Below are 72,089 nucleotides of genomic sequence, written 5' to 3'. Positions count from 1 at the left end.
TGTCTCTCCAGAGGCAAAAGATCAGTTAACTGTGCACTGTAATGCACAGCTCCCTACCCATAAATATCTTATTAGTACAATAAAAAGAAGCAGGCCTCTTAAATCCATGATGGGGATCTTAGTATATAAACATAGGATCCACAGCCTACAGAGAAATATGCATTAACATACCCATGTTAATCTAATCTATCTCAACTAATCTAATTTATCTAATTTCTATCTCTAATTCCTATCTAATTTCTATTTCTATTACATCTAGGTAACTTCTGTGACCAGCTGAGAAGTCCTAAAGTTTCCAAAACTTAGAGGGCAGACTGGTAAAAAATCTAAGATACTATAGAAACAAGCCAGAGAAAGAGTGAGAAGCTAGCAGAATGTGAGCCAGAGAAAGCAAGTTGAATGAAAGTCATTGTTATATCCAATGCCACTGCTAAGTTAACAGTCAGCAAAAAGTAAAGGAGTAGCAAATCTAGATCTTAGACACTAAACCAAGAGGTAATATTGCAGATAATGCCTGCCTATCATACATCAATGTGTTAATGGATTTACAGGGTATAAAGGCAGATGACTCAGTGGTTCCCAGTACTTGTATGAGGAATTATTTATGACATATTATTGCTTCTGGAGTGTTCTAGCAATAACATACAGCAAAACCAGATAACATGTAGACCCAAAATTAATTCAAAATCTCTTTAAGCGCAACAGGAAGTCTTTGTGGCTTTTTGGGGGGTTGACAATTGGAAATTGTGATTGTAGAGGCCTTATCAATTGTAACAATTTAGATTATGTGATTCCATGACTCCTGGCCAAGGATCATAAAACTGAAATCAAGTAGTCTTTTCTTTCGTCCACCTCTTTTTACAAATTATTCATGGTACAACTTGTTTCTACCTATGCTAGTCAAGCTAGCCACATTAATAAATTTCATTTTCCTACACAGTCCAGTGCTCATCATATATACTGGTAACTGGAAGCCATTGCTTCGGTTCTGGTACTGATCACATTCTATTTAGGGTCCTGTGAATCACTATTCATTCAACAACATTTGTAAATTATGTTTGTAAAGAGCAACTTCCCCAGAAATCATATCATGATATAATATATTTTCCATTTTCTAAATCCTGGCTAGGACTGAAAATTTAATAAATGATTATTTAATCTGGTACTATGCACATGGTAAGACAGGTCAAGATATGTTAATGGTTGAAGCTCTGCAAGAGAAGCATCTCCTTAACAGGTAGACACTGTGAAAGAAGTCCTTCTCCCACAGATGAAGGCAGGACAGAAGCCTGGATCTAAGCCACGTGAGCTACAATTTCCCAGTCATTTTTTCATAGAGCAGTTGACATATGACAGGTTGTGATTCCTGTCTTTCTCCATCTGCTTTGTTCTCCAGTGATCCAATTTCCCCTAATGGCACCATGACTTCTACATACCAGGAGATTCACCACATCTTCAATAAAGCATCATAGCTGTATCAGAGGGACAGACATGGCTTAGCACCCATATGCAAATCTCAGCCCAAAATGTTTTCAGGTTACTTAATCTTTTGACAACTTATTTTTTTCCTTGCTCAACTGGAACATCTATTTATTTACTTATTTATACATAATAATAATAATTAAAACATTACTTTAAGTTGATACTTCTCTTTCCTTTAATTACCTGACAAAGAGTAGTAGAACTGCATAAATTTTGCCTGAGGTGAAAGTTGGAGTTGAGCCTAATAACTAGCTGGAGACATTGTTCTGGCTAACTTAGGCAGAACACATTTGTACTGTATGCCTGAACAATAGTTAGGAACTACAGTTAAGGATTCCTTTTAGCGGTTGTGGATTTTGATTAAACCTTTTCTAAAGTATGTAAAAACAAGTTTTTTGCTTTACAGTATTTAATGTGCATTAGAGTATAAAGGCAGAAGCAGTTAGTGGACTCTGAACTCAGCAGAGCATAAATATATACACACAGGTATGATTTGCCTTCAAACAAAGTATATGCAGCTTTCTGAAATGGAGACTAGCACTTCCATACACACTACACAATTCTTGTAGCAGCATTGGTTTTATTTACAGAATCTTCCTATTTGACTGTCTTGAAGGAAGGAATCAAAAGTGAAGCCATGGCAGTACAAGAGACTCTCAAAATTGACACAAAACAGATATAAAATAAATGTGCCTAAATTATATGTTAAAAAATAAAATACTGAAATTGGATGTCATTTGAGAAAAGTGACCAAATATTTTTGGTCAGCATTTACTGAAATGAAAATGGATTCTACAGCAAAATTAAATAATAGTTTTTCAAAGTTATATTGCTTTTAAAATCCCTGTTATTGCATTCTACTGGTTCATGGTTTTGGTGTCAGATCAATTTTCCCGTGTTATGCCACTACATAGGTAGGATGTACCTAGTTCCAATAGGTCATGAAAACTCTCAAAGCATTACTAGACTGGAAATATTTTACTGCCATGGCAACTCCCCAATATTCTGCAGCATCCTGCATGACCTGCCTTCGTCTGTTTCCACCAGTGTCTGTGTAAGCCTTTAAACTTAGAAAAACTTAATGTCCCATCTTGAACTACTGTTCAATCAACAGCATTACTAGACAGAATGTATTCTGGTAAATTCAGAGACGGTCTCATGAAATTTTCTGACAAATTACAGAGAAATTTTTCCTCAGGTACGAGAGTTCTCACTAATTTTCTCTAGAAAACGTACACATTAGAACTTGCCAAAGAAGAAACTTTTGTTCATTGACATTCACAGTGTTCATTGATCAACACTGAAATAGGTCTAAATGAAACCTACGATAAGGACCTCTGCAGTTCAGAGGTAGAACCCTGATTTGAATTTGAATTTTCCAGCTGTTACTTCACTTGTACAGTACAGATTTAACACATGATGATTCTGCAGACTGGGCCCATTATAGCAAAAATTAATGCATTCCAAACAATGCTTAGTTCTTTTGGCTTAAATGAACTCTTAATTCATGCTAGAAGTCTCTAGAACATCAAAAACTTAACTGCATTGCTCCTTAAATGAAATTTCTCTGCTCCTGATAGTCTTTATTTTCTATTAATACAATTAGAACTCAGTTTTTTGCCAGCACATGCAATTTGTTTTGCAGGGATCATCATGTCTCAAAACTTCCCATATTTCAGCTGGCAAGTTTGATTGTTTCCATACACTAAAATGCTGCATCACCTTTAATAAGGTGTTTGCATATCTGCTATAGGCCTTCCAAAACCCTGAAGAGACTCATCAAGAACACATAGAACATCAGAATCACTCAGCCTCAATTCATGAATCTCTCATCATGAATATGCGCAGAAGAGTCTGTGATAGGAATGAAGGCTCCTATTGGCATATATAAACATAAAAGACAGAGGTCTCTCCCCTGTACATCAAATAGCATTTCAAGAAGGAGAAAAAATGGAGGAAACATTAAAAAATCATGCTTACTAGTGAAGAACATGTCCACTGTTTCCAACACTAAAGTAAACATTAAACATTTTTCTTCTACCAAAAAAGTGTGTTTAACACTGCCAAATTCAGCTTAGGAATCTGTACTGAGGCACTTCACTTGGAACTCATAGTGAGAGACACATGTTTTTCACAAATGCAAATTTCTTACAATCAATCCAGTCTTCCCCCCTTTCTCCTCCTTCCCCCAAAATTAGAGTTTAAGCAGCATTTTTTAAAACCCATTTGTAAAAGGTAAAAGGCAAAGATTTTCTGTTAGTCTTAGAGGACAGGTATTTTCTTTCTCCCTCCGTTTTGCATTGCTACATCTGAAATAAATCATTAGCAACATATAAATGCAAATATAATACCATCATATTGGCAAACTTGTAGCAGCATACCCATAACCCATATATATGTAGTACTGGCCTTCTAAAATTACTTAACTTCAAATCCTTAAAAAAGCAATCCATTAAGAACTTTACAAGGAAAGTGCCTGAGGCTAGTTCAGAGGCTGACTGATGTCACTGAGACACGTTACAAAAACAGAGGTTAAAAATATGTAATAAAAATCTCATGCTTGATAAAAAATGCAATACTGTGACATAGACTTCTTGATAAAATATCGTATTCCACTGTGTTTTCACACTGATATCTGCTATTACACATTTATCAAACTAACAGGAATAATAACTCCATATACGCCATTTCAAGTAAAAGATACTATTCAGTAACAAACTTAATAAATAAAAATGTTTTGACGCACCTTAATAGTCATATTTCTGGTTTCAGTTTTACATGCTTTACTGAGCTTGCTTGGCAGAAAACTATAAAGCACAACCAAAAAAAAACCACAAAAGCACCCTGTTTTACAAGGTTGAGGGAAATAAATTTGGGAACATGCAGGTGCATGAGGAGAGAGAAGCTGGATGAAGATTTTAGGTCCTGGGTGGCCTGAAGTTGGAAGATACGCACGTCAAATGCTAAACTGGAGGGACCGGGCATGAGAGTAGGTGCAGGGCAAGCCTAGTTATGTGCACACACGGATACGAAAAAAAAGCAGAACAGAGAGCACTGTACAGCCCTGATGCACCCTTGCTTTTCTAGGAGTTTCTTCTGGAAATCTGGTGAATAAAAGAACAACAAGAATCAAACCCCTGTCTCCTTAGCTTTTACTGAGCACACTCCACACTGGCAAGCAACTGTATACAGTGCTTTCAAAGGCATATTGCTGTGTAGGAGTGATGACTGAGTGCCCTCCAGGCACCTCAAATGCAATGCTGTCACTTCTAGTCACTACTCAGCAGGGCTAATGCCATACCTGTTATGACAAGAATCAGCCACTTAAAGGCACCACACCTCTGCCCCCACAACGCATACTTGGAAGAAGGTATGAGCCGCACAATAACGTTTTAGGTGTTGCCAAGGAGAAGCACTCTTTCCTATAAACACTGATGAGGTGAGAAGCAAGAAAATTAATAAACTCAGAGAGAGTATTAACTGGAGAGGAGGACTTCTTACTTGGAGTCCAAATAATTGCTATGATTTTGTAGCTGTTCCTCCTGTGTATGGTGAAAGAAAGTAAAAGATTAAGCTGCCATTTGACCAGGCTAAACTGGGTTTTAGTTGTCAGCCTAAACCTGCCATCTGGTGTCAAGATACAGCAGATCACACCCCAGATGTGATCCTTCAAACAAATTGCATTTCTACCCCCTTCCTCTCTTTCTGCAGTGTGAGCAGAGAAAAGGATCTATCAAAAATGCAAATTAGTATAAGTTTATTTCTTAGTAAAGCAACTGTTAGTAAGACCAATAACATCAATAGGTAAAATTCCACATGCATGCAGAAAAAAAATTAACTATTGCTCCACAATCTCCATCTGTCAGTAATCGGTGCCACGGACATATGTCTGCGGTTGAGGAAGGAGGTATGAATTTCTTGCTAGCAAAATATGCAGGTTGGCCCACCTCAACCATTTGAAAGTCTTCAGAAAACCCAGTATTTGTTTCAGGGCACTGCAAGTTTTGAAATCTTTGTCTCGTTTCTTTGCTTCTTTCTGTCGCAATATCTCATTCCACAATTGGGGTGGAGAAGGGTTATGTAGCGCTATCATTTGCACCTCATTAGTCTTGGGCTGGGGCTTTGAGAAAGCTGATACTCCCTCTACATTTTTACAGATGCTTCTAGTTTACCAGTTCATGACTGCACTACTAGGAAAGACTTCCTGCCACTAAACTGTTTGCTGGCATGTAAGCTGAATTTCAAAATCCCTGAAAAAAAAGTAAAGTTCTGTGGTGCTCACTTGCCTTATTCTTGAGGGGAAAATGTATCCTGCAAAAACACAGTAGAACTCTTCACTCCTAACCTGTGAGACTAAAGCCCTTGGAAATATTTCCTTAAAACTGCAGCATATCTTGATTTTGAAACTTCCCACAAAAATGTTCACTAACAGGAAGGTATTTGTGGAGGTGTTTGTGGTGTAAATTAGTATTATGACACATTATATATGTAGAGAGAATAATTCATCAACACATGCCTTGTGTTTTGCCAAAATCTAGATATTTTCCTTTATTTCCTACATGTCATATGCACAATCTGTCACTCAGTATTAGAAGCTATAGAGGAAAGATTCTTCCTTCTCCACAGTGTCATGCCCCATATTCCTTTCTCTAAAGGGTGAGAACTCTCTTTGGTGGTTTGCAGGGTTTTCTATTATTTTTATTTTGCCTTCTTTGTAACAGCTTTGAAGAGTCTTCTGAAGTTCCAAGCAGGTGACACTGGTCTGTTCTTAATCTTTAGTGCTTTAGTAATGTTAAGGCTAATGACGAGGGACACAAATCCCCTGATGGAACTGAATGCATTCCAAGCTCCCCGACCTACTCAGAGCAGTAATCCCCTGCAGCTGGAACTTACTTACCACCATGCACAGCTAATACATTTTTTAAAAGCTAGTCACTAGTGACAAATGTAAACTGGGCTGAGCAGCTCTCATCTCCTATCCCCAATCTTCCCTCGTAACCCTGAGACTTGCTATTTCAGTGATGGATATGATCTGCCTTTTAAAGCTACCAAACCAGAGTTGTATAGCTCCACTCTAAGTGACTGGAAGGTTTTAAAAGCATTTTCAGCTGTCAGACTTGAACAAAAACAAAAAAGGTCATTCTTTACACAAACATTTCACAACTGGGAAAGCCATCTTAGTTGGCTTTATCACTACCATTCTGAACCCACTATTTATTTAGATGTTACATGCAAGCCATCTGTACAACACAATTGCAGTATCTGCTTGATGCTATTAAGCTGCTTGCTGTTTTCTGTTGCCTTAATAAAACTGCTGCTTGAACATGGGAGTGAAATCTAAGACTGAGGTTCAAATCTGCTGATGGTAATCTGTTGCCAGTAGAAAAGCACTCTGAAGTTCTACTCTCAGAATACAAACACTGTGTACATAAGGCAAACTTTCATGCCACTTCTCCTAGTTAACTGACTGCAGAGAACTACTCAAATTTACATGTGGGCAGATTACAACATAATTCATTTTTCCAGATATTTTCTAGATATTCCAAGGGGAGGGAGAACTTTTACAAAGCATCCTGTCCTCACTAGCTTCCACAGAAGTCCACAGCTGAACAACTCAACATTAAAAGTATTTTCCAAAGAAAGCAGTGAAATGCAGAGGAGAAACTGAAGTATGAAGAAAGATATTATATTGCTTGAAGGAAGGAAAAAAAACTTCCAGTGATGACATAATTACAACAAAATACCTCTGACAGGAATGAAAATAGAAAGGGCTTGGTGGTAGTAAAATTGTTTGATCTAGTTTTTTTTTAAATGGGGGTTAGTATAGCAGCTTATTTCTGTTTATTAAATTTCCCAGATAACTTACATTAATTATGATGATTTAAGTGATATTACCAATAGGACTTGGAAATAGCTACCAAAACACTGACTTCAATACTTAAATTTCATTAGACTTAATTACTGCAAAGTTACATCTGGTGAGGGAAACATAATTGTATAACTATTCTCAGCGTTCTAACTTGAGTTCAGCCTCTGCATATTACATACTTAAGTATCTCATTTAGGTCCTAAAATTCACTCCAGTTAATAACATGTAACAAGCAGAAACATAAAGAGACAGTGACGAACAGGTCTCTATGAATTAAAATCAGGTCTAATTATGTGACCTTTCTGCGTCCCTTAGAGCCCTCCTGAGGGCAGGTATTTCAAGCAGTCTTGGTGACCAGTCTCAGCAGTAACCATGCAAATGGAATGTGTAAGATGGGGGAAAACCACCTCCAGTACTAATGAAGAAAGCAGAATACAATATGCTTTATAATCGAGGCTCTGTTCTTTTTTATTCCATTTTCTCCTGCATGTCGCTGTCTGTCATATTTCCCTAGTTTAATAGCAGACAGCCTCCAAATAATTATACAAACACATTTATCTCTCTAATTTTCACTCTGAATGTAGCACCATGGGATTTCAACACAGGGCATACAATTAAAAATGCACGCACTATTTTTGCATGTAGTTACACTTCATAAATTAATCCAGCACCAATCCAAGACTTAGAAATAGACTGGACTACTAGCATGTTAATGATAGTAAGTGATGCTTGACGGCAAGAATCCCCCCACTCTTGTGGGCACTGTTTTTTGTTAATACTTCTACTGCTACAAAAGTTTAACGGTACCAAACCTTTTTAAGGACTGTTTTCTAAATTTAAGACAACATGTACATATTTATAACTCCCGTGATGATCTTAGATAACACTGTGATCCAGATTTTCTCTTCAGTGTTACAGTGCTTACTAAGCAAGTATAAAGTCTGGCACAAATTTCATCATAATGGAATTGAGCTATGGCAACAATATTCTGTAAATACACACACACAAAAAAATGCAGCTTGTTTAACGTTAGAAAAATGAGATCAAAGTAAACTTGGAATTTTTTATTAACAAAATATAATTTAAAAATAGTATCCAGTGCTCTGCTTTAATTCACAGCAAAACTGCAAATGTAAACAAAAGGGAAACTGTAACAAGTATAAAAACGTAGGAAACCTTCTGAGAAACTTGAAATGTAAGATTTTGTAGAACTCATAACTAACATAAGCAAAGGATGGCTTTAAAGAGTTCATGTACTACGCCAGTAATATTCGACAAGGAGCCCCTCAAAGCTATGACTTTGCTAATAAGCTCCTACACATTTCCGAGTCCATGCAAACACTAAGAAGCAGATTTTCAGACAGACACTGACCAGAAAGTGGAAATTCCTAGCCCTATACGAAACCCCATGCTGCCGCTGGCAGACCCTGTGTGAAATGAGCACTGTCTCTTTAAGCTCAAGGACCTGCTACACTGAAGCAGTCTGCAGCCAAGGAAAAGTTCTGAAGAACTCTCAGGAGCAAACATTTTCTACTTGTGAAGTAAACTCTGTTGAAAGACAGCAGACTACGGTCCCACCAGTAAAAACAGGAAAGTTTTCAGCCAGTGACAGCTCTGCCTACAGACGAGAGAGAAAAAAAAAAAAAAAAAAAAAAAGTGTCACAGACTCACTTTATTAAACCATATGCTCATTGCCCTGTGAAGAAATCAGGGTCACTAATTAGTTCATTCTGTGAAAGAAGCCCCTCCTGATCCCGTTGACTTTTGTCCCCCCGGTTAGCTCAAGCTATTTCTGTCATGCAACTTGAAAATCACTGGAGGGAAGAAGATCGCCATAACAACCGCTGAAATGATCTTGTGGAATGCGTCTAGTGGCACTGGAATAACCTGAATATGTGCTCCAGATGTGTCGGCTGTCACGGAAAAAGTAAACACATCTGATGGACAACGTATGACTGGATGGCCTCACGGTTGACTCCAGAGAGTTGGGATGGAGGGGAGAGAAAGAAAAGGAAGCAGGGAAATGGAGTCAAGGGCCAGGCAAGAGTCACCCTGAGGACCTGTGCAGCCTGGCAGGCTGAGGGGCGAGGACTGGGCTTGACTGTTCCATTTCTGTCCCTCCTCTGAGTGGCCTCTGTGGGACTGCTGCAGCCGCTGTGAGTTTCTGTCTGGCACAGACTTGTGAGCTTTTGGGAGCAAACTGAAATATGAACTTCTAGGGGGAGGGGGAGAGGAAGAGGGGTTTCATGATGCTTGCTTCCTAAAGCTTGTGTGTCAATAGACGGTTTTATTTTTTTTTTTTTTTAGGCATTCTGCTCCTACATTCCCAGTCCCTTCTCACAGAAATAACTTGGCCTGTCGCCTTCACTATGCTATAAAGCAATGCATTTATCATGTTGCTGAACACTGCAAGTCTGCAGATGTTATATTTTCAAAAGTCAGACTTAACCTGGCCCCCAGCATAGATAGACCTATCAGAAGCAGGTACCTGTATAAGAAGAAGGAATGCCTGAGCAAAAGAATTTACAGAAATAATCTGGGTTATGGTTTCTTTCTAACCCATTAATAAACAAAACAAAATAATAAAACAGATAAACAAACATGATGCAGCTCATCAACAGTTAAGATTATTTCTCTAAAGGGGAGTTTTACTCTTTGGGGTTTATGATGCTGATCTAAAAAGCTTTAATTAACATGCATATATTCAAAATATTCAAAGAGAAACATGCACCTGTACAAGGAATTTACAAAGATATCACAGACTGCAAAATAGCCTGCCTGAGTTGATGACACTGTGCCATCAGGATACCCGTACAATACTGCACTATGCAAGTGTTTTGCCATGATGTTACAAAGGCAGGAGCGAATCCATGGGCAAAATATCAAGAAAAACTGTCTTGAATTTATTCTGTACAGTCAAGATTGGCTCAGTTCAAGACTTTAGACAGCAACACACACAACCTCTCCTTGGAGAAGTACTCTATGTTCAAGCACTCTGGGGCTGGATAAAAAAAAACTTACAGCTGGGGCCAATTTCTGTTAAACTCAAGTGAAATTTGACATGTCACAGGAATTTCTCTGTAATAAAGAGAGAGAAATAAACTTTTTTTAAATATAATCTTATGTTAAAAGCTTCACAGGAGAACGCCAACGTATAGTCCTAAACCAATCCGTGTAGTCTTTTAAGAAAAAGTTTATCTATGTGTTTACTGAAAAGATTTTAAAATAAATATTTAAGTATTACAAGTATACCATTTTGTAATTATGCCTCAATTACAAATTTACAAAAATAGTGCATGTTGCCAGTTCCCTGACTGTTTCATTTATTTGGGTTCACAGTCTCACAGAAAATCTAAATCTGGGAGAGAAAAGCAAGTGTCGACCCCTCCAAAAAAAAGACATACCAGAAATGTTATTACAAACATATAGGTAACACAAGTCAGTTAATTAGAGATAATTACACTAAAAAGTGCCTAACTGTGAACAATTCATAGTGCTTGTTTTGTTAAAATGAAGCAGGCTTCATAACTCAACATTTTAATTAAATTAAAGCAGAAGATCACATAGTGGCACTTCCCAAGATGGCTGACACAAAGAGGTTTCAAAAATTTTGTAATTGCGTATTACTGAAAGAGGCATCAGCAAATCTGGGACAAAGAAACATTACCAGTTGACATAATGAAAGTCATGGTGGACTAGCTTTGGTAAGCAGCAAATTAGTAAATCTTCAGCAGGGTTCCCTTTTTCCATATTTAGACACAGTTTAACAGTATTACCCAGACAACCAGAGAACTAATCATCTGGAGAGTTGTATGGCAAGAAGACAAGGTTGCATCACTGCTGATCTCTCCACATAATCTTCCACACAAGGGGACCTCATTGGGAAAGGACTGCAGACAGCCAAAAAATTCTCCTTTAATACGAAACTCTTTGGCTTCCAAGCACATACAGCATAACATGACACTGTCAAACAGCAAGAAAAGAACACAGGCTTCTAGGAGTTAATTTGAGAAAAAATACCTGACTCAACAAGAACAACAACAACAATTCATCTTATGACTTTTTTAGCCTAGCATGTTGAATGTTAAATTGTAATAGCAGTAAGAAGATCTCAAGTCACCAGATACTGGGTCAGACTCCTACATTCTCTAAGATAGGAATGAACCACATAATTTTTCGCGTAATCAGGAGTACAGTATTCTAAGCATAGAACAATTCTTTACTTAGGACCCTCATTCAGTATAGCAGTTAAAATATGCTTTATTACACACCAAATAGTTCTGCTACCTATAATCAGAGAATTGTTATGCTTGGTAGGAGGGGGACTATGCTTACACTTGGAGTGTACTTCAGTGACTGAACCAAGCCCTAATTGACTTGTTGCAAGCCACAGCTCCACAAACACTGCTGCTCACACACATGCCCATCCTAATATCAAAATGGTTACAGAGCAAAAAAAAAAAAAAAACACTTTTTTTTTTGTGTGTGGGACAGATTAGATCCCTCCATGTTAATATCTGTGGGCAACCAACCTATACATCATGTAAATCAAGGGATGAATTAGGAAGAAAAGCCCTAAACAACTCATATACATCACCACCACAAAATAGTAACAATACATAATCTCAATCTTAAAATTAAGAATAATGCAAAAGTAAAAAAATTCACTTTTGTTTACTTTTTAAAATTAGATTTTACTCTTTTAGAATTAACTTTAAACAAAGTACTGTCATGTTGTTTCATTCAACTGTGCTGCTGTAGGTGTCAAGGTGCTGGCAACAGGCCAGCTGCAGGGGTGGCCTCTGTGGGAAGAAGCCAGGGGCCATCCCATGCTGGACACAGCTGGCTCCAATGGACCCACTTTGGGACCGAGCTGAATCCCTTAGCCAAGATAGTGATGCCTCAGGGAAAATACATTTAAGAAAGGGCAACCCACACTGAACAGAGAGAGAAGGAGAGAAAAAGTACTTTAAAGAGCTGTGAGAACACCAAAGTCAGAGAAGGAGGTAAAGGAGGTGCTCCAGACACCATCTCCCCTTGCAGCCCCCAGAGAGGACCATGATGCACAACAGATGTCCACACAGTAGCCTGTGTAGTATTCCACACCAGGGCAGGTAGATATTCCTTGAAGGAACTGTGGCTCACAGACACCTCAGACCAGAGCAGATTTTTTCCTAAGGGTCTGTAGCCCATGAAAGGCAGGGAGAAAGTGTGAGAAGGAAGGAGTAGCATAGAGCAGATGTTATGGACTGACCATAAACCTTCCATTGCACTTGGGGAGAGTAGAGGAGTCAGAAGTCAAGGAGTAAGAGAGAGCAGCTGGGTGGGAGTTTAGACCTTAGCCAAAGTTAACTCATCAAATCAACAAATGTAATAACTACCTCCTAGACTCAACATAGGACAAGGGAAGTGTGAGGCATCACTTTGCAAATGGACTACTCAGTCCTTCATAAACAAGGCACAGAACCCATCTATCTAGGCTGCACTATTCTAAGCATTTCTCAGTAACTGATATTCACTGATGACACCAAGATGAGCAGAAAGGTCGATACCCCAGAAGGAAGAGCCACCCTCTAGGATGACTTAGACAGACTGGAGAAGTGGGCTAACAGGAACTTCATGAAGTTCAGTGTAGAGAAGTGCAAGGTCTTGCACCTGGGAACACATGACCCAGGAGTGCATTTCAGACTGGGATCCACATGGCCACAGAGCAGCCTCGTGGAAAGGGACCTGGGTGTCTTGGTGGACAACAGGCTCAACATGAGCAAACAATGCTCTCCAGCAGCAAAGAACACCAACAGGATGCATCAACAAGGGCATCACCAGCAGAGACAAAAAAGTCCTCATCCTGCTCTACTTAGCATTTGTCAGATTGTACCTGGAGTACTGCATCCAGTTTTGGTCCCTGCTGTACAAAGAGGATGCAGACAGTTTTGACTAACTTTCAGACTTGGTCCCAGACTGCTAACTTACTTTATGCTACACCAGAGCATGTTTTGGTAACCTCAAGAACTTCCATCTTCCTCACAAACCCAGGGCTTAATATTAAAAAATTCTTTTCTATGCATTTTTAATTAATTGAAGGTGTTTTTCAGACAATCTATAGAACACTGGAAAGAATTTCAGTTGCTTTGTACAAACATTCTTTGATAATCTACTGGGTTTTTTTTCCTCTGTCCAATGTTTGTCACACATATATTTACTACCAACGTGATCAATCATAAAGCCTGATTTCTGTCTTATCATAAAGAAAGCTTAGGACTGGTTTAGTTAGAACAGTGGAATAAGAGAAATCATGCCTCAAATAAACCACCTACTTTAATTAAGAGTTCAGAAGAAGCATTTGAGCATTCACAGGTTCTCAGGAGAATACAAATGGTCCTAACAAAGATTTCATCTGGTGAAAGAAACATTTTCATGTAGAGAAACCACAGTCTTAGCTGGTAAAGTCTGCATTCCTACAATGAAGTCAATTAGACCAACTGGGAAGCTGGTTACATCTTTAAAATCTGTGCGCTAAAAGTCATACTTTTTCCTGATGGGATTCAATTCAGCCAGTATTATTTGTCTAATTATCACCTTCTGAGAAAATGTCAAAACATCCACTACTGAAAACAAAAAATCATAAAGCACAACGGCACATGCAAGTTTTAAGGTACCTCCATATGTGACATGGTTTGGCAAAGTTCTAAGGACAGATCCAAATTTCTATTGAGGTCAGGGACACAAATCTGTATTCATATTAATGTTGTGACACAAAATCTGTCACAATACTGTATTTTACAATATTTTGCATTGATTTAGGGGCAATATCAAGTACTCTTGGGCTATTTAGTCATTGGAATGCTTCATTTTAAATTCGCTCTGATTTGAACTCTGTTCATTTACTCAAACCAGTGAAGATTATTGCTGCTACCAGCACCCGTTGAATTTACTATGATTTATTTCCCAGTGATATAAATATCAAGGCTTCATGGAAGCATTTCTTCATTTAAAATAAATCCATTAGATGTTCTATGTCACTTATTTAGTTTGTTCCTGCTGTCTCTTGCTTACAGACACCTGAACCTTGCTCATCTCTCTCATACAGCTCATCACAGAGGGAATGCAGCTGGACTTCAAGCACTCCAAAATACTAAATATGAACATGACATATCTTAGGCCTCCACAGATCTTCCAAATATGTCTGATCACTCATGAAACCAGATGTTTTGTTACCTCCAAATTAGGCATGGACTTCATTTCGCACCGGGGAGGGGCTTCATCTTACAATCTATCATGTTTCTGGAATCCTTCCTTTCCAGCCCAGACAGCACCAATCATGTTTCTGACTCTTTTCACAACTGAATTTTTGTTGCTTTATCACAGATCTGGCAGGCATTTGTGGGAATGTAAAGGGGAACAAGTATTAATGGAGAGGATCAGACCTACACTCTCCCCTTGAGAGATTACTGATATGGTTCTGATGGCACTGATATGCATGAAATAACATACCGTACTTTTCTTTTACAAAAGTGTAAACTCCCTGTGTATGATTCCAGATAAAAAACCCTACCCTTTTAGCTTCAAAAAAGCTCTTGAAAAATGAGAGAAATACAAATGTGACACCAGAAAACAAAAGAAAAGCTACATTCAGTAACTATGTCAGGCAAGTGTTCCTCCAAGTTCTGGATAGTGGTTCTTTCAACTCTTGCAAACACACTAGGGACCTAAGTCATGGTGAATACCACTCTTCATCTACATGGGATTGTTTCCTCTTGATACAATCAGAGCAGATGAAAACCAGATGCTGGGGTCCAGTTTGATGGGATTTTGTTTTAGGGATTTTTGCACAACAAAAGTCATTCAACTTTGTGGAGGTTAAAAATGCTCTGTCGTCCCAAGAGACATAACTCAAAAATATGCTGCATACTAGCAAAAGACAAGAGCACTGCCATACACAAAAGTGTTTGAGATTTTCCATCCATTTTTTTCATGTACTTTAGATGCAGATATTATAAGCTCTTGTATTTATACATGGTATATACACAATGATAAGTAAGATGTCATTGGAAAGGATGTTTCGATGTTTTACTACCTGTTTATAAAACACTAAAAAATTATAATAAACTTGCCTTCGAACCTGAATCAATGAGGAGAGAAAAATGTAAAGCACTACAAATTATCTTCAAAAAGGATGCTTACACATAGGTTTTCTCTGTGTGCATCAAAAGGTGTTCAGAAGTTTAAAACTGAGACAACATATGACAGAGAGAAACAAAAAGTAGACTGAATACCTTATTGGTAAAACATATCTATATTTTTTCTGCTTGTACCATACTCACAAGACCTCCCTTGGTTTCTCTAAGCTGACAACTCTAGAACTAAGACAAGGAATATGACCATAACTCAAGTAAATACCAGTACTCATAGCTGACTCCATTCCTGCACTGTTTACACATTTAGCAAGCCAAATTAGTGCAAATTAAATTGATTTCTCTTTTCCACAGATGATCTTGCCTTAGTTTCCCTTAATAAAAGGTACTCTAGAAGAAATTACAGTTACCTCACAGTTTACCGATTATCACTGTAGTAGCCAAAAGAAGGAAAAACTCTGTGGTTTTTACTGCAGTAATGAGTATTACCAACTCTGTAGTTTTATAATATAAACATCTGTGTAACTTAAAGGTGGCAAGGTCACATGAACAATGAAAAAATAAATCTGCTATTGTGTTCAGCTACATATTACAGAGAACACCACCAGGTCAAACTTTCTTCTACTGCCACATGTTCTTTTGCTTCTTTACCTGTTTAAGATAGTCTAATAGTTTTATGTTCCTGTCAGCTAGCAATTAGTATACTGATACAGTGGTTTCTGTTACTATCCAATAACCTTTACTTTATCAATGCTGCTATTAACTGTCACATTCTCCTTTACTGGACTTATAGCTTACCTTCTCATTCTCTATCCAAAAACCTTCATAAACACTAATTGCAAGGACTTGAAAACCTCTCTCATATTTGTGGCCAAGTTGTACTCATTTTCAAGCAAGATTCATTAGCTTTTAAGAAATCTGGAGCTCGTTTTTCAAATTCAATGCAGAATCTATCTGCCCTTTGGACTAATAGCTCCATGGCTCTCTGTTACCACTTGCAGTTTCACTCTCATTGGCAACTAATATTTCCATGACCAGAAGTAAAAATTCTCATGTCAGCTTCTCTGTGCTACTGTTCTGGAAACCCTGAGAAAAGATGAACTTAAAAATCAGAAGCTTGGGGAGAAGCAGAAAGCCGTATCTCATCTGGCTGAAAGAAGGCTAAACCTTACAAAGTCAGGGAAGGATAGGGACAAAAATTGTCTTCCTTAACATCAAACAAAAGAAAAAAAATCAACAAGGAGGAGAATGAATGATAGATACAGGAGACACTTTCCCCAGACTATGGTATAGGAAAATACCCAGCCTCCTCTCCTCCCCAGTGGCTGAGTAAGACATGCTTGTTTCTCTTACAACTCTATCTCCAATTTTTACATCACTGGAATAGCTGGCTTAGTTTCCTGTTAAGTGTTTCAAATCCATGCATGAGTTGTAAAACCAGAAGAAAGAGAATAAAATGTCTTAAGTTCAACCAAGACAAATATTAAAAAAAAAAAAAAGTATATAAAGTGTGATCTTTTCTACTGGTAAACATTTATTTTTCTAAAGAAATTAGGATACTAGATATTTTTATATATTTGCAAAAGAAAATTAAAGTTAACAAAGCACAGTACACTCATCTTTCTTAGCAAGCAATATTAACTCAGCTCTGAAACCATATAAACCTGGAATGTGGGACAACATTATAGTCTCCCTGGTCAGACTGACCCAGTCTTCTCCTCCCCTGAACTTTCTAAGAAATAACTATTGTGGAGAGGAAAGTTGAAGATAAAATTGCATGACAAGACACTGAAGCTGCTTAAAAAACAAATTTTGTTATCAAAACCTTTCAAAGTATTTTGTTTAAAACACATTAGTGTTGAAGATGCCACAAAGTAACAAACTGATTTGACAACACTATACTTCTTTCTGAACACAACAACTAATAGCTAACACAGAAACTTACATACTCAGGAAATTATCTAAGAAACCTCTGATTGAAAAAGCAAAAAAACACCTGAATTTTCACACGATAAAGGCAAGCACCTAATTCCTTACCAAACAAACAAAAAATTGTTTCCCTGTAAGAATACAATCTTTATCACAGCCATGTCTATTTTTTTCTATTTTATCAAAAAAAATTATACGTGCCTCTGGGAGAAAGCAAGTACTACTGCTGTAGCTTCAGTAAAACAATGATACATACTCTGTGAATGTAACAGTTTTTAATGCATAACAGCAAGTAGCCATGCAACACCCATTAAAATGTGGTCTTGTAATTCAACAAAAAACAAAATCAGAACACATCCTGACAACACTGTAAGCTATCGTTAGTATTAAATGCTCAGTCCTAAGACTTTAATTGCGACAAGATGTGAAGCTCTGAGACTTAAGACTGGCAAAGTGTTCATTCAGCAGGCATGGACAAGGAGCACATATTTTGTACATGCTGGTGCATATAAGCCTTTGTTTGCTAGCCTAGCTGTGAGCACGCAAAGTAAAACTTCACACATAACCACAAGGCTCCTTCTCTCTTTCTGCATGTATATAACAAATTTGTAAAGACACAAAGAAGCATATGTTTATATTTTATATATATATATACACACACGTACATATATATATATATAATGTATACATATGTGTGTGTGTGTGTGTGTGTGCGCATAAATATATTTATATATACACATTCACAAAGCACAAGCAAAGACGATGCTCGGAAAACGATTCAATGAGTGCAGGTTTTCCCTACAACTCTTCTATGCCTTTTTCCTGATCAAAATGGCAACCTCTCCTATTGTTATTTGCTGTTGGGTTTTTTTTTTCTATTGTTCAAGTAAGGAGCTGAAAACAGCATTGTCACCATGAAGAATTCAGCCATGCACTGCGCACAGGCACATTTTTTGGGAAATTGAACCATCAGACAAAATCTCCAGGAAGACAGTATGGCAATATGAAACCTTTATTTCAAGCAGAAAAAACAGCACTTCAGAATGCTGTGGCTAAAGAGAAGTAGGTTATAATTAGTATGCATGCAGAGGTACAGTTCAGAAATACCCTCTCCCCAAGTTTAAAACACACACAGATGTCAAGAAACAATCATGAGATGATGCACTTAAAATAGTAATATCTGTTTACAAATTCAAGTTGCTGCTTGGTGGAAACTTGATTTCTGTAACATGTCCCCAAGATACAATCTAATACTAAAACTTATCCTGCGGTAGGTCTACTTTCCAATTACTAGAAGTAAGCATACAAGGTATATAATTAGTTATGACACTGGCACAGGCATACATGTTTCAACACAGACAGAGCTCTGAACAAACTTTTTGGCAGTATATGACAGAAGACTTAAATTGAAAGCTCAAAGGCAGGGTATGCTTTATTATAGAAAAAAAACGAAAAAAAAAAAAAAACAACCCTCAAACTTAAAAAAGTTCTCACACCAAATGATTTTTAAAGGTATAAGCATATTCAGCTGGAACACCCTTCATAAGCTGCAAAGAAAAATTATTGCCCTGCAGCACCAAAATGGACTATATTACAAATTAAGAAAAAGAAACTCAATCCTTTGAATGATTTCTTTTCTTTTAGTGAAACGGTGTAATTCTTCCCTAAAGACTACATTATGACAAAACATTTACATAAATCAAAGAAGATTTCTTTAATGACTCTCGGCATGGGATCTTAAATCTGGGATGAAACACCAAATTCTATCAATTCTAAAATAAATTAGGCAAGGATTATACAAGTAGTACTTATCTTGGCATTAGAAAAAAACGAACATTAGTGTCAAAGACATATCATCAACATGCCTTGAACCAACAGATCCTAGAAAAGCTCTTAGGACTAAATTCAGAGTAAGTGAACTCTAAGCAGTTCAATTAGGTATCTAGTTTCTAAACGTTTTCATTTAAGAAACCAACAAGACACCAAATGAGATATAATGGGAATGTCCATAAGCATTAATGTTATGGATGTCTTGTTTTTACAGAAAGAATTAGTCCTCAACTAGTTTAAATAAGTTTTCTTAGATGTTCTAAATGGTCTCCTTGCTCTGCCATCTTCCCTAGGAAGAAGTAATCTTAGTGCAATTTCTTCAACAGGAAGACCTGTGACTGCAGTCTTCTGTAACACGAATCACTGAACCTATCTTTTTAAATAAAATTCTGAGTGCACAGATTTGTGTGGCAGCTGTCTCGGAAAGTACACCTTAAGTTAAAATGATGAAAATTAATAGGCCATTCCAGGCTGAAATCCTGGAAGCTGATATTTGCATAATATATGATATTTTTTTAGGATATTCAAATGATTTTAGAAAACAGCTTACATATTCTTGATACACAACCAAACCAGATACTCCAGTTTTGATACATATAAGTTATATATAAGTAACAGCATAACTCCTTTGATATCACACTCTTGGAAAAAATTAAAACAAAAAATATACATTGCCTTTCTAAAATGAGTATAGTAATGCTATTCCATCAACTTAGCTAACATTACTTAGATGATGTAGTACTGTTGGCTGAAGTATTTCTTCTGTCAGCATACACCATGTCCCATCTAGACAAAATCTTTTTCCTCATTCAGATACTAAACAAAAAATATGGCCCTTGCTGCATACTTGGAACAAGTGGGCCTCTGATGTCATACATTATGTTTGTATTAGGGAAGAAATAAAATTTTCAAAGACAGAGACTCCCATGAAGAACACAGAGGGCCAGATGTCTATTCCCTCTTAAGGTGAAAGAGTTAAGCGCTTGTTCGCTGACTACAACTCCAGTAATAAGGCTAACATTGCACTTCTGATTAAACCTTTTAAATCTTCCTCAGTTAAAATCAGTACCTTTAACATTACCCCAGAAGCAGTCTGCTTAACAACCCCTTTAGTAGCTGGGTGGGCCATATTCAGTGTTAGTTCAGTTCACAGAAATAACAGGAAGAAAAATAACGTAATACTGGGGAAGAAAGAAACAAAAGTTGACAGCATCTGAATACACCTCAATTATATCTACCTGTAATAGCTTTGTCTAAATTGTACCTGCCTTATAAACTACACTCCCACTTCTCTCACTCTCACAAACACAAACAATTCATTTATAAACCTAGCTATACCTAAAGAGAAGGGAAGTCTTCATCTTGTGTACTTTGTGGGCATTGATCCTGCATGCAAAATACACTGATGCACTCCAAGTGCTGTAAATAAGTAATAGGGTAACACCAGTACAAATAAAGATACTGCAATTCACTGCACTCCAGAGTTAAAATCCACTTCAGAACAAGTAATGATATAGAGCTCTATATGTGAGGATCAAGTTTTTGCCAAGGAAGGTTGGAGATGGGATTCTTGAGGTCCCTTACAACCGGGTATTCTATTCTCTATGATTCTATGAACATAATCCATAGATTATGGATTGCTCCATTCAAGATAAACTTGTATTTTGAGAACACTGCATTATAACACAAATTTACATTATTACCCACATTTCCATTTAACTCTTGAACTTTGACTTACAACAAAATTTTAGCCACTCTTTCAGTTCTTACAAGTAGCTACTCTAGAAGAATCACTGGACTTAGTTTCCAGAAAATGTTTTTCTCAGTTCTCTGAAGTTCTAAGAGGCTGGCTCAGACTCTATTCATGTAGTGGCTATCAACAGAGTACAGCATTATTTTCCATGATCCAAGTTCCCATTATGCCCTCAGAGCAATGTGTTAATACCACAGTCCTACAATTTTTCATCTCTGGCAATTATGACTGGACATTAACCTCATGAAACCCAAAGGCAAAACACCCGTGAACTATTAGACAATAACTACACAAAGAATTAACCATCAGGTGACCAGGATACAGGTTCACAATGTATCCACTAGCTTGAAGCACATGCCCTGTAGATTTGCTAACACTGGAAGTGAAGTGAGCTATGTAAGATCAGGACAGTGTGAAACAGGTTACAGGCTGTAAACTCCTACCAATGGTTACCTTGCAGTAACAGTTGTCAATAGGTAGGTATGCTCACAAGAATCAGGAGCTCAAAAAGTCAAAAGTCTTTTTGAAGTCGGTGTCAGATCTGGTACTGATTGCTTTAAAGAGAGATTTCTTTCATAAGCTCATTCCAATTAAACTGCAAATGAAATTTTTTGTTGTTTTTGTTTTTTTTCTGGGGGGGTTGTTTGTTTTTTTCCTTTGTGTTTCTATTTGAGAAAGGTTCTAGAATGCTGTCTGGCTTTGGGCTATGCTTTAAGTTTGTAACACCTTGTCTCAGCCTCCAGGGATGAAATGCTAATATGCTAGATTTGAGGCAATCCCAAGCACAAATACAGGTTGGTCAGAGAATGATAGCCCTAAGGACATAGGAGTGTTGCTAGATGCGAAGCTCAACCTGAGCCAGCAATGTGTGCTTGAAGCTCAGAAAGTCAACCATATTCTGGACTGCATCAAAAGAAGCAGGACTGTATGTCAGGGGAGGTAATTATCCATGAATACTTCACCCTCCTGAAGCCCTAACTAGAGTAATATGTTCATTTCTGTGGCTCCCAGAATAAGAAAGAATTGGAAGAGTTGGAGCAAGTCCAGAGGAGAGCCATGAAGATGATCCAAGGGCTGGGGCACCTCTCTTATGAAAACATACTGAAAGAGTCAGGGTTGTCCATCCTGGAGAAGTTCCAGGAAGAACTTCTAGCAGCCTTCCAGTACCTGAAGGAGAACAGGAAAGCTGGGGAGGGACTTATTCCAAGGGTGTGTAGCAATAGGACGAGGGGCGACAGTTTTAAACTGAGAGTCTAGATTGAATTAGAAATTAGGAATAATTTCTTTACTATGAGGGTGGTGTGACACTGGCACAAGTTGCCAAGGGAAGGTGTAGATGTTCCCTTTCTGGAAGTATCCAAGAGCAGGCTTTGAGCAACCTGGTCTCGTGAGAGGTGTCCCTGCCCATGCTACTGGTGTGAACTTCCAATATGCTTTACCAAAGGCCAGCAATGAGTAGAGTACAAACCCTCTAACCAAACATCCAGTACTTCCATTTAAAACTATATATAGCCTCTGATGCATCACCTTCTTCCTTGCCTGAAACTGGATGAAATAGCACCTGTGTTTGTTCACACAGACAGGACTCTGCACTTCTGCATCCCTATCTCAGTGCCCGTAGCACCACAATTACATGAATGGTAGAAAAAAAGTTATATGCCAAGATGGCTGATTCAGCTGACCTTCCATTCCCTTCAAATAATCTTTGATTTTTTTTCCATGCTTCTACCCACCCTGGCACATTTTGCCAGAACCCATTATTTTCCATTATTTTATGAGTGGCTTCAGTTAAAAAAGGTTATTTCCCTGACACTATTTTACTAGGAAGAGTAGGTTCCTAAAACCTTCACAGTGCCAAAGGTTTTTCACAGAAAATAGATATACTTTCTCTAACTTAGCTAATGAAGCCTGCACATTGTGAAAACATTCCCATGATAATATAGTCACAATAAACTTCAATGTACATTATAGCAGCAATAGAACCCAAGATAAATGGATTATAGATCCTCCTTTGCAAGCCAATGAAATGCCAGACCATTTCTGGTCATTCCTGGTTTATAATCTATGAAAACGGGCATATAGTTGTGCCTTGCATGCAATATTGTCGTAGTAAATGGAAGTGATCTGACTTCTTAAAAGAGGAGATCCCTAATTTAGGAGGAAAATGAAGGGATTCTTCTACACTGCTTTTCCAGGGAAAATATCCAGAAGAGCTGGCATAGTCATCTTTAGTTCCCAGAACTCAAGAATTATCGTAGGTGTGGGTGTTAGCAGGTCTCATTATCATTACTGTAATATATTTATAAGACACAGGTTCACAATACTGGCTTTGGTTTAAGTAATGCTTATGGGAATATATTCAAATCACAGAGTAAGATAACATATTTCTCAAAGGAAACAGGGAAGATAGCATGAGAATGTTGAGAGAGAGGCTTTATAGTATACACAACAGAGAAGAAAGTTGAAGAACAAAGATAAAATAAGCAATGCGAAACTCCAAACACAAACCAGTATTTCTCAAAATGTTCTTCAAATATTTAAGGGAGGTACCATATTTGGTTTCTTGTCTAGCAGTGTACTGATTTTCACAGGCATTTTTAGGACTGATCAGTGTCTTCCTATTACTCAAAAACTAGAACTGCCTCAAAGCCTTCCTGGTAACAAAAAGGCCTTTCCAGAAAAACCTTCACAAACATATGCATATGTACACACATACACATACCTATATCATATATGTAAAAACGTATAAATAAAAATATGTATTTTTAAGTATGTATGTGCTATGTGAGTACTATGTATGTGGGTATATATATAAGTGTGTGTATATTACAAGTTATGCATCTATAAAGACACAAATAAGTATATAATATTTTTATATATATATATATATACTTATATTCACCCATAGGGAGAAAAGCTGCTTCAGGATTTCTGAAAGTTTGTTTCTTCCACTACATCTGTAGTTTATTTTTCTATACATGCCACTAGTATATTTTTCCAAAAGTGCATGAAATCAAAATCATTCTTGCAATATGTAAAAAAAAAAGGAATACACATATTTTGCTTTTTATGAGACTAAATTTGTATGGCTTTTTTTAAACTTATCACCACAAGACCAAAAGCAATCAGCACTAATTACATCTAAAACTGAAGGCTGTCATGGTTTAACACTGGCCCAGCGATTAAACCAAATGACAAATGCTCTCTATTAATCTCCCTCCCTGATAAAGAAAAGAGAGAGAATAAGGTGAATGGTTGTATCATGCCACATCCTTGATGCACGATACCTAAATCCATAATGGTCAGGACAAGAGAAATTTTCTTGACTTTACCAATCAGGAAGTTTCTCTCTTGTTACTATTCAGCCACCTTTCAACCAATTAGTAGGAAAAGGGCCACGAAATTCCACTCACCTGTAGCATGAGACATGGACAAGGTGTGATGAGTAGGAAAGAGGCAAGCCTCCTGCCCTGCTGCTAGGGTGACTAGAGGTGTAAGACTGTCCAAGCTCTTTCAGCATCCTACTGTCAGCTTCACCCACCTAACTCCTTGCCATCATGAGTGTCACAGAAACTTTAAACTGTTATTTTTAATCAAGAAAACTCCTGCTAGAGTATTCATGAAATCTATCAGTTAGCAGGAGATACTAAAGAGTTTCTTGCCACTTTCTGACCCCCAGGTGAAATCACATGCACTCATAAAAGCCAACAGCATTCCAAAAAGCAACAAAAAAGGATGCATACCAGCATCCTGAGTGTTCACTCAGCAGCTGAAGAACTTCTTGCTTTTGGAATGATCATTTGATATCATCAATCATTTAAATATACCAGCTGATAAATGAGATTCACCACTGATATGCAAAGCAGTACAAATTACATGCAGATAGCAGGAAATAGAGAAGATTGTAACTTACATTCCAAAGGCAAAAGTTAAACAAGCACGTTTTAAGTAAAGGAGTAGAAACCTTTATATCACACATCAATTCTTTGCTATTGCTTCCTGATCCTACTTAACACTGTTGGTGTCTTACTATGTGAATTATATCAGCTTAAATTCTCTTAGAATTCTTGAGTTACATAACATATGCCATTTCACATATTGCTTTTTAATATTTGCACCAAAGTGTGGAATCAGACAAATTTGTGCACTTAAGAAATAAATTCCTTAGCCTCTTCACATTTTTATACAATCACTTCATCAGCTGGCTTATAGCATCATAAATTTTGATTGGGTATATTGTAGGGGAAATCAGAAACAAGGTATCTTCAAAAGCTAACTCAAAATAGAGCTGGAGGTGTAAATATGGTCATGGCCTACCTAGCACAAAAGAAAGCTGAAAACTTCCACTGCTACTAAAGTAATACTCGTTAATTTTTACTAATTCTTAGTACCTTCTGCAAAACTGCAAAACATTTTCCATGATACTCTCTAGGACTCTGTACTGAATCTCATTCTGGAAAGTTAAGTATTATCAGTAGGCTTTTAGAAACATATAATTGTCATCAGATCAGTATAAAAGCACTGCCCAACAGTACTGTAGACAATAAAGACTGTACATAATAATAACTATTAAAATGTAGAGATGAGGTATATGCCCATTTGATTAGTATTAGAAATACACCAGTATATTCACTGTGAAGTGAATAATAGAACCTTTCTTTAATGAGACTGGCACACTGCCACAACAAAGCCAATGGATTTAGCCCAGTAAGAATGTAACAAAACAATTACAAATGTAATTACTTAGCGAAGAAAATTGCCATATATTAACAATAAAAAGGGAAAAAGCGCTTTCAGGGAAATATTTCCCTTAGTTCAAAAATGGCACTCACTAATCAGGACTTCCAAATTAATTTACATTTATTACACCTCAATTCAATTTCAAAGTACTTTTATTGCAAAAATCACCACACTAGTTACAAGTAAAGAGAAGTGGTTCAGCATGCTGAGCACATCTTTCTAGACGTCAAATGCTACGTTTCAACAAGCTAATTTATTTGATTCCTAACTGGCCCTTTCATCTTTTATTTGGAAATCATGTAGTAAGTTTTAGATTTATCAAAGTTAATATCAGTCTTGTAATGAAAGGATTTTCTAACCAAGCAGGCACTACGACATTTGTTCCAGCTCACGTCTCAAGATTTTGTTTCATTTAAATATTTGTTTAATTCAAATCACAAACTATGACAGCTTCTTTTGAGGAAAGTGGAATTTAGTATCAGGGTTACAATTTTTTTTTCTTTGAAAAAGAAAAATATTATTTTTGCTGAATTTTCTCTCAAACACCATTTTCATTAGAAGCAGTTGTTCCTACAAGCAACTAATACATTGCTGGTCACTTTGGCTTTGATGTTCTGAACTAAAGCAAAAGATGCAGCCACACTTTGCTTCTTTCCTATTAGAAATGAACAAAAACTAAAAAGCCCAGAATTCCTATTAAAAAATCATGACCATTCACACCTTTTGAGGATCTCACTCTAAACAGTCCACCTGAAACACAGGAAGTCTAAGAAATATCTTGTAGCTAACTAGCTTTATCATCTTCAAATCCTCTTAGTGTGACATATGGAAAGTGCAAAGGAGGTGACTAGATTTCACTCAACAGTTTTACTTAACTTTCCACTATTTCGATGGCTTTGCTCTCACGTTCAACCTTGTTATGAATAGGATCACCATGAGACCCTTATACTTTACACAGAACTAATGGGAGATATATTAATTATAGATTTATAGATCTAATTTTGTTCTGACCAAAATATTGTTATGAAATTCATATGAAGTTATGTATCAGACTGTTATGATACTACTGATAAAAATGTAATTAAGATGTACTCTATAAGGTCAACTATGGAGAGGTCAGGAATAATCATGTATTTTTACTACTGCAAAAACTGAGAACAGAGACATCAGCTGGATTTAGTTTCTAGGATAGATAAGGAGGGCTCCACAGGAACTTTGGAAGCAAAATGTAGTACTAGATATTACTATATAATAAATATAATACTGGACTAAATGGAAAATGTGCCTATGCAGAATGAGATAAAAGTGTTGTAACTAGTAATACTGACTCTTTGGGTAGCAAACAAAGAAGAAGCTATCTCAATGCACCTATGTCAATAGTATTACAACACTGATACTGAATTTGAAGCTTTTCAAACAAGAATATTTTAAAATATATTCTAGTTCATATTTGCAGATTATTTTTCAAGAAGATCTTCAGGCTTTGATCAAAAATATGAATGGAAAAAAAAGTCACAAGGTATATTACTGAGGACTTACTTCATGTACATTTTATCCTCACATCCTAAAAAAAGCTAAAATCAGTACATTTCTTAGTTATAGAAAACCCTTTCCCCCTCATAAACAGCACTTAAGTGAAACTAACATGATTGACAAGTACCTCACAAGCAAGCCTTGGCAACACCTAATGCAGGCCCTTCTCTTGGCATTTTAAGCAAAATTCCTTCAAAACTGTTTGTCTTTGCAATAACTCCTACAAAGCTCATTAGTGCCAGCCTTGGTTTATCCCCCATGTTGTGCATTTATCCCTGAGATGCATTATCAACATGTGGCACATGTCCTTGACATGCACAGAAGAGCTGCACCCCAGGACAGCAGCATGCATGACAATAGTGTTGACTCTTACTCCTTTATGGTTGCTGGGATGTAACTGAGAAATCTAATAACTGTGACAGTAGGCCTTTAGGTTTTTCCTTGCCTTTCCAGACAGTGAAGCTCCACAGACACTAATGAAAGGTTAAATGAATAGGAATAGCTGACAAGAGGTACAATAAAGAAGGGACTTGGTAATCCACAGACACTGAGCAGAGATCCTTGGCTCAAGCAGAGAAAGGACAGCACATCGTCGAGTCACAATATTTAAAACAGCTTGCTATACACAGAGGCTTTTGTGTCTGGGTACATGTCTGGCTCTGGAAGAAAAAAAGATACTGAAAAGAAATTTCAGCATGGGGCACTTTGGCAAATGTCAGGTCACAAAAAGGAGAAAATGTTTTTTGCTTGCTCTTACATCTTTGTATTCAATATTAAAAAGCAATGCCTAGAAGCACAGATCACTAGTTTTAAAATAATACCTATTTGACAAATATGATAAAGTTGCAACACTAATTCAGTGTGATTCCAGCTGACAGCATGATGGGTGTTGTACATACACTCCGCTTCATTTACAACTGATAATATGCTTTGCATGCCATTGAAAACTTTCCTTGTATCTGAAGAATTTTAACAGGCCTAGCTTCTTAAGTTTTATATGCAGGACAATTGTAGATGTAACCAATTGTAGATGTAACCAATTGTAACATGCTACAAAAACACAGCTAAACTTCCAGACAGTGCACCAGACTATGGTGACTTTAAAACTTTTCAGTGGTTAGCTTATGGCAGTTTGATTTATTTTGGCTAGTACCTTACAAATCAGCATTGCAGACATCCTGGTTTTCATAATTAAAAAAATAATTGCAGTGTCCAGAATGCTTTTTTAAACTTCTCTAGTTTTTTATAATTTTCTACAAGAATATGATTCAAGTACATAATAGAGCATTTTAACTCCATGAAAAAAAAATAATTGCAAAACAGAAAGAATCTTTCAAGTAACAAATCAGAAACAAATCGAATTTAAGTAATTTGAAATTGTGTCATTTCAAGTTTTTCAAGAGAGAGGTACAGATACGAGTGCTACAGATAAAAAGAATTCTCTCAAAAAAAAAACTTGATTTACCTGGAATAAGAAAAAAAGTATTTGCCTATGTATCCAGAGTGCATATGATGGGCTGAGAGTAGTGCTTATTCTAAAATGAGCAAATCTTTTTGAATTACATTAAATTACAGCAGAACTCCTTGAGTGTACCAGGATTCCAATGATCAAAAAGTAAAGGTTTTAACTAGCAAACACATAATGAGAGCTACTGTCCAAGAGATAAAGGAGACAAATCTGGTAGTTTTATCTCAGTGGATTTTATCATTTGCTTAAATGGTAAATAAGTTTGTCCAAAGTAACACTTCTAAAAGTTGCTGTGCAACTATTAAACAGCAATTATGATCAATGTGTTTTTAGAACAGGTATGTCAGAATTTAGGTGGGATGAAACTGACACAGAATACAAGGTTTAAACAGATGCTTTTTATTAAGGCATGTTAAACACAGTTCCTCTAAATTAAGTACAAATTCCTGGCTAGCTAAGGAAGTTATACACATTTCCAAAATGACAGATAAATTCTACTTGTTTGTATTTTATGAGGAACTTTTTGTATTTCCAGACATGCATATTTTTTTCCTAACACATACTAGAAACGGACACTAAATCAAATTAAATCGTTACATCAAAAGCCCTGTAAAAACCTGAAGACTGGAAGTCAGGACTTTTTCACTAAAAATAATCAGAGCAGAAAAGACATCAAATTCTGGTGACAGTGTCCAATATGCAAAAGGAAAACGGACAGTGCCAGAAACTCCCATCTTTGGGGGGAAAAAAACTATAAATTTTGTTTTTGTATAAAAGCCAATGTTTTACTTGGAGTTGTTTTAATGTAATTACTTTGCTGTTGGTCATTTCTGTTTTGCTTGAAATTGACAAGATCTGTGGTCACTCATAAATCCCACTGACACACACTTCATTAACATAGAATAAGGCCACCTCAAACTCTAAGTTCTAGATTGCTGGCTCTGAAAAAGTTATTAATCAGCCCTCCCTTATGCAGAATGTTTTCCCACCTTTTCTTACCTATGGCATATGTCATAAAATCATGAAGCTTTCTCTAGCTCTGCAGAGGACCTGAACTGGCCAAGAATCCTCTACATTTCCTTCCAGTTTTCAAAAGCATACTGTGAAGGAGCAAGAGCAGTATTACCCTTACATAACAAGTGTTCTTGTTTTCATTCATCAGTGATTTCAATTCTCCAACTTGAGAGGGCATGGATAATATGTGAAAACATCTGCTATGAAACACACAAAGTTACACGCTGCTTATTATTGTGCAGTACACTAGAGGCCCGCTTAATAATTTCCAACTTACAACTTACTAATGAAATTCTACTTTGAAATCCTTCATCAACAACCCAACCATGTATCTTTTGAAACACACACACATCACTCCATTCCACTTTCCAATTAAGAAGTGCAAAATAATGTAAAAAAGATTCATAGATAGTGCCATAGCCCTATTTTAGAAATCAGATTATAAGCAGAGCTCCCTAATTCAAAATCAGTTTGTTTGTATACGCTAGTTTTTCAGAAAATCAGTAACACCAGGGGTAATTTGCTGACTGTATTTTCACCTACCATAATAGTTACACATACCATTTGTAATGGCTTTTATTGTTTAATCTCCACTGCATTTCTGTATTGGATACTATGGAATTACAGTTATTTAGCAGGCTATAAATAATGTAGTTGGCATGTACAATTGATATTTAAAATGTCTTACGACAACTGTAAAAGCCTCATTACAGACTAACAAATAATTCCTAACAAGCAAGTTCAACTGACAAATACCAAAGCAAACCTGATGTCTATGCTGCAAGAATGTTTGTTTTACTTAAAGGATACACCTGTGCAATGGTCCATCCATACAGATTATAAATAAGAAAGAAACCAAACTTCCAAAGTAATATGCCTATTGTGATGTTTTCTAAAAAAAAAAAAAAAAAAAAAAAAAAAAAAAAGAAAAAAGAAAAAAGAAAAAAAGAAAAAAGGAATTCTCAGTATCGACAGAAAGAATAGCCTACTTTCCCCTCCCCCCTTTATGAGCTAGTGTCCAATTTCTTCTTTTCTGAACAGCTGTATTATCCAACTTAAGTTGCTCTGCTAATTTCAGTCCCACAAGGACTAACTTGGAAGGCAAAAAAGTACTAGAAAAGATCAATTTGCTGGGAGAGATCAAATGAGAAAACTGTGGGGACAGCACCAGGTCAGAGTGTGAAGAACTAAGCAGACCTGCTCTTCATTAACGTAAGCTCTCTTGGGACGCCACACACTACCTGTCCATGGACTTACTGAACCGCCTAACCCTCGTCTCTGTACCATTCTTCTGGGCCCAAGTGAATCATATCCTGCTGCTGACAAGTTAGCAGGGGACTGCGGCTGCAACATGAAAGTACTTTTCTTTCTTGTCTAAATCAGGCAGATTTTTGAAAAGACGACACAACAGCACTGACTCGTGACATGGCAAGATGAAATGAGAGGTCTGGGCTGGTCTTCGAGCTGTGCAGATAAAAGTAATCAAATGACACTCCTGGAATGCAAATTGGCATTCTTGACTGCAGCAATTGCACAACCATGAAACATCTCTGACAGCAAGCAAGATTAGGACAAAATGTTATGTAAAGCACTGAACTAAAAAACTCACCAGAAAATTCAAACTGTAACACTTACATTTTAATATAGCAATAGTCATCTCTGCTTTTGTCCGCCCCTTTACTTTGTTTAATGCAAATTGTACCAAAAAGAAGTAGTATATATTAAACACATTAATGTAAACACATCTTTCACAAATACCCCAACAATAAAAACACAATGCGATTAAAGATCTGATAGATCTGATCAGGCTTTTCCCCCTAAATTGTCACAATGTTGTATTTTTACAAAATTAGTACTAAGGGAGGGGTTCTCTGTCATGTGTGTAAGATGTGTGCTTAAGGAACTCTTTCACAAACCCAACTCTTAAAACAATTTTACAGATTTGCTCACTAACATATTAGTTTATAATTTACATTTCAATTTTCCTGTACCTGGATCATTTGAAATATTTAGTAAATTTAAAAAGTAATGTGCTTTAGGAATTTAAAGCAGAACATACATGAAGCTAGGTAGTTCATCAATACTGGACAGCTTAAAACGAAACTCCAGTTTATCGGACAGCTCATATGCCCCATTAAATTTGAGATCTAAAATTCCTGCAGTTTTTAAGGGCAAGAAAAGTTCCACATACTTTTACAGGAACTTGGTAATCTTGTGCAGATCTGCTGATCAGGCTTATTAAATATTACTGTCTGAAATGAACCCAGTAATTAAACTGTGAACATTTGTAGTCTGAAACTATGACAAAAATGCTACCCCATTTTAAGATTTGCCTATGGAGATGGGTTATAATACAGAGGGGAAATGGATGCTAATGAGAAATAAAAGACCTCTTCCACTAAAAAACATTTAAAGATTGCTATGCAAAGCTAATGTACAGGTTGAGAAAAGAAATTTATAATATCCTGCTTTGATTTCTTACTTAAAAATAGCTTTGAACCATTTTAACTGTTGGCCGGACACACAAAAAGACACTCGTTGCCACTTTAATCCTGGGTACACCAGATTATTACATGATGTCTTTTGTGCATCAATTTTACAACAGCTTGACTCTAGGGTAAATGGGAACCATCATAAATCGCACGCTGCTTTCAAAACCACTTTAATTTCTGTCAGCGTTAGTATAACCACAGTCCTGGGCACATGCTGCTTTTTCTCCCCTCTTTTTCTCTCTCCCCCCTTCTTTTTTTTTTTTTTTTTTTTTTTTTTTTTTTTTTTTTTTTTTGTATTGTTGCCTACATTTGACAGTTGCATCTCCTACACTCTAATTGTGGCTTTGATCACTGAAACAAGACATGTCATGTTAGGGAGAGAAGGAAAAAAAAACAAATGCTCCCCATCTCAAACCCTCCTTGCATTCACACAGACATACACTGTATCTATCATTAGAGTGCTGCATACACATACATGTTCATACCTACTCATCCGTATATATATATGTGTGCATGCATGCACGTAGGTACATTCAAGGCATACAAGACAGATGTATAACGTCCCTAGAGTGGGATAACAAAAGCCGACTGAAAGCAAGGCAGCAGTCAAACACCACTTGAAAATACACTACTACAGTGAATATGGGCTGATCGCTTCATCATTAACTGAGGTCAGACCACTTGTTAATATGAAGTTATCAGTATGCACCTTAAGTTTTAGTCATGGCTCCAAACGTGCTTGTTCTTTACAGATGTTTAACCTATTTTCACATCACAACCCCAGACTTCAGCCAAATGAAGTCTTCAATCATCTGGATTTTCAGCTTTTAAATGAAGAGGCCATGGAAGCCCAAATTCTGCTTTGCAAAATCCCTGCTGTAGAGGAGACGTGCACAGCACATTTAACAAGCAGCAAAAACTTGCTCAAAGTTGTTTTGTGGGACCCCCCCCCTTCCTTTCACTGTTAGGGCATCAGCACAACGGCAAGTCGCTGATTGGAGAGGTGCAAACTGCAAGCACATGCACAACAAAAACAGTTTACGGAGGGATGGTGGATTTACACTTTTGTCTCAGCCTCAGGCGTTGTTTCACACACAAACACGCAGCTCCTTCCGCCGCTCTGTAAGGTTACCTTTACATTGTGTGCAAAACTTACTTATCTCCGAGCAGAAGGTGGTATCCGAAAAAAAATCAGACTACCCCATGTCCGATTCAACCCCACTTCACCTTCAGTCTCCCTCCCTCCGTAGGTACATTTTTTATTTTTTTTTCACTATAGTACCTCATCTGTAGTGAAGGGAAGGAGGCGTTAAAAAGTATGTGGCCATCCTGTTTCAACCCCCCCAAACTCACTTAAAGTTTAGCACAGCCTCTAAGTCGTTTTTTCCCCCAATCCACGCAGCACGGGGCTGATTTATTTATTTATTATGCTCCTCTTTCTCCTTGCCCGGCTGCTTATTTATTTGAAGGCTGAAACACACCGGATAGCGAGCAGGGCTGCTTGTGTTACTGCACGATTTAATAATCAAATCAAACCAAAGTAAAGGGTAGAATGAAAACGAAAGGCTGCTGGAAACTTCTTACCATCTCTGCATGCTGGTTGTCAAGTGCACCCCCTGTCTCTCGATCTCCTCTCAGCGGCAGTGCCTGCACCCTTCCTTTTGCCTCTGGGCTCTCAGCGCCTCTCTCTCACTCTCCTTCTCTCTCCCTTTCTCCCTCTCTCTCCCTTTCTCTCTCTCCCTCTCTCCCTCTCTCTTTCTTTCTTCCCCCCCCTCTCTGTCTCTTCCACCACTTCCCTCCCTCTCCTCTCTCCTCCTGTAAACCGCTCACACCTTCAGGTGATTTGAACTAAAAAAGAGATTTTAAAAAAACAAAAATACAACCCCCCCGCCAAAATAATAACAAAATCAAAATATTAAAAAAAAAACAACAGCAACAACAACAACAAAAAAACCAACACAACAGAAGAGCATATGGAGCAGCAGCCACAGTCTCTCTCTCTCTCTTCCCCCGCCCTCTCTCTCTAACTCTTCCGAAACTTCAGCCCCCGAAGTTTAGCCGGATCAGCAGAAAGAAAAAGAGCTTTCAGCGGGGAGCTGGAAGTGATGGGAGGAGGGACCCAGGTTCGGGTCAGAGCCTCCACAGGTTGGTTTGTTGTTGTTGGGCTGTATGGCTGGGGAAGGGGAGGTGGCGGGGGGAGGCTGCCAGCGGCGCTGAGGGCAGCGTTGCTTCCTCCCAGCCCCACGATCTGGGGCAAGGCCGGCAGACGGGGAGGAAGAGAAAAGGGGAAAGAGCAGACTAGGGGGGTGAAAAAGTAAGCCCTTCTGCCTCCGCCCCCCCCCCCCCCCCCCCCCAAACTTTCTGTGCCAGACAGGGGCTGCGGCAGAGGCCGCCCGCGCCCAGCTGTCAAAAACGCCCAGCGACCGCCGCCAACTTTGTGGTCAGGGCGGCCGGCGGCGCCGTGCGGGACTGACTGGCCGCCCTTCTCTGCTTCCCTCTTCCCCCTTTCCTGCTCCTCTGCCTGGTTTCTCCTCGAAGCGGCTGCAGTCTTTGCCGCTGCTCCTCTTCCTTATCAGCTCCACGCGCCGCTGGAGCGAGGGAGGGAGAAGGCGGCAGGGAAAAAGGTGGAGGGAGGGCTGAGAGAGGGGAGAGACACGGCGGAAAATGAAGCGTAGCCCAGAGGAGGGGGTAAGGAGTCACAGGAGGAAGAGGGGTGAGGGTTAGCAGGGAAGCGAAAAGTTAGGCAGATTAAAAGTTTTCACTTGTGATGCCGGTTTCCCGCTTCCCACCCATTGCTCCATCAGCTCCCGGGGCTCTGCTGCGGCAGCTGCTGCTCGGTGCGGATTCTGAAGAGATTTTTGTGAACGGGTGGGTTTTTGTTTTGTTTTGTTTTCTTTTTTTTTTTTTTCATGTTGTTGTTGGGGTGGGGAAGGCAGAGAGGCGGGAGGAGGTGAGCCGCCACGGCTGTACGTTTGCAGGGAACAGACAAGAGTCACATCTGTGTGTGACACGGAGCCAAACCGAGCGAAACCCTGCCCCGGCGACGCCGGGGTAAACGCAGGCGCTACGGCCCTAGGCGCCCAGGCAGGCAGACACACAACGGCTGCCGCGCTCGCCCTCAGGGAGTGCGCGGGGGGCGGTGTCGGGAGGCGGGGGTAGCGGGGGTGGGGAGGGCCGTTCCGCGCCCTCCCGCGGCCGCTCACGTCCCGCCCATCCCCGGCGCTGCGCCTGGCGGGCGGGCACGGCGGGAGGCGTTGCCGCCAGCTGCCGGTCCTCGGCGGCGACCTCTCGGCCCGGCCAGCGCCTAGGCGGGAGCGGGGCTGCCGAGCCCCCGGTACCCTCTTGGCATCTTCCCCTGCGGAATCTTTTCTTAACCCGGTTTGTAGCCGGTTGTAGGCGTTCTCCCACATGTCCCCTGCTCACGGGTGTCGAGGCACGGGAGGTAGCCCAGTGCGTCGCGTGGGTTATGTGGTGCAGGGAAGGTGGCAGGAGGTTATCATGCTTTATCTGCAGGTGGTGATGGCGAGCCTAGCAGGGTGTCCCTCGTGTCCTTCTTGGCGAAGGCGCTGAGGGTCACTTGGTGCTATCAACATTGGCACCCTTCCCCGGGCTCTGTTATAAATACGCGATTAGGAAGTGATCTTTAGAAAGTGGACACGAGGAGGACTTTCCAGGGGATGTGAAATACAAATACATTTTGCTGCCTCCTCCCTTTAGGTGTGGCAGGGCACTTCGGTGAAGAATGGGTCAAGTATATACATTGGTATCTGTTTGGCACTTCTGATTTTTTCTGCGTCTGCTGTGGACTAAAACCACAGAAAAGTGTGACTGTAGTGAATGGCATGTCCCCGTGAATTACCGAGTTTTCCAGGCTTTTTACCAGATTTTGCCATCTTTATGATTTGTGCATTTCCTGTGCCTGAAAGAAGACAGAAGAGTGATTGATCTGTATTAGTATCAAAGCCAGGTTTTCACAAAAGCAGGTTAGATTTATCTCAACAGTATCTTTTTCTGTGGAAACTTCAGTTTTCTATGTAGCCATTACCTTTCATTAGGCATAAAACATATCAGCTCATGGACAGGATTTATAGGATCCACATTTCATCAGGATTACCTTCGATCCTTGAGCTGTAGAGAACATGTTTTAGACTAAGACAATGACTTTTAAAAGATTTTTGCATTTTTTATGATTTTGCTTTTAATACAAAAGTACCACGACCAACAAAGATTTCGAGCAGTTTATGGGCATTCTGAAAAAATCATAGGATTAATTCAACCAGTATTTGATGCGGTTTCTGTCAAAGGAGAGAGACAAGAACAAAACTTGTTAATTATTTCAGAGTCACATTTTACCGTACGTAAAAACGGATTTGCCCTTTTGAACCAGTGAAGGGCCAAGAAGTTGCCAAAAAATTGTGTTCACACAGCCCCCTAGTGGTTAAAGCCTGGACAAGTTCACATCTGTGTCTCCTCACATGAAGGAGGGTCCAAGCTGGCTTGATACCAGTTAAAAATAAAGTGCTTTAACCTAAACTCACAAAAGGCGTGGTCACTTGCTAGAATAAATATATGCCATGCCTATTACAAGGGTAATCTTTTCTGTGCAGTTTCACAGAAGTGAATCAAAGGCTGTAAGCTGTTAGAGCTTTGTGAGAGAAAATGCTTATAGTATGTAGGCAGCTATTCAACTAAATTTAAAACCTTCTTTCCTTACTACTTTGGAAAAGTGAGATTTTTTTTTAACTAGGGCAAGGCATTTGAAGGAGGTATTCCTGTATCAACTAAGCCAGGAAATTATAGACCTAATAACCTGTATCTCACACTAAAAATTGTCATCTAAGCTCTGATCTATCATTTCAAAGAACGTATAAAGTCTAATACAATCATGAAAAACTTGCAGCTACTTTCTTTTTGAAGTCTTTAAGTACTTTTGTTTGAAAACTAGTAATACCTTATAGATTCATTCCTTTTTTATCTTGCTTGATATTTAATTCAGCTTTTTTAAACCTCCTTTTTTTTTTTTCTTCCACCTATCAATAAGCCAGTGGCTTTTGTATTGACAGTATATCACAGCCTCTTGAAAGCTGCTGCAGAGGTAAAATAGCTGGAGGCAAGTTGGCTGTTGGGAGTTCTCATTCTTGGGTTGGCAGTATGGAATTACAGGAGAAACATTTTGGAAGAAGACATTTCTGCTCAAAAGATCAGCAGCAAAATAGCTACCTGGTGACATTCGAATATAAATTATCTTAGAGTTCAAATTGAGAAAGCTCTAAGTTTTCTGAAATTTTGCATCTTTCAGGATCACACTTTCAGTCACATACATGACAGCATTTTAAATTTACGTAAATTTTTCCTTTCAAATTTTCCTATATATTTCCTGATATATTCTGAGATAATCCTCAGAAGACAGGGCACTTTTTAAAATACTATGCCATCCATCTGCACAGTGATTTTTGTTTCTTTATATTGCTGTGGTGACAGTGGTATTAGCACAAGTGATAGATATTGCAGAAATTACATTTTACAGTTCAATCGACACTTCAAAAGACAGCATACATACACAAGCTTTGTCACAGGACTGTCTTATGACTTCCTAAAATGTATAATCGTCTTAAATTTTGGAAATTTTATGCAAGGTTCCAGGGAGTGGGACTGATGCCCAAACTTTCCCTTGCATTTTAGACTAATGATATTTATTAGTGGAGAGAGGAGAGTCTCTAACAATTTCAGGCTCATCAATAAGAATACATGATATTCAAACAATACTTTATCATTGTAGCTTTTGTTCAATACCAGTTATAACCACTATAAATAGTTATTAGTACTTGTTGGTCAGAGATTAATAAGCATGAATGAAGTTTGTTAGAAATATTTTTTTTCACTTTTATTTTGATTTTCCAGATTGAGCACTGAGATATTGCAAGCTTGAGATAGAGTCTGAGAAGAAACTGCAGCTTAAGAGGGAAAGAAATATAAGTCATCTAAATTGTAATATCTGCAGAGAAGAAGGAATTTATGGTTCTCTTGAATCTGCCAATTTTCTGAACCTGGAGAAGCAGTCCAGATGATGTGTCCAACCAACAGAGCAGAGGTGGGACACAAGGCATCAGTAGCCTGTTAGGGGCTACATGTTGAAAAACAGTCCTGGAAGATCCACAACAGAAACTGAAATCCTCCTTATTTTCTGTGTGACGAGGTGAGAACGCTTTTACTGAGTAGTATATTTGAAATGTAAATGAAAGGCCAGTTTACCAGTAGCATCTCCAACTGACAAATTATGCCCTGTCTTGAATTTAAAACCTGTTTTCTGTAATCCACAGCTAGTAAGGAGGAAAAGAATCCTCAGCATAAAAGAATTCAGCATAAAAATAAGCACCACTTATTCAGAGTGATAACATTAAGAAGTCCTAATCTAGTTACTAATTTTACTCAGAAATATGGCTTTAGCTTCCATATGCACACATCCATTTATATTAAATTCCCATGCTAAGTATCATTCTTGAATAAGTAGCATGGTTTATAGAATGAATTGCCAGAAAAGTAGGTTTCTTCTTCCAATTAGACACTTCTCTTTCCCCTTTTTAATTTTTTTCCTCTTTTAAAATGTTTTTATTTGTTTTATGCTATTTAATCTGCCCAATTCTGACATTCTGAGGGAGCTTCAGCTGTTTTTAAGGATCTAATTAGAAAGAAAAGTGTTCATAGATTATAAAAAAGGGTCTAATTCCTTCCCTTGCAAATTGTAACTTAATGGCATTTTAGAGGAAGGGTTTGAAATTTGACCCAATGTAGGCAAAGTATCAAGGATGCTGTTTCTGAAGGTTGCCTAAACTTAGCTATGGACCACAGGGTCAGGAAGTGAAAAGCTACCGACCGATTGTAAACATTTTGTATAAAGTGAGTTGCCCAGGAGTGCACAGGAGCTCAGAGACAGAGGTGGAATCTTATTTTCCAGGGTTGGATTTGACTGCTCCATCTGCCTTAGCCACAGGTCTGTCTTTCTCTTTCTGTCTGCTTCATCACACACCTTAAAACTTCATCAGTAGACTAAGCAGGACTCTTAGGAAATAAACTTCATTCATTATACAGACACTAATTTTCATTCAGAGAACATTACCCATTTTTTGTACTTGATACAGGCTGATCTTACAGGGAGAAAACAGTTACATGATATAATTTCAGATGCTGTACTCAGCACTTGAAAGGGATGAATTAATGTTGTATAGACACTGATAATGATAAAATTTCTTTACTTCTAAACATAGAACTTTCTGACCCCTGTTACTTAACTGTAAAGTTCATGGACGTATGTCCAATAATAGTACAGATACATCAGTGTTCTGAGTAAAAAAGTATTTCTGTCATTCAGGAAATCAATTTAAGAGCAGGTAATTATGTTGCCTTTGCCTCTTGCACTTAAATACCAAAGGTGATTTGAAGTCTTTCCAGCACTTAGGTTTTGCTAGATCCTCCTAGTCATAATGGTCATTTTTTTGAGACGAAAAAAAGGTTTTCTGCAGTGTATCCATCTTTTTTCTTTTTGTTCCATATCCTCTGTACCCAAACTTTTTAAACTCTCTTCTAGAGGTTGCTACCGCACAGTTTGATTTATCTTAAACTTTACTGAATGGATTAGCAGATGGTCTTATACAAATTTACTTCAAGTATTTTATGATCTCAGCTGAAATAATATATATTAAAAGCAATAGATGTTATTTTATAGCACTACAACAGCTTTTGTAAGGGACATTAAAAGGTTTTAAACATGAGCGAAGAAAGAAAGTTGCAGTAAGTTTTAGCAACTTGCTTAAAGTCATAAAGACAGTAAAAATACATATTTTGTTTCTGTTTTTAGTTCTATGGTCATCCTTTCTTTAGTAAGAATACACATATTTACATTTAAGAACTCTCTTGATTGAAGTTTCTTCTTTCCCTGTTGTCACTTCCAATCACTGTCCATCAAAATTATTTTCTATAGCTTAGTAATTGCTACTCAGAAAGCATGTGTAGTATTCTACATGCATTCTGGAATATGTCTCAGCTTGTCTCATTTAACACTTGAGGGTATTTTTCCCAAGTGGATCTCAATGTTTTTCAGTTCTCTTAGTATTTTTCCACTTGTTTTTCTTCTATTAATCCAGTTAAGTGTGATTGCCTTGGAGAGTTACTTGTAAGCAGGATGAGAAAGTCTCTCTCTTTTCTTATCCAGTTTAACTGCTTTCGTTTTGAACTTTAGTTGTTGGGTTTTACTTTCTTGTACTGATGTCTCAGACTAAGCATTTGTGCACTTAGCTTTTTGTCATAAATTAGTTTTAACAAATGAAGTGCCCCAATCACCGCTAATAGTGGTTGGTGGCTCAGTATCTTAAAAGCAACTAGACTGTCAAATGTAATATTGTAGAGCAAGTCACAGAATCTGTCATGTCCAATGTTGAAATATTAGTCCTGAGATTCCCTACTTTTAGCAGAACAATTTTTCTGCTATTCACACCTTGCTTAAATGGAGACTTAAAATGGATGTGGCAACCTACAGAACATGAAAACATGCTTTAAATAATGTGGCATAATGATTTTACATTCATTGCAACTTCTTTATTCCTTTTAAAAATTTCTTTTACAATTGATTCATATGTTAAAATACAATTTGATCTTCATGTCAAGAGAAAGAAAAGAAGGCACAAGAATTGCCAGCTTGATTCTTACCTTCTTTCCAAAAATAAGCTTTTAGATTTTTACCATTCCTAGCAGAGGATTCAGATAGTCTGCTATTAGATACTTACTAGGTCTTCTTTGAAACTGAGCTTGGTTCTAAGCTTCACATCCAAAGATTTTGGTTAGAAAGCTGGGTACTCATGATGGTTTTGTTACAAATACTTTTTTGAGGACTTTTCTTTTGCACATTTTGGCTGTGTGCTATTGCAAAAAGAAGATGTAGACTTTTTGCTATAGGTATTGCTTCAAATCTGAGGAACCTGGAGAAAGTAGGAAATTAAAATCTTGTGTCCAAGAACTACTTTTCTTTTTAAGTTCTTTTTCGTCCTTGTACTTCTGCTGCTGGATTATAAGGCAAATGCTGTTTGGAATTGTCAATGCTATCCAGATAGAACTCTGAATTTTCTTTCAGTCCTTCAGCTGCCCCACTTTCAGTTAATTTCATTTGACATCCAAAGGATTGGTCTTGGACCTTGGACCAAACTCTCCAAGTTTGTGGATGTCCTTGTTGTACAAAAATTACGTCCTAGTAACTTTTTTATCTTTTTGTGTTCTTACTTCTTGACAGACCAAACACACAAACACAGAAGCATTGCTTAGTGCTTTGTAAGAGGTGGTCATAGACCTGAAGTCATTAAGTTAAAATGTGAGCCAAAATCAATCAAATATGCAAAAGAAAGGATGATCTGTAATTGGAGTGCCACATTTATGCAAGGACACAAGTATCTGGTCCTCCATGTACAGTTTTAGGAAGCATTTATTCAGAAAATGTGTTGAATAAGCATACCAATGGATACATTTTACAGGATTCCAAAGAAAAATGCCATTCATCAGGACTGCAGATAGTTCAGAATACCTCAATGTGTAAGAGGCATCAAAACAAATATATAATGACCTAGTTCTAGCTCTCATACTTCACTCTCTATTTTCCTTATTCAAAAAAATTTTACTCACCTTCAGTTTACTTCACCTTAAAAAAAAGTATTTTACCGTATTCTAAAGGCCAGGCCAATAGTTTAAGTTCTAAATTTAATCAGAGATACCAGGAAAAACAAATCTGTCAATATGAAGTAGCAGCAGGTTACTGGTACTCTGTCTTTGAGACGGAGAGCAGATATTGTGGTGAGCAGGAGACAGAAACCATTCGGCATCTCCACTGCATATGACAAACCGAGATACATTACTTCATTGTAAACCGTGTCTGTGAAGTCTGTATGTCACCTGGAATTGATGGAATTGCAGAGTTTTTGATCTAGATGAAATCTCAAGAATTGTGATCTTTCTTTGAGGTAAGAGTAGCATGTGTCGTACACCTCTAATAGTTGTTGGTCCAGGATTTCCAAAGTATCCAACTATATCTTCCATAAGTAGCCTACTCCAGTGTTTCACTACCTTAAACATTAGATTTTCCTAATAGCTAAACAATTTTTTTCCTATATATAAACCATTTCCTTCTTGTTCTATCCTAGACAGAATTCAAAGCAGACTTTTGAACACTGCACCCAGCTTGATGTTCTTTTCAGACTTCCACCTCCCTCCTTAGACCAAACAATGTCTTTTCCTTCAAGCATTTTTTTACAGGTTGTATTTCTGAAAATTATTATCACTCTTGCTGCTTTACCTTGAGTACTACACAACTTACCTTATGTGTCAGCAAGTTCACTGGATTGATTTGCAAATAGTTCTCTAGCTAAAGCTCCACATGATCCACAGACAAAAGAATAATTACATCATGTATTTTATATACTAAGGTTTTGATAATATACCTTGAAACTGCATTTGCCTTTTAGTCTCATACTAATCTAGTCAGTTTATGGTCCACTCTGTAATTTGATCTCCCCCTCTGTATTACTGTGATCCACCATATCCAAGATGCTAGTTCTTTAGTAGTTACTTTTAAACAATCTTATCTGTTTTCAGTTTATGAAGACCTTATAAAATATGTTTTACTCTTTTACCAAAGTTCTTGCTAAAATTACAGTCAACCTTATAGTTGTCAAAATTCCTCTGTGCCAATAAGCCATGCTGTGTTTTTCAAGACATTTTAGCCAAGTAGTTTGACTCCGCTGATCCAAATGTTGCCATACAAAAGCAGTACAGATGTTATCAAGTAGGACAGAAACCAAACTAAAAAGTGCTTCTGCATGACTCTTGAAGACTATGGTAGTTATCTAGTAGCTCTGTTCAGAATTATCTTGTATCCTGAAAAGCATATCCATTCAGGTTTAACTACAACCTCACCTCTAGAGTATAGTTACATTGACAAACCCATAAAGACTTGGGCATTCTTCTGTGCCAACTACCTTCAAAGACCTGCCCAGGATAACAGTTTTTGAGGGCATTAGGTCCAGTTGCTTAACATAGAGCTATATATTCACTTAACACTAGCACAGACATTTAACATTAATAAAAACTAGTTCTCATATAATGACATCTTCTCCAGTTTAAAAAAATATTTCAAATTTCTTGGTATTTCATGCACAGCCCTCTTATTTTTAAAATCACCTTAAGAAGAAAAACATATCAGCATGGTCCTGCTATGCATCTCATAGATTCTTGGGTAAAAGATGTTATATCGATATGAACAAAGATTTCTGTTCTGTCAAGTATGCAAAAGCAATGAATCAAACTTAGGCCTGTTGCACTGCTTGCAGACCACTAACCACAGTAAAGATATTTGGCTGGCTTAGAGCTAACATGTGATACTTAAGTCATATCCAGATTGGGGATTTCTTAAATCACTGTATTCTCAGGAAGCAGTAATTTTTGGACTCAAGGAAGGATGGTTGCTTTGTCTTGTGAATCTTTTCAGATACTAGTTGTGATTAGTATGAAATAAGAGATCCCACCAGTATGATATTCACTGAATTCTCTTCATATAAAAATTAAAAATCTGTGAACTTGCAGGATTGTCTGATAAGACTAGAAAAGTATTTGTTTGCAAAAATGTGCTTATGTAAGATGGAATAATAAAGTCAAACTGCAGAAAGAAACAGCTTTCAGATAAAGGCTGACCAAAGATCCGTTAACACTTAAAAAACTTCAACTCTTACCTGTATATTAGAATTAATTCGTTAGTCTCGTGCATATAGTAATAGGCATCTGAATTTGACTTTTAGCAATTGTTCAGCATTTAAAAGTGGTTACAGTGTACTTTATCAGTGCAAAACCCCAAGAATAAAAGCTTTCAGGCCACACAGGAAATACAGACAAGCTCCATACAAAAGAAAGTTCAGACCTGTGAATTAAATCTGATAGGTAGGTTAAGAGTATTAAATAATTTCACCCTGTGTTCTAATGCAGAACTCAGGCACCATTTAACAGGAAAGGGGAATACTTCATCCTCTCTTGGTAATTCATGATGATGTTCATGTGTCTTGTTAACTTCCCTCAATCATTTGTCATTAAAATCTGTTCTGGTCACAGTCATTTTTCCATTCTGGGAACTAGGAACAAAAATAATTCTGATTAAAATGACATACAGCTGCTATTACTGATCCTGAATAGTTTATTTTGGACACCCTAGGATATGACTTTCTTTCCTCTTTTTCCGCTTTTGGGTAGACACTTGGGTGTTTGCTTGAAAAAACAGGTCTCAAACGAGGCTGGAGAATGCCCACTTGTTATCTCATTCTTTCTGCTGTTTAGCCAGTGAATTGTATTTGTGATAAACAGCAAGACTGAATATTGTTGGTTTTATTATTAAATTAAGCTTGGATTTGCACAAACTTAGGGCTCTTTTAGAAAAAGGGACCACAATCAGAGTCAGACTAAGTCCTGTTCTATACTTTAAAATAAATTACAGGTGTATTTTTATTTCATGGTATATTAAAATAAATTCTGTCTTTGCTTTTGCTTATTAACCCTGAAGTTGTTAACTATTTTGTGAACACGTAAGGGAAGCTTATGTTGATATTGTCTAATAATGTAGCTTAGATATCCTTTGCAGATCATTTACATACAAAAAGTATATTCATGTTTAATTATAAGCAAATAAGTTTGAAGAACACTTGCTGACATAATAATTGAATTCGTAGCAACTCTGATAGTTGCCCTTCTAGACAGCCTACCTAACACAGGCACTTAGTTTCATGTTAGTGAAGAATTTATTTTGTAAATACTCCTGACTGTTCAGAATTGCTTGTACCTTATTTTGCCTTCAATACTAATACTTCTAAGTTACTGATTTAACTAAATGCTTTCTCTCCTTGTTCTAGTTCTGCCACTGTCTCATTATCATTGGCTTCTGCTTCTCCAGTGACCATAGATGGCTGTATACTTCACTTCTTTCCTTCTGCTCTCTATGTGTCCTGGTTTGAGTCAGGATAGAACTGATTTTCTTTCTTGTCATTTTGCTTTCACCTAAGTCTCTTCTAAGTAGCTGCTCTTGCTGAAATAACAGCAAGTTTCTCAGTCAGTATCTACTTCTAGGGCTGATAACACTCAATGTTTATCGTTACAGCCAGAGAACTGTATGTGGAACCACAGTATGCTCAGTTCTGAGGACTATAATATGTTCTGGAAAGGGAATAAAAGGGTCACACTTGCCTCCCTCTTTTAGAGTTGATAACACAGGTGAGTATTCTGTACCATAAGTGTCATACTTGGTATAAATATGAGGGATCACAATGGTGAAGTTTCTTCTATTTCACCTATGGCCAGCATCCTGGGAAGGTTCCATCCATTCATTTGCCTGTGATCCTGATCCATGCCAGCCTGAATCCCTGTGTTCCTGCCTCCAGCTCCCGACTGCTGCTGACTCCAAGAGCCCAGCCTGGGACTGACATGAGCATTATTAGTGGAGAGGGGGGAGGAACTTGTTGCTTTTGTGTATGTTTGTATATATTTAACCAGTTTCATCATTATTGTTTCATAGAAGCTGTGTAGTTTAGTTTGTAACCCCTAAGTTTCTCACCCTTATTCTCTCTCCTTTCTCCACTGGGGAAGGGAGGATGATTAATATAGAGAGCACCTCTCATTTGGTTAATTTCCAGCCCAGCATTAAACTGTGATGCCATGTTAGATGGTAAAATCTCCAAACACTAGTAACATTCACTACAAATTTCTTTTTTAACACTCAAGCCACTTACATATCACTTTTTTCTCCCTTACCAACTGAGGAAGAATTTCTTCCATTAATTCAAAATAAGAAAGAAAATGGATTATTTGGATGAAACAAAATTGACATGGAAATACATAAGCTGCTACATTCATTGTCCACATAAAAATAACTTATGTAACACAAGTTACACTATATATGTCTTATTTTGGAGTGCCTTTTCTTAGTAGCCAGCATGCGTTCTGTATCTAAACGCTGTCATCTTAAGGGATATACATTTTTAGTTTTAACAAGAATACTTTTTTAAGTTGTAGTTATTTTTACATGTTAACAATGATGCTGTTCGCAACCAGGGGTACATACCAAATCTGCAAATACTAGAAGCAGTTACTTTAGAGGAGGAAGGGGGCACCCAAGGGATTCTTGAGAAAACTGGGTTAATTTTTTCTCTCTCTCTTTTTTTTTTTTTTTTTTTTTTTTTTTTTTTTTGACATCAACCAAAATGTGTGTTACAAGAACTTAGCAACTTACAAGAGCAGAAAGATGAACACTCAGCTAAAGCTATGAGATGAAAAAGTGATCATTAAATATGCTCCACTGGAATACTGCAGCTTTTGACAAAAGGAAAAGATTTTAATCTCTACAGAAGATCAAGCTTTCTTGGGACTGTGGAGTTCTGTGCAAATCTTACCAATTTCTGCTCCAAATACAAAGTGCATTTCCTGACAATGTTACACCTAGTGTAAACATTTAGCAGGGTAAATTTTTATGTAATTATAGAAATATTTCAAAACACGCCAATGTATGATCTCTGCTGCTAGGAAGAGGCTGAGAGTGCACAACAGATGATAGATAAACATTACATTGTGAATTTACTGCTGAGATACAATTGTGTGAGGAGTACCAAAAAAGCTCAGTGTACAAAATCCATCTAATGGCTTGTAGCAAAGGCAAGCAAATGGAAATTAGGATGCAAGGCAACCTAATAATGTTTATGAAGTCGCTTGTTAAATGAAAGGAAAAAATTGAACATGTAGAACAGGTAAAAAAGTGTAAGAGCTTGCTTATGAAATAAACAGGAATAGATAACTGAGGATACATGCTCTTAATTATTCCTACCTAACTTTTTATGTCATTTTTGCAGATAAAAGTTAGTATCCGATCACTCTGTTTCTAGAGTAATAAATTAGTCCTCTCCACAGTATAGTTTACGCATATGTTTTCTTGCCTGATTTGAGGTATGAGTTCAACTGCCATTCTTCTACAAACTTCTTCTACATTATTTCTTGTTTTCCAAAACAATCTCATGTGCCTGCCCTGAAACATTCTTCCACTTGCTTCCAAGACAATCTTCAATGACTGAATATTTAATTTTCATTAAGTTCTGTATGTTGAAGAAATATTTCTCTTAAGGTTTTAACACTGTAAGACTTATACTTTGACTAGCTACTAGTCAAAAGCAATCAAATAATTTTACTTTCAAGTAATGACATGCACAGTGCTATGAGTAGCATCATGTACTAAAACAAAACACTATGGTAATGGTCATGATGCCTAAGTGGTTTTGCATTTTCTGTGTGGATGGTTTTCTTCCTTTCCAAAAAGAATGGTCCTAAAAACATTCAAATTTACTTTATATTTCACTAGAATGTGACCAGAAATGAAAAAGCATTAACACTTTGCAGCAACTGAAAATTTTGTAATAAAATGCCTGCATCATTACAGTGTTTTGTTCCTCCTTTCATGAAAGCAAGTAACTGATACAGTACACTGAAAAGGCACTGACCATGTAGTGAACAGTACCAATTCACCAAGGTGGGGGTCAAATTTGCAGATAAAGGCATTCAGCCTCAGGGAGGTGAAGATCTGCAGGGCAATAGATTGCAAGTGGTTAGAAAGAGATGTGTATAGAATCCAGTGAAACTAAAGCCAACAAAGTGACAGATCTCAAAGAAGAAATGAAGAGAAAAATGATCAATTGGAAAAAGAGTTAAGTATTGTCACATGGCAAGGATGGGCAGGAGTCACAGAAGAGACATTTAAAGAGTTTTAGTTAATTGCTGAGAGAGACTAATAGCAGCATACAAAAGTTAATGTTAGGGTCAGTTGCAGGGGCACTGATTATGGAAAACAAATATTTAGCCAGTTAGAAAGCCTAGAAACTTTCAGCCTATTGTTCAAAGAAGCTGTGTTCACAGAAGTTGTGTACTCACTAAATATCATATAATAAAGAGACCAAGGAATTGCCACAAACACAAACAGTAAGTAATGCACGGGGCACCACAGAAGAGGAAACTCAGGCCTGCAAAAAAAATGAGCACCAGAGAGGATTCAGCTTCAGAAGGAATCCTACACGGTAGGTGTAGAAGCCCATGAGATTTGTTCTGTACTATTTTGGACAGCCTATTGTCATGGCTTAGTAGTTTGGGCAGATCACAAACCTAAGGACAGAATTCCTCTCTATTTCTCCCCCCCACAAAGGGGAGACAAAGAGGAACGAAGACTGGAGACTTAAGTTGGAAACTGAAAACAACTGTGTACAGATTTACTAACACAAGCAAAGGGTAATAACATAAGGGATAGAGTAATGTAGAATACAAATATATATAAGTATATATATATGAAACCCGAGAGATACAGTCTCTGACAAGCACATGGTGAGCTGGTGGTAAAGGACAGCAGCACAGCCATTGGGGAGCAGAAAGAAAAAAAAAGGGAAGAGCTGCTGATTTTCCTGATCTTTATAGTGTATGGCAGAAAATGGGAGGATATAGATCCCTCCCTTTGCATTTGACCCCTCCCTAGAGTCCTCTGTTACTTCTTCCTGTTCAAACAGTGACATTCCAGCCCTTACTCCATTCCATTTCTCTCCATACTCATTCACTTGGCAATGCCCTGTCTTTAAACAAGACTTTTAAGTCCAGGCTGCAGATGGACTTGTCCAAAGCAAGACAGAAGGTACAGGGTCTGTCCTGGTTCACCACTGCATTATCCTGAGGAAAATACCAGTTAATACAACAAATTACTATTATTTAACAATTAGAACTATACAAAATGAAAATAAATGCTTTCAGCTAGAGTTAAGTTCCTCTGTGGTACTCAATGGACTTTCCCATCCTCCTGCATAACCCACCAAGTGTGTCCTGGCCCTTGAGCAGAGACAGTCCCATGGATGGGTTTGTCTTTGCCCAGAGCAGGTTAGATCCAAACCCAATAGGTTCTGTTTGCACATGACAGAGATTTTATCCCTATCCACTGTATGTAGAAGGTCTGAGCAGAACCAGCTCAAACAGATGGATTCCCTACTGCTAACTAGCCATGTGGCTTTTGCCAAATGCAGATCCCAATTTTTGAAAGTCCCAACACCCATTGCTTTTCAGGGCGGTTTTCATCAAGCTATTGTAGCATTCATTTTTTTCCAGATGCTGGTGCATGGTAGGAAATATGGTATATCCACTCTACACCACAGTCTTTAGCCCAATTGCCTAAGAGATGGTTTCTGAAATGAGTCCCGTTGTCTGACTCGATCCTCTTTGTGGTACTGTCTCACCACAGCACTTGCCTTTCAAGCCCGAGAGCAGCATTGCAGGCAGTGACATGAGGCACAGGGAACGTTTCCAAGCACCCAGTGCTTGCTTCAACCATTGTGAGCACACAGCACTTACCCTGGCGAGTCTGAGTGAGTGTGATGTAATCAATCTCCCAGTCCTCTCCATACTTGTATTTACACCAACATTCCCTGTACCACAAAATTTTTAACCATTTAGCTTGTTTGATTGCTGTACATACATCACAGTCATGAATAACCTGTGTAATACTGTTGTGAGATTCCACAGATAGTTTCACGTTTGTCTCAAAAGACAGTTTTAAAGTGAATAGCTAGGGGTTCTTTCATTTTGCTTGTGCCAATTGTCAAATAAAAGTTCATGCTTGCACCTGACCCTTGATGGTTGGACTTTGTTTTAATGTTACTCCAGACCAAAATAAATGTCTCAAGTTAAATCCACCCCTTGGTCAGGGGCCCATTGGTATGTTGCATCTTGCCCTTGGTGACCTGAAGTGTCATGGGCCCAGCAACCTAAGAACAGTTCACCTCTGTGCTCCCAGTGTAAATCTATTTGAAACACTTTAGCTGCCTGGCCCACCTGATGGTTTTGCCTGTGTTCTTCACTGCTCTGATTCTTAGGTACGTGGGCATCCATGTGCCATACCCCTACCCTCAGTGTCTCTAACCGGGCAGCAATATCTTGCCACAGAGCGGCAGCCCAAATAAACTTTCCCCTCTGCTGCCAGTTGTCCCATTTCCATCCCTTCAGCCACCCCCACAAGGCATTTGCTGCCATCCATGAGTCAGTGGCTGCAGATAAAGCACTGGCTGCTTTTCCCATCCAGCAATGTCCAGGGCCAGCTGGATGGCTTTTACCTCTGCAAACTGCCTGGATTCACCAGCCCCATCAGCTGCTTGAGTGACTTGTCACATAGGACTTCAAACTTCTATTTTCCAACTCCTCTGACTTCCTACAAGGCAGCAGGATCCATCGGCGAAGAGAGCAAACTTCTTCTCATAATCTGAAAGTTCATTATGTGGAGGGGTTTCCTTGGCATGGTTCACTATCTCATCTGATGACATTCCAAAATGCTTACCCTGTGGCCAGTTTGTAATCACCTCCATGATATCTAGGTAATCAGGGCCCCCTGTTCGACCTCACTGTGTTATCAAGGCAATCCACTTACTTCAGCTGGCATCAATGTCATGGTGTGTAGATGAGATCCTCCCCTTGAACATCCAGTTCAGAACTGGCATATGGGTACAAGGAGGAGCATTGCCTCAGTACCCATTACTTCTGAAGCTGCTTGAATTCCTTCAAAAGCAGCCAGTACTTCTCTTTCAGTTGCAATATAATTGGTCTTTGAACCTTTACACTGCTGACTCCAAAACCCTAGGGGCTGACCTCGAATGTCATCTGTTGCTTTCTGTCAGAGGCTCCAGATGGGACAATTATCACTCGTTGCAGTGTAGAACACATTTTTAATCTCCTGTCCTGTCTCCTGTTTGGACAGGTCCCAGGGCCACTGCACAGACTATCTCTTGTTCTATCTGCTCAAAGACCTCTTGTTGTTCAGGGCCCCACGTAAAACCATTTGTCTTTCAGGTGACATCATAAAGGGGTTTTACAATCTGGGTGTACCAAAGAATGTGCATCCTCCAAAATTCCACCACACCCAAGAAGGCCTGCATCTCTTTTTTTATTACAGTGGGTGAAGACATAGTTGCAGTTTTGCTGACCACATCCATAGGCATGTGCTGGTGCCCATCTTGCCATCCAATTCCGAAGAACTTGATCTCTCTGGCAGGTCCCTTGACTTTATTTCTCTTTATAGCTAAACCAGCTTCCAGAATTATGCAGATTATTTTCCTGCCTTTTGAGAGACTTCTTCAGTTGCATTACCCCGTACAACAATATTGTCAATGGTCTGGAGCTCCACTCTTCTCCAGTGCACTCCATGGCAGATGGTAGGACTACACTTCCACCCCTGAGGCAGTCAGTGCCAAGTGCACTGGACACCCATTCAAGTGAAAGCAAATTGGGGCCTGCACTCTGCTGCTATGGGAAAGGAGAAAACACATAAACAATGTAAATAGTTGCTTACCATTTGGCTGCCTTAAACTCTAGTTCATGTTGCAGCTCCAGCAGCAGCACTCATTGATGGTGTTTAGACCCCAGCAGTCCACAGTTAATCTCCATTCTCCATCAGGTTTCTGTACTGGTCATAGAGGACTGCTGAAAGGTGAGCAAGTCCTGCTGATCACCCCTTGGATCTCTAATGCTGAATAAGATTTTTTATGGGGAGCAGGGAGTCTCTGTTGGTATGGTACTGCCAACGATGTACTGTGTTAGGAGTAGTTGGTACCTGCTGCTCCTCTACCCTCATCAGGCCCACCACAGAAGGGTCATATGAAAGACGAGGCAAGGCAGACAGTTGGTCACTGCCCTCAGTTTCCACAGCTGCTACACCAAAGACCCTTTTGGGTCCTTGAAATACCCTTTCCAGAGAAAGTCTATCCCAAGGATGCATGAAGCACCTGGGCCAGTCACTATTCTGGGTCTCCCAGTCATATCCAGTCAGGTCATTTCAGCCTGCACTACAGTCAGTTCTTGATACCCTCCTGTGACCCCAGAGATGGTAATAAAGTCTGCTCCTTTGTGGTTTGACAGTAGCAAGGTGCACTGTACACCAGTGTCTACCAGGGCTCTGTATTTCTATTTTGCTCTGCCGGGCCACTGAATCCACACTGTCCAGTAAACTTGGTTATCCCTCTCCTCCACCTGGCCAGAGGAAGGGCCCCTCTAATATTGAGTGCAGTGCCCAAGCTTTCAGACCCAGTGGGGAAGTGTCACGGTGGTGGGAGCAATGGCAGTGTGGGCATTTTTCCTGCACAAATATCAAACACTGAACCACCCCTGGAGCACATTCAGGCACAGCAGTAACCAAAACAAGTAACACCAACCAACACCAAGACCTCCAAATTTTGGCAAGTCAAACTCTCCACTGAAAGGAGCAGAATCACTTTGCACAGGGAATGCATTTATCAAAGAGCCCCAAACTCCCCAGTCAATTCCCAAGCAAAATCATTCCCACATAAATCAATGTTTTAACAGTATTGAAAAGTAGTGTAGCTGGGAGATGGGACCATAGAAAACAACATGCATGGATGATGCATGATGCATGAAATTCAAAAAGGCAGTATATAACAAGCCTTGCACCACACCATTTTGAAACCCACTTTTCTTTTTTCAGATTCCAACTTTTCAATGTTTTCAATTAAAAGAAAAATTTAAATTTGAGCCCCATGTCGGGCACCAATTTTTCTGTCACGGTTTAGCAGTTTGGGCAGGCCACAAACCTAAGGACAGAATTTTCTCTCTATTCCTCCACCACCACCACCACTAAGGGAAGACAAATGGGAATAAAGACCAAGGACTTGAAGTTGGAAACTGAAAACAATTGGGTATAGATTTACTAACACAAGGGAAAGGTAATAACATAAGGGATAAAGTAACAAAGAATACAAATAAATATATATACATACACAACCTGATAGATATGGGCTCTGACAAGCATGTAGCAAGCTGGTGGTAAAGAACAGCAATCCAGCCAGCAGGAAGTGGAAGTTTAAAAAAAGGAGGAGCTGCTGACTTTCCTCATCTTTATAGAGTATGGCAGGAAATAGGAGGGAACAGACCCTTCCTTTTGCCTTTGGCTCCTCTCAGAGTCTTCCTTCTTCAGTTCCTTCTGTTCAAACAATGACACCTATGTTGGGCATAAGTTGAAAATATTCCTTATTTTACAACAGGTCTTCCTGTCTCTTCTCAGGTTGGAAGTATTATTTACTTAATAGAAACCTGTAAAACGTCTGTGCAACATTATGTGGGACAAAGCTGCAAGGTATTAGGTCATAAAGTATTAGGCTTTTATTACTCAAGAGAATGATAATACTACTCTTCAGGAAGTAGATTCCTCATTAGTCTGACAAAACTAGTCTGATAAATCTCTGACCTCCTGGTTAAACCTTTACTCCCCTTTCTTACCCTGCCCTAAAAATACATTTTTCCTTGCACACCTTCAGATTGAGTGACACTTGGTAGAATTAGTGTTTAAAAAGTGGAAACAAGTGGTTTTCTCAGGTATTTGTTCAAAATTTTCAGGGAATGGTGAAAGATGCTCTTATTGTGAACATCTGTAGCTGTCACCAACAGTTAGCTACTCCCTAGTTGCTGTATCCAGCATGTCTTTCCACACTTTTTAGCAATATTGCACTCATATTTAATTCCAGAAGGTAAGGTATGTCAGGGTAGAAGCATAGTTTGTTAATTTCTGGTGAGCAAAAGTGAGTTTAGTAAAAATCTTGCTTAACTTTTTACGCAGCAAAGTTATATTCAGTTACCTTATGTAGGAGGATAAGACAAGAAAAACAATGTTGATGACAGAAAGCTCATTTGGCAGAAGTCTGCACCATGGATATGGGGCCAACTGAAAATATATATATTTGTGCTCAATAAGAAAAAGTCAGATAGTAAAATATATTTTGTTCCTGTGGTTTCCTTTCTCTTTCATCTTGATACTGACTAGGAAAGGGAAATAAAGAGAGAGAACCAGACAATCTCTTTCTGATGGAAAGGATGGAAGACAGGAAGTGGACATCCTTGGATATAAGTAAAAGATCACATAGCTTAATAGCCCACAAGGGAGCATATTTTTCTACAGGAAAAAAAAAATGATGAAGCTCCTTAGAGACCCCAATGACAGAGTTATTCCAGTTTTAGAAGCTTCTATTTCTCCCATCAAAAGCTAAAAAATGGAGTAGTAATAGGGGCTCCTGAGGGAGATGAGTAAACAGGGACCCCCAGTGAGTAGTACTCATACTATTCAGGAAGAAGTAAAGATCTTCCATTTCAGTGTGCCAAAGTGTGTATAGCTTACATCCTAAGTTTCTCTGTTGTGCTCTGCTGAGGCTTTTGCCAAATCCCCATGAACATTAAAAATACTAACCACACTCCATACTTGCCTGACAGACTGCATGTCAGTAGAGAATAAAAATTCAGCCTGGATACTAGGTTTTTCTAGCATGTAAAACAGTCATACACAAGGATGACCAGTAGTGATTAAGCTATGGTACTATACAGAAGTTCCTCCATGTGAATTGAATTAATTGATTTATTAGGAGCAAAACAGCCAGGTGGGTCAGGCTAATTAAGAATATGATTGCTAATTGCCAACACTGGGGACAGTGTGAGTGATTGCGGAGGCAATAGATGCAGTGTGTATCTATTACAGCTCTATATTAGAGCTATATCTGTTACAGCTCTATAAACTGCTAGATAGTTAAGACCAAGAAAAAAAATAGGAGAGAAGATGTTGCTGAGGATGGAAGTGTAACTCATTGCATGCTCCATTTAGATAATGTGGAAGCAACTAGTTCTATAGAGAACTGTTATTCCTCAATGGTTTCATCTAGTGGTCCCCAAAGTGGAGTGTGCACAATATAGTCCACTGTGGTGCAGAAAGAAATTTTTTGTACTATTAATTAAAAACTAGTAAAATAAAGTATTTAATTTTTATTTACGGCATCCTTTTGTTATTGCCTTTTAAAATATTATATATATATATTGCCAGCAATGTGGCAGTAAATATGTATTAGCTAATAATATATAATGTAGATAATATGTTAATATAGCAGTGTATATATGTAATGTATAAATCATATAGGGGTGCATGATCAAAAAAAATTGGAATCCAGTGGTCTAGTTTAGAGTTCAGAATATTTTTTCCATCAGGTTTCCAGTTTTCTTTGGTTTTCAGTCTCTCTGGTATTCTGGATAATGTCAGGTAGTTAGGCTGCAAGGTTTAGACATTTCGAAAAAAATACAATGCGGTTGTCTGTGTTTGTAAAATTTAAGATTTAAATTTGACATTCACATGCATTTAAAACGGAGTGTTTCTCTATAATGCTTCATAAACCACACAATACAAGTGGGACCAAATTATTGTTATTTTCAAATTGTTTGACTAAACAAATGCTATGGAGAAAGTGCTGGCTGGGAATGTAGGAACTAAATTGGGAAAATCTATTTTAATAAGACTATATAAGCATAGCCATATTAAGCCTTAAAAAATTCCAGCTAGTATGCATATGGTAGAAGGCTGAGGTTTTGAAAACTTAGATTTTGTAGACAGAAGAAATGAAAAAATCTACAGCATATTTCTATCTATGAAATTGCTCTGAAAGAGATTTGAAAGCAGTATCAACACTGTGATTTTTGAAGCATTTCCTATTCTGTACCCATCTAATTTACACTAAACTAATGTCAGAAAAGAAACATTTTTTTTTTATACTGAACATTAGGTTATTCATACTTCCTTTATCAATCACTACCTCATTCTGAATGTTCCTGTTCCTAATGTCCCTCATTTTTCTCACTAGTAAATTAAACAGAAAACTTACTCCACTGAGAAAAATTCTTGTTACTTTCCGCTTGCCTGCCAAAACTGGTAACCTCGTTGTATGCTGACACGGGTGCTTTAGAGATGTTGACTATTTTAGCTTGTTTTGAAGGAATTCTCTGCGTGTGTGATTTCTCTCCTCTCCTCTCCTCTCCTCTCCTCTCCTCTCCTCTCCTCTCCTCTCCTCTCCTCTCCTCTCCTCTCCTCTCCTCTCCTCTCCTCTCCTCTCCTCTCCTCTCCTCTCCTCTCCTCTCCTCTCCTCTCCTCTCCTCTCCTCTCCTCTCCTCTCCTCTCCTCTCCTCTCCTCTCCTCTCCTCTCCTCTCCTCTCCTCTCCTCTCCTCTCCTCTCCTCTCCTCTCCTCTCCTCTCCTCTCCTCTCCTCTCCTCTCCTCTCCTCTCCTCTCCTCTCCTCTCCTCTCCTCTCCTCTCCTCTCCTCTCCTCTCCTCTCCTCTCCTCTCCTCTCCTCTCCTCTTCTCTTCCTGAGCGAAAAATGTTGGGCAAGTTTTTTTCAATGGGATATCTTTGGGAATTTTGAGTGTTATTTCACTAAGCAAAATAAATGAAATTTATTATTTATCTGCATACACTTTAGGTCTCAAATCATTAGTTTTCATCTGATTTTGGATCTTGTTTTGATAGATTGCTGCCAAAGGATTTATGTACAGTCTTTCCCGAGATCTTCCCCCTATGTCATTATATTCATGTTTCTATGCTGCCACACAAGTTGTCAAGTTGCAGCTTTTTTTTTCCCATTTCTTACTGACACATTGCTGGCAATTGTTTCTAGTTCTGATTTTTTAAATATTTTTTAAATATTATAAATATTAAAAAAAATATATCATAAATATACGATATTTTTTAAATATTATAAATTACATGAATTAGAGTTCCTTTTAAAGCTAGTTTAGGATTCATTCCTCAATTGATTGATATTATGCAGTAGTTTTTACCCCTTCTGTATGAAAAATAAAAGGAAATATAGATGTCACTTTCTGATCTCATGTCAAGATCTTGTAGATTTCTTTTGATTTGTTCATTTATAAATATTTTAGTTAGCTGTTTAGGATTACAGGAGCCTTACTTGTATTAAAGACACATCGACAATAATCGCTTTGCTTTGTAGCTTAGAAATATACATAGTCTGTAGCCTGAGCTGTCTGCTGTTAAACTGAGTGTTGTATTCTTTAGGTGCAGTATAGGTGTGAGCTGCAGTGACTTGAGATATACTCCTCTGGAAGCTCCAAGCTTGTGCAAAATGCAATATCCACATGCTTGCTTGTGCTTTTGTCTCACACGATGTTGCTTAAATTGTTGTATGGGCAACACATTCAGTTTTACCATTCTTGCAAAAATACATTTTGGAAAGCAAAACTGCAACACAGAACATCACTTCCTGGGTTTGTTGTCTGACTGCTTTCAGTTCACCTCCTGAGATCTTACTCTGCTGACCTGTGGCCTAACAACTCAAATTTATTTGAAGCTTTTTTATCTCTCTCTCTTTAAACTGCATCACTCCTTTAAGATGAAACTGAGTGTTACCTGTGGAGGGACAAGAGATATCACATGCGTCAGGTTTTAGATCAGAGCTCAAACCTCACTGGTTCCCTTTGGCTTAAGCTGATTAACAGAGCTCTGCCATTAATATCTGTGAAATGTCTTGGCAGATCCGTCAGAAAGGTGTTTTTTAAGTTCAATGTGTATTGTATATACAAGTTGACTCTATGAGAGTTATTTTTCTAAGTAGGGACAAAAGTATTTGTTTTTAATTGTTATTCGTAATGGATAAGACAAAAAAAATTCTTCTGTTTTGTTTGATCTCAGTCCCCTGGTGGGATTTGTTTTTTTCTTTCTTTCCAACATTGTGACAGTTTCCTCTTTAGACTTTTAATTATGTCTCAAAGGACCTCCTGTTTTAGCAATGGTGGTGGCAGTTTACCATTCTGAGAGCTAAGCCATCTAGTTGCTCACAAGCTGTAGCAAGGTTTAAAAAATGATTGTTGAATCTTTTAAATTCCAACAGTGTTGGGGCATATATTTGAATAATTAAACAACTGAAATGGCCAAACCATTTTTATATTTGGCTGCAGAACAAACTGCCACACCTATGAATGTGTTATCATGGTCTATACAGCTCAGGGATCAGAACTGAAAATGGAAATTCTGACCAGTTATTTCGCAACAAAACTCTTAATGGCATTGTCCTCTTGAGGTGATCTGATCACATCTGTCTTCTGAACCTCTGCAATGGTACTTGAATAGTCATTAAAATCAAACACTTTAGGTATCTCTTTTCCTCTGCTTTGGGATTATTATAAATAATCCCGTATTAACTGCACTGTATCTTCTTGCTGTACACTCATTGTATCACTCATTTTTATCTCCTCTCTAGATTATTTTCCATAATACTGTAAAAAAATATATTGCCCCTGGAGTCCAGACCGAAGAAGTCAGACATTCCTTAGCACTACCACATAGCGTATGTGTAAGAGGCTTATGGCAAAGGTGGCATTAGTTATGCAACATTAAAAATCAGATTTAAATATGGAATCTAATCAAATATCTTTAAGAAATTACAAGTAACACTGTTACCTCACTATCAAAACTTGTTCTTCATATTTTCCCAGTTCCTCTTACCTCCCCCTAATAATCACAACATCAGGTGTAATACAAAGTATTTTTTAAGAAATTTGAGCTTGGTACTGTCTTTTCAAGGTTGTTAAGGAAAAGCGTATTATAGACATGCATGGACTCAGTGAAGATACTTTTATTTAGAAGTTGCATCTGGAATGCTAAGTCTCTTTTCCTTTTTTTTAAAAATAGTTCAGTCTGAACAAACTGTGAAAACAAGGGCAGTTCAATGCAAGACAAATAGTTTTACACCCATTTGGTTGCGGTGAAAGAGAAGACCCCCCTCTTCTGGCATGAGCTGGAGTAGCTCTCAGCAGAAGATGAAATGTGTTCAAAACCATGTTTTGATCACAAATAGGAACAGACCTAGGATTAGTATCTGTATAACAAATATTTATTCCTCCATCATGTCCTCTGAAGTTTTCTCACTTGATACTTACACAAAAAACTTGGTCCTCCACACCAGCTCTCTGAACTACTACTAAGAGTGTTTTAGCTCCTTTGCAGGACTGAACATGCAGTGTGTCACAGTCTGATTATTTTTGCAGTTGTTTTCTGGTTCTACAAAAAAGTATAAGGAACTCTATGATCCAAGCACTGAGCACTGATATTAAAAATGAGCCCTGCAGTCTATGACTGCAGAAGAAAAAGCCTTTTGTCCGACAGATTCTTTGTTTAGGCAATATTTGCTACATTCTTCCCTGAAGGTGACCAGCAATTCCAGATTGTGAGAGAAGGCTGGTGCTAAAGATGTTCGGAAATCATTTTGTATTCAGCCTTTCAATTTTTCCTGCAGCTACAAGGTTTCCTCTGTAATAAATATGGCAGTGATAATTCTGTCCCAGCCAGATTTCAAAAGAGAAAACTGTATGTGTATTAATCAGTACCTTTTTGGATGCAAGAAATAAAGAAGAGACATTTATAATACTTCCTTTTGTTTGTTTTTTGTTTACATTACCTTTTATGCTTACCATCCTTTTCAGTTCATGAGTTAATGGTAGTAGATGGAATTCTTCCCTTCTTGATCATATATTGCACTCTTTGTAAATGAAAGATAGACTAGCATAGACTTAACCCTAACAGTTAAGAAAAAGAGCAATGAGAGACATTCTAATTCCTCCTGTCTTGCCAAAGGAAAAATTGCTTTGCTTTAGTTTTAAAAACAAAAGCCAGAGATGGAGAAATTTGTGATGCTGTTTAGTATAATTCATCTGTAAAATAGAATATTCCCTGCAAATTGGGAGGAGTTTTAAAGAATGACACTGTATAGTTGACTCATTTCTATGCAGTAATACACACAAAGAAGATATAACTTTAAAGTGCAGTTACTCTGCTAGGAGCTGGAAATGGAATAGCATCCATTATGGTAGATTCTGAACTGGTACAGGAATTTATCTTAGAAAGAATAGAAAAGCTCATAGTTTTCAGTATTACTCTCCTGTATTTCAAGCATGTTGCAGAAAATTTTAAAATGTTTTATAATTTTTAATTCCATATCACTATGTCAAACCTAAATAAAATGAAATTGCAAGTTTTCATTATTATGTTCTAAGTGCTTAAATACTTTTATTTCTATTATTCATGTTAAATTATTAAACAATCTTTGTTTAGCTTTTTCTATGTGAAATCTGGACAAAGAAAAGATATAGTAAACATACTTGTTGTGTCATTAGGGCTCTGCAGAGGGACCTGGACAGACTGGAGAGTTGGGCTGATTCCAATGGGATGAGGTTCAACACGGCCAAGTGCCGGGTCCTGCACTTTGGCCACAACAACCCCATGCAGCGCTACAGGCTGGGGACAGAGTGGTTGGAGAGCAGCCAGGCAGAAAGGGACCTTGGAGTCTGGATTGACAGGAAGCTGAACATGAGCCAGCAGTGTGCCCAGGTGGCCAAGAAGGCCAATGGCATCCTGGCCTGGATCAGGAACAGCGTCACCAGCAGGTCCAAAGAAGTGATTCTGCCCCTGTACTCAGCGCTGGTGAGGCCACACCTCAAGTACTGTGTCCAGTTCTGGGCCCCCAAGTTCAGGAAGGATATCGAGGTCCTGGAGCAGGTCCAAAGGAGGGCAACCAGGCTGGTGAAGGGACTCGAGCACAGACCCTATGAGGAGAGGCTGAGGGAGCTGGGGCTGTTCAGCCTGAAGAAGAGGTGGCTCAGGGGAGACCTCATCACTCTCTACAACTCCCTGAAAGGAGGTTGTAGCCAGGTGGGGGTTGGGCTCTTTTGCCAGAAGACTTTCAACAAGACAAGAGGGCACGGTCTTAAGTTGTGCCAGGGGAAGTTTAGGTTAGATATTAGAAAGAATTTCTTTACGGAGAGAGTGATCAAGCATTGGAATGGGCTGCCCAAGGAAGTAGTGGATTCTCCATCCCTGGAGATATTTAAAAAGAGACTGGATGTGGCACTCAGTGCCATAGTCTAGCAACCGCAACGGTGGTTCAAGGGTTGGACTCGATGATCTCTGAGGTCCCTTCCAACCCAGCCAATTCTATGATTCTACGATTTCCCTAGACTTTTTTCACAACTTGTTTTAATTGTGCTGTACAGTTTTGCTTTTTATATTTTTTTTTATAAATGGAGTGGTTCTCAACCATTTTTTCAAAACAGGAATTTGTTTCACAGTTCCTATACTTCCAGGTAAGAACAGACCTTCTTATTTTTCTGAATACTTCTACATTTGGAACCCTGCTCTGAACTTACCCACCATGTCCCAGATAAAGTCAGTTTATGAGCCTCAAGGAATATGAGATCAAACCTTGAGAGTAAGTGGCTTGTACATCAGCCAGTCTCTGCCTGAAGTCTTCAGTTAGGAATGTTTAACAGTTGCTTTCAAACAAAAGGAATTAAGGAACTTACACAATTTTGGGGGGTAGGAGGTTTCTTAGGGTAAGCTGGGAAAGAAATCAGCTATGTATTTCTAGTTATTTCAAAGCATGCTTTAATTAAGAAGAATCTTTACCCTGGGGAAGCTCATAAAGGACAGACAGTGTGGAGTATAAGAAAGTTGATAATACCGCATTAATTATGATCCTATTATCAAACTCTGAACTGGGGGAAAGAATCTTGATTAACAAAAATCTTAATAGTGGCTAATTGTTAGAGAATAGCAGATTAGTAATTTACCATAGCTATAGTTTATGCATCTTCAGCTCCTTGAGTGTTTATATGAAGAACACATCGTATTTCTAGCTGCAGTTTTTCATGAGCTGTTTCTCAAATGGAAGCTTTTTGTGAGCAACTGTCAGCAGGTTGATTATAGAGGGAGAAAAGGGTTTTATGTCCTATGACAGTGAGGTCTAAGCTTGTTTGTGTGTTGCTAATCAGTTTTAAAAGGTTTTGAAGCCATATTCCATCTCACTGGCAACTTTAAAGCAGCTAATTTTTTTGATGTCTTCTAGCATTTGTTTCCAAGGATTTCAATGGTTGTCCAGCATAAGAACTGAAGTACTAAAGTACTTGAAAAATATACTTACTGTGTGCTGCCTTTAGCTCACAATCTGTGAACATTCTGCCCTGGCAAGGTGCCAGATAACTATGCTTTATGTGCATTATTATCTTATAATGTTACTATAGACATTACATGTATTATATATGTATGATGCTCAGTTTTACTAAAAGGGGGATTAGTAGCAATTAAAACAGACCGAGGCTTTCAAATCTGTGACAATCAACTTCATTGGGTCTTTGAAGACCCTAGATTAGCGTTATGCAAGTCAATGAATTCACAGGTATTCACACTATTTGCCCTCTTGGCAAAGAAGGCAATGCCATCCTGGGTTGCATCAGGAGGGCTGCTGCCAGCTGCTCAAGAGATCTGATCCTTCCCCTCAGCACTGATGAGGGCACTCATGGCGTGCTCTATCCAGTCCTGGGCTCCACAATTAAAGAAAGATATGAGCATCCTGGAGAGGGTCTAGTGAAGAGCCACTAAGATCTCTCCTGTGAGGGGAGGCTGACAGAACTTGGTCTGTTCAGTTTGGAGAAAATAAGGATCAGGGGAGATCTCATCAATGTCTACCAATACCTGAAGAACAGGTGCAAATATGGCTGAGCCAGACTCTTTACAGTGGTGTTTAGTGCCATGGCTAGAGACAGTGAGCACAAACTGAATACAGGAGGTCCATTCTGTACATCAGGGAACATGTTTTTATTGTGAGGGTGGCTGAGCATTGGCTAAGTTTGCTCAGGAGGTTGTGGAGTCTCCACACTTGGAGATACTCAGCAGCTGTCCCAACATAGTCCTGGGCAACTGCATCTAGGTGACCCTGCACCACCTAGATCAGATGACCTCAATCAGTAAATTCTGTGATTATTGCTAATAAAGAAACTTTTGGTGCAAACTTTACTGGTTTTAAAGATTTTAAAGAGTTTCAGACCTAGATTTCTGACCAATATCAAGTTACATAGTTAGTGTGATGTGATGATATCTACAAATTCAGAAAAGAAGTTAACATAGATAGAAGCCTCAAGTTAGAAGTTTAATTTTGTGAGATTTGTGGTATGGAAGGAATTTTAACTGTATATTAACTGTATGCTAAAATCTGAAGAGGAATTATTTTTTAATTGAAAGGTGCTCTTTATTAAAATTGCTTTTTTCTCCTTTCCTCCCCAGAATTCACAATTTTGGAAGAAGAGCTAACAGAGTTAAGTCTGTTAATAAAATGATGTGTTAAACAGCTGGGGAACTCCTTTCCTTCATTCATAAGCAGGCACTCAGTTGAAATCTCCCACGCCTTCCCCTTTGTGTGTGGACACTTGCTAGACAGCACCTGAGAGGAGGAGGCATTGTATGTTACTTTGTAGATATAAAAGAGCAGCTATTTATACCAAAAGAGCATTTTCCAAGGCTTAGAATACTGTCTGTTTCTTATAACATACAGCAGAGCCAAATTTTCAAAGAACAGTGGTTTTCCCTCAAGCTGATACAGTGATGACTTCTATAGACTCACACACTCTCACAGAGAACAGTTTGGGTTGAAAGGGACCTCCAAGGAACACCTGGTCCAATCCCACTGCAATGAGCAGAGGCAACTTCAATTATATTGGGTTGCTCAAGGCCCTGCCCAGGCAAACCTTGAATGTTTCCAGGCATGGGGCATCTACTAATTCTCTGGGCAACGTGTCCTAGTGTCTCACCACCCTCATTGTAAAAAATGTCTTCATTATATCTAGTCTAAATCTGTCCTCTTTTAATTTAATACCTTTCACAACAGGCTCTAGTAAAATTTTGTCTCTATTTCTCTTAATAGCCCTCTTTAAGTATTATAAGTCCTTAAGAAGGTGTTGCCAGAGCATTCCCTTCTGAGAAGAGAAGGATCTGAACAACCCTAATTCTCTCAGCCATTTGAGAGGTGTTCCATCACTCTGACCATTTTTGTGGACCTGCTTTGGACTTGACTGAACAGTCAAGAGCACATCTTTTCTGTGCTCCAGAACTGTACACAGTACCCCAGATGGGGTCTCACCAGAGCAGAGTAGAGGCACAAAATCACCTCCTTTGACCTGTTGGTCATGTTTCTTTTGGAGCAGTATAGGATATGATTGGATTTCTGAGCTGCAAACACACACTGCCTGCTCATGTCCATGTTTTCATCCACTAGTACCCCCAAGTTCTTCTTCACAGGGCTGCTCTCCAGTGACCTGTCTTGATACATCATATTGTCCTGACCCATGGTGAGAACCTTGCACTTGGCCTTGTTGAACCTCATAAGGTTCACATGGTCCCCCTTCTCAAACATGTTCAAGTCCCTCTGAATGGAATTCCATCCCTTAGGAGTGCCAACTGCATCACTCTGCTTGATGTCATCTGCAAACGGGTACCAGTTTGGTTTGACAAGTCCTGACTCAGCCATACAAATCTCTTGACTTCCCTTCCTGATTTTGAGACCTCTTGTGCTTTAAGGAAAGCTGAGGGTGTTCCTGAGGGTGGTTTTACAAGGAGTCCTGCAGATTAATTCCTTGAACAGCTGGACTTTTTCTTTCCTAAAATTCAGGGTCCTGACTTTACCCTTTGACTGACCCATATGCTTCAGTACCATGAACTCCACCTGTGCATGCATGATCACTGAAGCCCAGTCTGCCTCCAGTCTTGATATCATCAACCAGCTCACTTGAATTGGTGACCATCAGGCCCAGTACTGCATCTCCCCTGGAAGGGCTGTCTGTTTTACCTGGCTTAATAAATTATCCACAATGCCCTTTAGGAGTCGTCTTGATTGCTTATGGTTTGCCTTACTACTCTTCCAGCAAATGTTGAGGAAATTGAAGTCACTCAGCAGGATAAGAGTCTGCAAGTGTGAAACCTCCTGTAGCTGGAGTAAGAAGGCTTCTTCAACAAGCTCCCTTTTATCAGGAAGCTTGTACTAAACTCCATCCAGAAGATTCTTTTTGCTGTGTAAGTCTTTCACAGGCTTCTGGATATATCAGCTTAGTGGAGCACGCCTTGATTCTTTTGAGTTCACTGGTGTTTCCCTGTTGTTATCTGTTGTCACAGGAACCCTTGGCTCATCTCTGTGAGACTTCAGGTGTGTTCCACTGTAGCCAGCACGTCTCAGAGAAACTGGCTGGGGGCGCTCACTAGCACTGTGTCCCTTTAAACTCCCACAACTTGTCACAGATAAGTCTGATATTATCCCCATTATCCCCATTACCCTTTAAATCTAGCTAAAGCTCTGTCAATCAAAGAAATCACAGAAATCACAGAGTGTTAGAGGTTGGAAGGGACCTCAAGAGATCCAAAGCCCCTGCAAGAGGAAGAAACACCTAGTGTAGATCACACAGAAAGATGTCCAGATGGGTTTTGAATGTGTCCAGAGAAGGAGACTGTCAATGAGCCTCACTAGCTTGTAAGCTCATGGGAAAGGTAAATGCCATCTGACACCAGCAGGCCTGGTGCCTTGTAAAACGTCCTGTTTTCAAAATAACCCAAAACCCACAGAGTCAAATTCAAATTCAAATAGGCATAAAATTCTTTGATGAAGACTACCTCAGTGGTACATACCTTCTGAGAAAGCAGTTGTGGTCCCAGAAATGCGTATGTGACTGCTGGATGAGAGGAAAGGCTCCTGTTGGCCCTGTACCACAGGTAGCACGATTTCTTTTATTGTACAGAAAATAAATATAACATGGACTAGTGAATTAACATGTACTTCTTTCTCATTCCTTCCTGAACAATTGTCACCAAACACAGCAGTAAGTAATGTGTATTCATAAAATAAATTAACTAAAAACTAGGTCAAAGGAAACTATCAGTTTTAATGATATTTTGCTACATAGTGCTGTTCTAGTTAGTTGGACAGGTCTAAGTTCAGTCTTCTCTAAGAAGTGTCCACTGAGAATATGCTGATTGTGACTACTCCTGAAAGCTTAGAAATTGCCACCACTTGCAAAAGAATTATGGATTCTTCCTCTAAACCTACATGATCAGAGGTCCTCAGTAGACAGGTTATAAACTTTATTGGGAGGACTGGGGGAAATTACTGACTTTTACTCAGCAATTGGATCTTCCCAAAAAAATGTCTGATAGTGAATGTTATCTTGAGTGATTAAAGTAATTATAAAAGTCTTGGATCAGGGATTATAGGGTAAATTTATGTGCAGGATAAAACTGTATTTAAAACCAGGAATAAATTGGTATTAAAAAAACCCACCCAAAAACCATCTTAACTGTAGTGAGTGCAGTCTGCTGTAAGAACAATGGAAAGCTATTCCAAGCACAAAGCATCTGTGGCAGTGTGTGCTCAGACTACTGCTGGAGCAGCCCTGTGCCATCCTTTTGGAAGTTCAAAGCATGTATGGCACTACAAGATAGGACAAGGAACTGGAAGTAGTTATGAAGATGATCTAGAAAGGTTATTAACACAGAGCAGCAATTTTATTTCCCTTACAATCCCACAAAGTACCATGGACAGAATTTACAAGAAACCCTCTACAGCATATAAATTATTCTGGCTCAAAATCTCTCCCCTTTCTTTGGAAAATAGAATGAAAATTCATTCATATAAGCTTAATGATGGTAGACATTTTCTATGTATGTAACAGGGGCAAACAAAAAAACAAACAAACAAAAAAACAAATCAAAACAAACTCTGGAAGGAAGAGACTTAAGTATTTTTCTTCAAGATCAAGCACTTAAGTGCTTTGCTTAGTTAGAGCATGGAATAAGAAACACAAATCAACTGGTGTCTATCACCAAGTGCTGGAAGCCTGTGTACTTTATTTAATGTCCTCAAATGGATACATGCCCATGCCTCATGTTCTGTTTTCAAATATCAGAATCCAGTTTCTCACTGATCTATTACAATGATGTTTACTCATTTTCTGTATCTGTGGTGCGACACTAAAATACCTGACTCACTCATTACAGCAAAGAACAAATAGAAAATATATTCAAAACAATGTGGAAGATATAAGCTATATGCCAGCTACATGACAAGAGCAATACTGGGTGTATAACTGATCTGTACGAACATGAATAAAATACAGGCATCAGGACTGAAATCTGATGTTGAATCAATACTTGACATGGAATTAGAAAAATCTGTTTGTGGCCCTTGATTGTCCTCTGTGCCTTGGCATGCCAATACAGAGTGTTGCTACAGAATTGCCTATTGGTAAAGGAAAAAATTTTAATAGGGTTTTCCTTATAGTAAGTATGCAATGGATTATGTAGGTGGAGTTCTTAAAATGCTTTGTTCTGTGATTAGTTCCAAATACAGATGTCAAAGGCAGGATCACTGACTTTGTTGGTAGCACTGTACATACAATATTAAGCATTATTGCTTAGAAATAACATAGAGTAATACATTTTTATTACTTTCTTTTCAGTGATACATGTCTCAAATGTAGGAAGCATCTCAGGCAGATGCATGGAAATTCATTTTGGGATCTATATTATGTATGGCATTCACAGATTCCAGTGAGATGTTTGCCTTCAGTTGTGTTAATTTACTTCCATGACAGCGTATTACATTTAAAACGTCAACAATTGCTTCCTATTAATCTGAAGTGCTGATAAGAGGTGTTATTACTTGATTTTACTGCCTCCCTATCATTTTATAGTCAAAACATGACGGAAGCAACAAAATTCTATACAATAATCTCAAGCTCTGTAATATTTTTCTGTGAATGAAAGCTTCTGGAATCCAAATTCTGAGAGGAAAATGGGAAAATGTACACCACTATCCATTCAGAGATAACTAAGAAAATTCTAACATTTTCCTAATACAGATTATATTCTCTTTTATACAGACTTCAAGTTAAGAATTATCAGTATTAAAATCTCCTCTACTCCTGTTACTTCTAGCAATAGCAAATGTTGCTCTTAGTCCCTTTTTGACCAATCTGTTTTCATTTCATGGTCAAAGCAAACATAGTACAGTGTTTACAGCTTACACTTTAAAAAGATTTTTGGCATGCATCATTGTTCTTTCTTCTCTGTTTGCAGAAGTCCATGCTGAGTATTGCTGCAAGGAAAATAGAGTATACAAAATAATTCAGAAAATATGTAAGTAGAACTTCATGAAAAAATAAAAATACTTCCAGTGGAAAATGCTGATTTTAGCAATATATTTCTGTGAATATTGTAAAATAATAATCTTTTGCTTGGATTATCTGAGAAACTGCATTCCTTCTAATTGACATATCATAGCCCATTCTGATTAATTTATGCAATCCTCAGTCATCCCACCTTTTCAGCTATTTGTCACAGATTTTTTAATGTCCATTATCAAGCCATTCTCATCATGGAATTCAGTGCCATTTGTCAGCTAAGCAGAACTTGGCTTCAGTGATCTCTTTAACCTGGACTGTACACTTTTTACCATGTAGAAGAACAGGTTTCTTGAACTGTTCTTGTTACCATAAAGCACTATAAATTCATAGATTTATGGGGAGTAGGGTAGGATAGGATAGGATAGGATAGGATAGGATAGGATAGGATAGGATGGAATTGAATAGGTTAGACTAGACTAGACTGTAACAGTTCAGCTGGAAGCAACCTACAATGATCATTTAGTTGAACTGCATGACCACAAGTTAAAGCATGCTTTTTTAAGAACATAGTCTTTAAGCCTCTTAAACACTGCCAGTGCTGGGACATTGACCATCTTTCTAGGAAGCCTGCTTCAGGCTTTGACTACCCTCTCAGTTAAGAATTGTTTACTAATTTCTAGTTTGAACCTTCCCTGATTCAGCTTTGAGCCATTCCCAAGCATCCTGTCACTGGAAACGAGGGAGATCAGCACCTCCCTCTGCAAAAGGGCAGTGGTATGATACTGAAAGTCATTCTCTGTGCAATAACGTCAGAAAAGCTAAGGAGTAATTATGTATTGCATGAGAAATTTGTTCTGATGTGATTGTCCCTTGCAGTAGAAAAGAAGCATGGTGTACTTAAAACTGCAGAAAGATTTGGGTATTAAGGATGACAGCAGTAGTATGTGTTGAGGCCAATCCACCAATGTAGGTTGCAGGCTGCACAATTGGCAAGTTTTGCTGGAAAGAACCTGAAGGTCCTTGTAGACACCAGGTTAAGCATTAGCCAACAGCCTGCCCTTGCAGCAAGGAAGGGAAGTGGTATCCTGGGCTGCATCAGGACAAGTGTTGCCAGCAGGTTGAATTAGGAGAAAGAGGATTCCTCTCTACTTAGCACTGGCGAGGTCACACTGGGAATACTACTTCCAATTCTGGACTTCCCGTAGAAGAGAGAAGTGGACATACTACACACAAAGATGAGGAAGGGACAGGATTGCCTCTCCTGTGAAGAGAGGCTGAGAGAACATGGTCTGTTCAGACTAAAGAGAGAGAATGATCAGAGATGAGCACTGGTGCAGGCTACTCAGAGAAGTTCTGGAATTTCCATCCTTGGAGATACTCAGAAGCTGTTTAGATGTGGTTCTGGACAGCAAGTTCAAAGTAGTCCTGCTTAAGCAGAGAAGCTGGCGTAGCAGAATGCTCTGTCTCAGTGATCCTCCCTCTGTTTCCCTTTGTGAGTCAATTGCTACTTGTTGGTCAGATTCACACTCCTTGTCTCAGCTTCACTGCCTTAGTTTGGAGTTGGAGACTTTCCACAGAAAGCAAAGGGCTTAGCAGACTCTGAACTTGTAACAATATTGAAAGTACTAACAGAAGGTCAACTTGGTATCTGTGGTGCCACCTGCTCTCCTGTGTTGAAAACCACGGAGCCCAGTCTGGCTCCAGCTAGGACTAATAAGGACCAGACAAGAACAGATATAAACATAAAGTTGTATAATTAGGAAAAAAGGCTTCCTTAACATTTCCTTTGTCTCTCTTTTGTTCTCCAATGGAAAGTGTTGGAGGTATGGCTCAGTTGTTGAATGACATCAGCCAATCACTTTATTCTATAAAAGACTAGTCCTGTTTTTGATTGGTGAGAATCCTGTACACTTTCCCTATCAGGTGTGCTGGACCTTCTCCTTACAGCAGGGATGCCTGCTGAAGTGATTGCTCCCCATGAGGAAGAAAAGAGGCACCACACCTGGCCAAAGCTATTGAATGGTAAGAAGTATCAAATGTCTATACATGAATTCAAAACTTTAGGACATTAGGATCTTTACAAAATGCAGCCATTGCATTGTCATATTGCTTACAGGTATTATTTTAGTCACTGTTCTAGATCTAATATAAGGCCTACCAATAAGTAAGTTGCTAGCACTCAAACAATTAGCCTTGCATAACAGTTATCCAGATATTTGATTATCTGCATATTTTATTTTTAAGATATCTTCTTGTTTGTTATCCTAACACCTTGTTCTGCTACCCTAATATCCTAACACTCATATAATCTGATTTATACCTTTCTAGTCTATATTGTAAGATCCTTTGTTATTTACAATAAATTCTCTTTTAAGCATATCCATCATATCTGCTATCTTGTCTCCTTTGGGACAGTTGAACAAGCTGACCACAAAATGTCACTTTCAACTAAGCTAGTGTGTGATTCTTTGATTCTGTGACTGACATGGAGTAATCTGGTTTGCCTGCCATGGTTTAGAATGTCATCACGTGTTACACAGATAGAATTTTACAGTTAGAAGAAGAATAAAGTCATGTACTTCTCTGTAAGTATATAGTCTTGATAGTATATGATCAGTATGTCTATGTTGAAAATGTAACATATTACAAGGTACAGTTTCATTATATTGAATTTTACAAATCACAAGAATGCTGGTCCTGATTGCACTAATTGTAAAAGGAGTTCACTGTGGCAAGGAAGGCAACAATACACAATCTGAAATCTTTAAGTCAGCACTGATCTAATATGCAAGAGAATGCATGGTAATCTAGATAAGGTAAAAAGCATTAAAATATGCTTATAGAAAGTAACTATTATTTGGTCAACATTATACAGATTTAAAGCTTATCTTAAAAGCCCTTCCATTCTCACACAGTGCACACATATCCCCTTTTGGAAAACTGAAGTGATTATTAACTACATCTAACAACTAAACTACTGAATAACTCTTACACAGTGCAAGAATTCCACTCTGGCCTCTCTGGATTCTAATGATGATCCAAATTAGGAAAGAAAAATTGTAATGGATGGAAGCAACAGTAGGAAAACAGGATTATTTTGTTCAATGAAATGCATAAGAAACGCATGCAATTTGAGACAAATCTGTGATTTCCTCCCCTCAAAGGGAAGAGGAAGTGGTGTACCTTAGGTTGACATGACAGGGCTGTGGCATCCAGTGTTCTCCTTTGTGGAGCCCTCACATTCGTTAAGAACACAACATACAACATCTAACAGCAGTGTCTGATTTCTCATGTTCTGTATCCTATCATCTGTAACAGCAGGTAGTGCTGAGCTGCAGAAACATACAACAAAGCCCATCGTACACAAAACAGCTGACAGTCTACAACTCCCACTGAATACCAATTCAGTTGTGAAATACAGAACTTCTAAAGCAACTAGTCCCAAGCCACATAAAATTTAATTGCCCTAAGCTTAGAAGGCAACATTGTTAAGGATTTATTGGTCATAAATTTACTTAGATTTTAATAAAGCACAGCCACAGCATTTGGCTCCATGACCTCATGTAACAGTGAATTTTACCATTATCATGCTATATGACTTGATGTATCCCTCTATAATTTGATATAATTTTGAAGTTACTATTTTTCCATTAGTCCTTACAATCTTAAAGTAATTATAATCAAAATTATAATTAATATAGTTCATATTTCCTAAGAAGAAATATAAATATATATTTTCTAGGCTACAGGCTGGAAACTGACTTTTTTGAATGCCTGTTTGCTTATTTCATCCAGTATGCTGCTGAAACAAAAGGAAGGCCAATCTTCTTCATTACCATGCCATACTAAGTTGAAATGAAATACAATGTGAATTCCTGACACAAACCCTCAGTATTGCGGGAGGTCCCCAAACTTCACTGCTTTGAGTGGTAAATTGGATTAAAT

General features: G+C 38.3%; 1 long non-coding RNA gene across 1 annotated transcript; it reads left to right on the top strand.

Annotated features, from left to right (window-relative positions):
• The first annotated feature begins 34,256 nt into the window (after window positions 1-34,256).
• On the top strand, window positions 34,257-46,700 carry LOC115599948. The gene is made up of 4 exons (XR_003988717.1): window positions 34,257-34,390; window positions 38,147-38,441; window positions 45,420-45,532; window positions 46,533-46,700. It is a non-coding gene; the product is annotated as an uncharacterized LOC115599948 (long non-coding RNA).
• Window positions 46,701-72,089: the final 25,389 nt, after the last annotated feature.

Source organism: Calypte anna, chromosome Z (genome assembly GCF_003957555.1).
Source record: "Calypte anna isolate BGI_N300 chromosome Z, bCalAnn1_v1.p, whole genome shotgun sequence".
Lineage (NCBI taxonomy): Eukaryota > Metazoa > Chordata > Aves > Apodiformes > Trochilidae > Calypte > Calypte anna.
The sequence above is the reverse complement of the archived record's forward strand: the minus strand, read 5'-3'. Positions and strand labels throughout refer to the sequence as shown.